Below are 72,089 nucleotides of genomic sequence, written 5' to 3'. Positions count from 1 at the left end.
GTTAAGTTCAAAAGAGTATCATTTTGACAACTTACGAGGCTTTTATCTGTTATACTAGAATACTGTTTTTGTTGTTGTTTTCTTTTGAGAGAATAAAATCACATCAACCAGTCTCCTCTTAACCAACGTCTTTAAGATACTGGGTACAGGTATCTTTTCCCATGTTTCCACTCTTTAGCTGTCCTGGGTCCCAGATACTCACATGACATCCAGGGTGGCTATGAACAGCAGGTCCCATTCAGGTCCTGGATTTATATACCTCAGGTCAGAGGACAGAACTACAAAGATAATGTCTTATACCAGCATCGCCCAGCAGCCAGTTCTTATAGCTTTAGCTTACAAATAAATCAAGTCAGTATAAAAAAAAAAATAGAAGCAACAATTTTATGATTTTTAAAACATCTAGCAGAAACAGCACAAAATTTTATCTAATAGAGTTAGGCATAGTATCTAAATTAAATGTGAAAACATTTTTGTTTTACTAACAATTTAAAAGCTAGTTTTATTTTGCAAGATTATTAAAGTCACGTGAACTTGAAAAGTACTTAGGTTTATTTACTTATAAGTGAACATCATTTATAAGCCAATTTGGTACCATGTAGACAATATATAAACATGAATATAGACATATAAATGTAGAGATAACATAGCACATACCGATGTATAGGTATACACATGAAAACATGGAAATAAATAAAGTTCCTATAGTTTCCATTAATTTTTTTATTTGTTAGATCTTAAAAAGTTTTATTTCTCTCTCAGACTATTAATCTTTAATTACTTGTTCCATTGTCTTAAGCAATCGTTAGCTAGGCCATCCTAAATTTGTATTTCCAAAGGCAATAGCTCCTGGGTGGAACAAGGTAGATGATCTATAACTCAAGCTGCAGAGAAGGAATGTAAATTCTTCCAAGAAAGAGCTTTAAGTGTACTGCCCATTAGGGCTGAATATTTACAAAGCTTATCTGGATGGACAAACTATCGATTTTTCTTAAAAACAGGATTTGCTGTATTTTTTTAAATTGGTCTTAAGGATTTTCTCTGGAAGTGGCTTTAACCTCTAGTTTTGGCTAAAAGGTTTATCAGCCATATTTTTTTTCAGAAGTGCCATGATGGGGGCAGAACTAAGTTTAGGTGTGTCATTTAGATAAGACACAGAGGAGTACAGATGTTCAGACAATATAACTCCAAGATTTTAGAAGGAAATACAAAAAAAATTTAATTGCCTCTTCAGAATAACCAGTTGAATGCCAGGAAGTTCTATCTCTGGAGACTTATCTACTTAGACCTTAATTTAGTTTTTGTTTCTTTAACGGAATTACTTAGCTTAGGGCAAAGTCCATTAAGGAATAGGGCTGAATTCACTCACGATTCTTGGGGCTCCAAGAGGAAGGAAATGGACCCAAAAAGAGGCTGTTGGTGCCACTGCTACTTTTCTCATGTGGCCCCAGAATCCCTAGAGGTCATTGGCAGAAATTATACCAACAGGAAAAGTAGACAGAAAGAGCACATATACTTAGTAGACTTTTAAGAAAACGGTCAACTAAAAAGTCCCCATGGGGAGAAACAAAATCCAACAGAGAGACAGAGAGGAATAGAGAGGCCTTAAATATATATATAATATCAGTTTTAATTAAACCCAGTTTTTATCACAGTTTTTTAAAAATCTCTATCTATATTTGGGGGATTCAGAGTTGACGACCAGTACTTGTCTACAACATGTTTATCACAGAGATTTAAAAACTCTTTTAAAATCTACTATTATCAGGTTTTAGCCATGACAAAACAGCAAATATTTTTGGCTTTCAAAATTTTAAGGTAGCTATCAAGCAACTCAGACAAAACCAAAGAGGTGTAAAAAAGTTCTCTTAGGATCCAGGGCCTCTCCCCAAAACAAATGGTCCACAATGGTCCTATTCATTTAGCTTAGGAGATCGATTAAAGAACAAAAGTTTATAACATTATTATAAATCAAATTTTAGATTAAAGAGGTATGTACGAAATGACTCAAATATCTAAAACAAACATGAATTTTGTACCCTTCCATGGTCTAGACTCTTTTTAATGACAAAGAGGAAGGTTTAGAAGCTTTATTGTCCCTAAAGGGGTGTAATTCATGTTTTCATTTGGCTGTAATTTGTAGGTTTTCGGCTTCTTAGCTGACCATCTGTACATAGTGTTTCTGCGTATCCCTATAGACAGAACATCAAAAACCATTGGTAACGTGAACCAGAAATCAAAAGCTGTCTGTTGAAGTAGAAGGATCACAAATGTGTACCCCAAAAGGTTAAGAGTTATAAGAGTTATAATATTACAATAATTTAAATTAATTTTTATAAATATATCTTTCGTAAGTTAAATGAATTTTGTGGCCAGTCTAAAGAACTTTAACCATTTTAAATCTAATCTCTGTTTAAAAGGATGTTTTGTTAAGTTTTTTTCATAGGTACCTATAAGGCAGTTTATGATGGGAGCTCTATAAAAAGTATATAGATGTATATATGTGTGTGTGTGTATATATATATGTATTATTTTTAACAAAATCAATTTATTTTAAAGGATCCATGTTTAGCCATTGTAATTTAGAGGTCACCTCGAGTTATATGGGCCCATTTTTTAAGTATTTGCAAAATAAGACACCATAAGAAACAGTTGTTATTTTAAGAGCATACTGTGTAATTTTCCCCGGGCTGAAAAACTGAAATATACCAGTGCTATATCTGTCAATACCATGATCCAATACACTCACCAAGCAGCAGAAATTCGAATGACAGAATCCCCATTTTCCCTGACCTCCTATCCAAAAAATGGAAACAGCAGCCAATCTGTACCCTACACTCTCCCACCATGCAGGGGGAGCAGAAAGTCGCAGTACCTTTACCTGAAACTCCCATGGATTGAGACAAAAACCCTCATTCTCAAAGAGAGAAGACAGGGTTGGCGGGGGCGGGGGGCGGGAAGCTCAATATATCCTCTGATCTCAACCCAAAAGAGGGGGTCCAGAATCCAGAAGAAACTAACCCCTTCCATGCTGACGAAACCCCTGGAGTCAGAGGGCACAATGGACCCCTCTTTTTGCCAGCCCCAAAAGCTTGAACACAAGGGTAAATACTGGGTGGTCAGGGGAGTTGCTCTGGAGTCCCTGTTCATGGTTGCCAAAATGTTGACCTAAAAAGAAACTGAGGCCAAATACATATAGCAAGGATTTATTGAGCCAATATGATGATTGCAATCAGGGAGATACATAGGTCAGCCGGCCCTTAAAATGTGTCCTGAAAAGGGCCAGAACTCTTAGTAGCCCTAATTTCATAAAAGCCATAAAATAATCTAGAATACTTCTTATTAGTCTTACCCTAGATCCCTGCATGTAGGATGTAACCTAGTAACAATCCCAAATCTATGCTACCAACAGAAAGCCTGATGAAGTAATTAGGTGGGGCTGTCTCTCTCTCTTCTTGACCCTTCCCCTTTCTTGTGATTATAAAATGTTAAGCTCTGCTGGCACTCTTTGGAATACATTTTCAGGGCTACCTTATTTATGTGTCTCCTCAGTTGCGATCACATTGTCTCAGTAAATCCTTGCTGTATGTATTTGGCCTCACTTTATTAGCTCAATAACTCTGATTTAAATCTATAGCTACTGTTACTTTTTACCTGGTCGAACTTTCCGACCTTTGCATGTAATAATTTTTCCTTCTCTTAACTACAATCACTAGCAAGCACATTACATATTAACTGAAGGCCAGGGACTCAGGGACTATGGAAATTTTCATCTACTTTTGAGGAGCCTGCTCACCTTCAAGTGCAAAACAATGGCCTCCCATAATTTTAGGTTTTTTTGGTTTTTGGTTTTTTAATTTATTTATTAAGAATATTCATGAGAAATAAAGAATATTCATGAGATATAAAACTAATAGTCACCACTCCTGCCCATCATGTGAGGGCCAGATTCATACTGGGGGCATACCCATTACCAGAAATTATTATTGTACCCCCTTGTCCCCACCCAATTATCCCACAACCTCCCTCCTCCTTCCCCTCTCCCCACAACTCCACTTTGTAGCCCTAGGAATGTTCCCTCCCTCTGTAAGACCACAGAACTACTGTGGTCTTTCTTTCCTTCCTTCCCTTCTCTCTTAGCTCCCACGTATGAGTGAGCACATGTGGTATTTACCACTCTGTGCTTTGCTTGTTTCACTCAACATAAGTTTCTCCACGTTCATCTATGTTGTTGCAAATGGGAGAATTTCATTCTTTTTTATGGCAGAGTAGTATTCCATAATGTATATATATGACAGTTTCCTTATCCAATCATCCATTGATGGACATTTAGGTTGGTTCCATATCTTAGCTATTGTAAACAGAGCTGTGATGAACAAAAGACCCCAAATAGCCAAAGCAATCCTGAGCAAAATAATAAAGCCAGAGGCATAACTTTGCCTGACTTCAAATTATACCACAAAGCTGTTGTAAACAAAACAGCATGGTACTGGTATAAAAATAGACGTTCAGATTAGTGGAGTAGAATAGAGAACCCAGAAATCACTTCTCAGGCTTATAGCCATCTGATATTGGACAAAAGCAACAAAAATCTACATTGGGGAAAAGACTGCCTCTTCAACAAGTGGTGCTGGGAAAACTGGATATCCATATGCAGAAGAATGAAACTAGACATGCATCTCTCACCATACACTAAAATCAACTCAAAATGGATTAAAAACCAAGGTATAAGACCTGAAACTGTAAAATTACTAAGGGAAAATATAGGTGAAACACTTCAGCAGTTAGATCAGGGCACAGGCTTTATGAACATGAGCCCAAAAGCACAAGCAGCAAAAGAAAAAATAAACAAATGGGACTATATCAAACTAAAAAGCTTCTGCACAGCAAAGGAAACAATCAACAGAGTGACATGACAACCTACAGAGTGGGAGAAAATTTTTGCTAACTATGCATCCGACAAGGGATTAATATCCTGAATATACATAGAACTTAAGCAATTATACAGTTAAAAAAAAAAAAAAATGACCAAATTAAAAAATTGGCAAAGGAGCTGAATAGACATTTTTCAAAGGAAGGCATACAAATGGCCAATAGATACATGAAAAAAATGCTCAACATCACTAGTTATCAGGGAAATGCAAATTAAAACCACATTGAGATACGACCTCACTCCAGTTAGACTGGCTAGAATCAAAAAGATGGTGAATAACAAATGCTGATGAGGCTGTGGAGAGAAAGGAACAATACTGCACTGTTGGTGGGACTGTAAATTAGCACAACCACTATGGAAAACAATATGGACGTTTCTCAAACAACTACAGATCGATCTTCCATATGATCCAGTAATTCCTCTTCTGTGTATATACCCAGAGGAAGGGAAATCATCATGTCGAAGAGAGACCTGCACTCCCATGTTCATCGCAGCTCCCATAATTTTTGTTTCATAATCGGGATACAGTTTCAATTTCCTCCTCTGGAAGTCCTTTCTATAAGTCTTTTAATTTGAGATAAGTCCTTTCAATTTGAGATTTGTTTTTTTTAATTCTGAGAAATTTGTCTTCATGATTTTCTCAAATATTACCTTCTCTCCATGATTTTTTCTCTTCTACTGGGGCCTCTCTGTTTCTCTTAGTTTTTGATTTATTTTGTTTTGTTTTTAGATATATTCTCACTTATTATCCTTTCCTGTTGCCTTCTGGAGAATCCTCAGTGTGACCTTCCAACTCACTAATGGGCCTTCAGCTTATTAATTCCACAAATTATTGTATTTTTTATTTAAATTGTTATATTTTGCACACTAACATTTTCTGTTTTGTTCTTATTTGTGATTTCCTGTTTCTATTTTCTAATATCTTCCTTCATGCTCTGGAGTATCCTTATTTTGTATATTTTATATTCTTGTTCTATTGGTGATTCTACTTGAATTGGTACATAGTGTTGTCATTTTTTTTTTAAATGAAAGCTTTTCTCCTCCTTGCCTATTGTTTGCCTGTGAACTCGTGTAGCCTTGGAGACACCAACTACTCTTTCTGGCAACGTGTGCTGATGGAGGCCCAAAGGCTGTGCGTTCATCTCCATCAGTTTGATTAACGTAAGGCAGAGGTCTGCAAGCTATAGCTTACAGGCCAGATCTGACCCACCGCCTGTTTTTGTAAATAAAGTTTCCTGGAACCTGGAAACACCCATTCACTTACATATTGCTTATGGCTGCTTTAGCAGAGTCGAGGAGCTGCAGCTGGGACCATATGGCTCACAAAATAAACAAGTGCCTAGTAGTAAACCCTTCAGACACTTTACAGAAAAAGTTAGTTGACGCTGGATTTAAGAAGTGGAAAGTGTTGCCAAGTACCATGAACCCCTGTCATTGCTTCTATCACTCCTGCTCTGTCAGACAGCCACTCTGTCTGGATTTCGCCCTTGAGGTGGCTCCCCGAATGTACAAGCCTGGAAGGGCTGCAGGGGAGCCATGAAGGCATGTGTGTGGCTGGTCAGCTCACCTGCCTCCATCAGCACCTCAATCAGTTTAGGTGTTTGCACTCTCCTGATATTTCATGGCTGGAGTGTTGCTATTTATTTATGTCATGATAGGGCAGGCAATGATTGTCTGAGGGTACTGCAGGCAAAAAGCAAAAGAGAATATACAAACGTTCTTCCAGCCTAGCCTCTCAGTGCCTCCACTTTCTGCCCTAGGAGCCGAGCTGCAGCTGCCCTTCTATCACAGTAAAAAAGTCTCTCCCTCCCTGCAGCTGTTCATTCTTTGCTGTTGTTATTTCCTGGTCATTTTTGTTACATTCTGGAAAGCGTGCTTTCCTCTTGCTCCCTTAGTTTTCTCCCAGGTTGTTTTTCTGTGAGGAAGCTGGCAATCCATGTTGCTTCACCATCTTCAAAGAAGCCAGAAGTCTGACGTTTATATTGATTAAGCCCGTCCCCATGGCAACATCTTCCCCAACCTCTTCGCCGCTTATTCCCAGTCCCTCCCAAAAGACAAAAACCAATAACCCAGAGAAAGGATTGGAGCCAACAGATGAGGGAGAAAAACTTTTGGTGATTTTCTTCAGGAGTCTCATCTGGTGATCCTTCCTTCTTGTGAGCTCCAGACAGGTTATGACATATATCACCCACCAATTAGCACTAAACAGGCTTTAGGAGCTCACAACATTCTGATGCCAGGAATGCTACTTACAAAACACATCTTCCCTAACATCCGTCATGTACATATCACAACAAATTTCATAAATCTTACATCACAAAAGCAGAGAAAGAAAAAAAGCCCAGCTGTATCTATCTAACTACAATCCCAAATGGACACCATAAAAATACTCCAGGCAAACAGGAATTGGAAACATTCTTCTGGTGAAGAAGGTGGGTGCCGAATGGCCACACCTAACTGCCATGATCCCACCTCAACAGATAAGGAATACCTGAAACAGATTAAAAAGGCAAGTTGGTAGAAAAAGAATTATCCATCATCAAAGAACAATTTGGGAGTATCTTAAGAAGAACTTGTGAGGCATTTGGGGGTCTATATCCTGTGCTAATCACACACAGATAAAGAAAGGCAAGACATTCAAAAGTTTGAAAAAACAAAGAAGTAAAGAAGGCAGTGAACAGAGGTTTACTTATTCAATTTACATGTGGGTGTCCCCTTTAAGCCTCCCAACATATTGCATATTGAGGGATAATAAACATTATTATTGAACCAAGAGGGGTTCCTCATCCACCATCCAAATGAGTAAGAAGTCTCTCATGCTAAAGTTTGCACTGTTAAAGATTAGCATTTATTTGGATGGCCATTCAAAGGATCCCAAGGTAGCCAAGGGAAGTTTAAGACCCCAGATTTCCCAACCACTTAAAATCACAAGCATTTATAGAGCAAAATCATGAGTGGGGGTCCCAGGAGTGGTGTGTGAATCTGATTGATCAGTGGTGAGGTCAACATAATTGTTTCTGGCATCCTGGCTAAGGTCCTCCTTGGCTCCCTCAAATCTGGAGGTATGCAAACTTCAAAGTAGGTTTGCAGTTGTTTGTTATCTGCAAAGACAATCTTCATAAGGCATTTATTTAAGGAACAAACATCCTGACCTTTAAGTCAAGTGTTAGCCTAAGGAAGTGTATGTTCAATCAGTTCTACTCTTATTATTAATTGAATTTGTTACTCTTAGGAATCCAGCCCGTCCTACTTGGTCAAGCAGATTTTCTTTTGCTATGTGTCCTTTACCCTCTACCCCCAGCCAAGGCCTGCTCTAACTGGGGTCAGGGGAATAGCTAGGGGAGATTGGAGTCTGTCCCCCAGTTTCAATGATCCAAGAATCATCTTCAGTTTTCTCAAATCCTTCGAATGAAGAGAATATATATTAATATGGGCCCCCTAAATATATAAGACTTGATTGCATACTGAAAGAAAGAATTAAAAATCAAATCAGGCAAAATTTTCTTACCTGGAAAATAAGTCAGCAAATGAATTACCTATTCTGCATCATACGATACTCATTCTCCCTACAAGTTTCAGTTTATGTGACTGTAGAAATCAGAAATCCCCCTCTTGTTGAGAAAATAGGATGCTGAATGGCTACCTCCATGAAGAGTGTCCCTTGCCTAAATGTATTCCCCACAATACCTGAAACAATTTACTGTACATAATTTGTGTATCATAAATATTACTAAAGTAAAAAAATGAATAAATAAAACATGTCTCTGTAACTCAATAAATAATTCTGCTTCTGTATGTAATTCTACAGAATCAAGAAACAATTATTTGATAAAAACATTTGAAAACTCTACGTCTTAAAGATTGGCTTGACCGAGAAAACAAAGAACTCTGTATATTTGCATCTGCTTATTTGTGCCCACCTAAAAAGGTACAAAAATAAAAATAAAAACTAATGAAAATAGAAACAAAAGCATAAACCCCAAACTCAGCTCAAAATTATATCTCAAATAATCTTAAAAGAAGAAAGAAAAACTTTTCCAATTAACTTTGTGGTATTATTTTTAGCTCAAAAACAGAGCAAAGTTTACCTTGAATGAAATCAATGACTTTCTGGTCTGGAACAAATGACAATTTATGATGGACCTCCAATTCTCACTTGGGCTTTGAGAAATAAAACTTAAAATATTGTTTATATTTAGGTATGATAGTACCAAATTAGTGAATCTCTGATATCCACCTCAAGAAGCACTAAAATATGTATGTACAGTTATATGTACATATATACATGTGTTCATAATATCCATATATACGTATATACATGCTATACACACACATATATACTTATTTATATATATACTTATGTCCATATGCATTATTATTGTATATAAATATATATATACACATTTCAAATATATAAGTATGTGTATGTGTGTTTGAGGTGTATAAGAATGTATGTGTGTGAAGAAAAGGAAAAAAAGAAAAAAAAATAAGACATTCAGTTTAAAATGAAATCAAGCTAGTTGCCTCTGGCATAGTCTCTTCCAACGTCCCACTAAAGAAATTATGAATTTATTGAAAATAAATCCTCTAAACTAGGACTCCTGGTCAATCTAATGAAACTCATGCAAGTTTCCACCACCTATTCAGAAGCAGTTGGATTTAAATGCCCATTCAAACAAACATCCTCTGTAAGCCACTCAGAAGCCTTCATAGTTTCTTACTATAAGGATCTTTCTCTTATAATTTTTAAATTCCCGGACAAGCCAGGCACACAGTCTCCTCAAGACTTCATTATGTATGCTGGCATCATGAAAACAAGTACTGGAATGTCCCATGCTCAGTAAAAAGAAATAAAAATTCCCCCAAAGCCTAGGTAGAAGTTTTCACATTATAGTATCTTCCCAATTCGTCACTCTCATCTCTTCTGTCATCACATCTTATCTCATAATACATAATGCTGGATTTGAGGGAGGGCCAATAAATATATTACCTTTTCTTTTTTAATTTGGATCTCATTAAGACATAAGACATAAGAGAGAGATGGAAATTGAAATGTCACCCTATTACTGACAGAGTTGATAGAGGTCTTCAGTGTACCAATACTTCATCTGAGAATTAGAGGTTTTCACAAACAGTGATGAAAACAGACATGGGCACCTCAGCAGAGGTAGAGCTTGCTCAGCTAGCTTATCACGTGGTGAAAAAAACAGAACAATCAATATACAGTGCTCCTTCTCAGGAGGCTGCAAGATCTGAAGAAGAGAATTCCAGAAGAGCTGGGTCAAATATGTTCAGTTATTTTTCTTAAATATTCCAATCAGATAAAGCAATTCTCCCCCTTTGGGAGAGAGTGAGTAGAGGTGTTAAAGTGTCTCCCCAAGATAACATTCTTTCTTTTTTTTCCCATAACTTATTAAAGTAGATGTTTTCCAAGTTACTTTTTAATCTTTCTCTTTTTCTAAGGAGCATTTCTAAGTATTTAAAGCTATAAAGTTCCTTTTATACACTAAATTAGCTATATTGCATACATTTTGATCTGTAATATTGTCATTATCATTTAATTCCAAGCAATTCCTAATATACATTATAATTTCTTTTTTATCTAAGATTTTATTAAAAATGTGATTTAAAAATTTCCAAAATATGAAGATGTTTTTAGTCAATTTGTTATTTCTTTCTAATTTAATTTCATTTTGATCTGAGAAGGTGTGCTGAGTTATCATCCTGATTTCTTAAACATTTTTTATGAGGCCCTTTATGTTCTATGTAAACATTTTGCAAGTGTTTGAAAAGAATGTATAGTCTCTAATTTGGTGGTGAAAGGTTTTATTAGATCAATGTGGTTGTTATTTCAGAGTTCTATATCCTTATAATTTTTGTTTTCTTGATCTATAAATTATTAAGAGAGGCGTGTTAAAATCTTCCACTGTAATAATAAATTTATCAATATTTCTTTGTACGCCTGAGTTTTATTTATATAGCTTGGAGCTATTTCACTTGGTGCATGAAGGCTGAATTCTGTTAAAACTATCTTCTGGTGAATTAAGTGTTATATCATTGTATAATGAATACATTTTGCCTTAAATTTTATTTTATCTGAATGAATAAGGCTATACCTGCATTCTTTTGTTTTTCATTTGCCTGGTACATCACTTTGGATGCTTGTGCTTTGGATGTGGCATACTGTACAATACAAGTGTGTTTGTTTTTTCAAACCTAGTCTGGATATTCTATATCTCTTAACTGAAGAGTTTAATCTGGTAAAGTTATGATATGGATTCAAGTAGGCTGTTTAAAACTTAATTGCCTTGGGGAAAAGTCTTATGATCCAATGTTGACATTCTGCTACTAAGTAAAGAATTTCTGTAAGTTCCGGAAATTGTTGACGTAATTAATGCATGACCTACTGACTTTAAATTAAGTGAGCTGTTTTCAAGAATAATTGAGTCATGACGTTTATACTGCCTGTTCTGCATGTAGACATTTTTAGCCTGTATGTTGTAACCTGTAGCCAATAATTGTAACTTTGGAATTTACCTACCAATGAAAACAGGACAACTCTGGTATGAAGACTCTCCCTCCCTTTTCCAAACTTTTTAGGGGTCAAAGGAAGACGTCTTCACCCCTGAAGGTTCATTAATAAAAATCACTGATAAATTTAGATCAAGATGAAGAAAATGCATAACACATTTTATTTTTTATTGTGCTGGGATGGGGCAAAGCACAGCGGAATCACAAGAGAGTAATGTCCTAATTTCTTATTGGGGTACAGAGCTTATATACCCATCTTCAGGGGGAAAGAAGGTGGAGCAGTAGGACTAAATGATTCTTAGGGGGACTCAATGGCCTGGAGAACACACAATGGCCTTGGACAAAGTCTATTTGGCCTACAGAGCAGAAAATGACTGATAAATGATTTTCTTCAAAATACTGAATGGGACTGAAATAGAAGACAATGGTCTGTGATAAAAGTCCTTCCAGGTGTGTTAACAGACTTCAGTCTTTTCTCCTGTGATATGAGTTAAGTTCATGAAAACTCAGGGGAAGGAACAGAAGGAATTGCCTTCTTATTTGGTGGGTCCGGACTTTAGTCAGATAAGGGAATAGCTTCATCCTGTGCTTTGGAGAGTGACAGGATTCACAGACAGGAACGAGAGGGCGAGGAAGGTCAGAGAGACCTGATGCTGCTTTTTCCAGCATGCAATGCACCATATTTTGGGGTAACAGCTCTCTGTACCTCAACACTTTCCTATAAAATGTTTCTAGCCTGTAATAGACTTTGGAGCACTTTCCACCCCTGTTGGTCTGTGTTTCCTGGATTGATACTCAAGCTTGGTGTAAGGAAAATGAAAACAGTTTAAAGTAAAACAGCTTAGTCAGGCTCATTTGCCTCATATTTGTTACAAATGGGCATGATTCAGCACGGTTGCTAGAAACAAGTTATACAAGAATCGTGTAATTGCATCTGTGCCTATTTACTGATTCTGTATGTCTATTGTAATTATGTTATGCACTCGGCTTGTGGCCACCATTGTGTACTTGTAATATAAAAGAGACAAATGCTCTGAACTGCTGGTCGGCAGAGCATGGAGGGTCAGCAGAGTGGAGGCAGAGCTTGTGCCTGAGAATAAATCATGTTGTAGTTTGCATCTGCAATAAAGTATGTCTAACTACCGTGCCTAAAGCTGCCAGAATCTTCTTTCAACTACTTGACTCGTGACCTGCACAGGATGGGGCAGAGGTGTCTGTGACCCAGCCCGACACTTGGCTTTCCGTAAACCTTTATAAAATTATTTCTGCCTCAACAACTTTGAGTTTGGTCCCCAAATTTGCTTACATTTCCTTTAATCCTTGACATATTTGGATTTATTTCTATTTATATCTTTTGTTTTCCATTTGTCCCAATGTTGCAGGTTTGTTTCTTTCACTTTTTATTTTCCTTTTTGCTTTGTTCTGAATTAAAGCTTTGTTTTGTTTTTACTTTCATTTTTCCTATCTACTGGTTTGAAAGCTATTACTCTAGATTTCTAGACTTTCAGTGAAGACTCTTGAAATTTTAACATGCAAATTTAAAATGTCTAAATTAACCAATATCCTTCCCCTCCTGGTTAACAATATAAAGACATTGGAATACTTTATTTCCACTATCTCTTGGCTCATGTACTATTGCCATCAGATAGCTTTGTCTTTTTTAAATCTTCAATTTAGATTTTTTAAAGAATTTCCTTTAGTGAGAGCCTCTTGGTAGTAACTCTCTTGGTTTTTGCTCATCTGAAAATGTCTCCATTTTTTTTAAGAGTTTGTTGTGTGTGAAAGACTAAAATAGCAGCAATTTTCTTTGATATTCTAGCTTCCGTTGTTCTGTGGAAGAATCAGTGGTCTATTTTTTTCCCCCTTCACAGATAATGTCTTCCTTGGCTCTGTTTATGTTACATTGTCTTTGTGTTCTGCAGTTTTACTCTCTTATGTCCAGGTGTTGATTTTCCTTTTATTTCTCCCACGTGGGATTCATTGGCATTCCTGAATCTTAGAATCAGTATCTTTCACGTTTCAGTGAATCGTTTTTTGAATGTTGCCTTTTCCCCCATTTTCTTGATTCTCTCATTTTATAACTACAAGTAAACAGTTGTTAGAATACTCTAGTCCAGGGGTTAGGCTAGCAAACTGTGTAGCCCACTGGGAATCTCTTGGTTTTGTAAACATTTTTATTGGACAGAGCCACACCCCGTTTATGAATTATCTCTGGCTGCTTTCAGGCTACAACAGCAGAGTTGAGTAATTGTGACTGAAAGCATATGGCCCACAAAGCCTAAAATATTTACAATCTGGTCTTTTAAGAGAAAGTTAGCTGATCCCTGCTTCTAGCTTTTATGTCTTTTCCATTCCTTCGTCTCTGCATTCTGAATAATTTCTTCCTATATATCTTCCAATTCACCAATATATTCAGCTCTGTTTATTCCCTTGTTCAACTAAACCATTAAATTTAATTTGCTAAATTTAATTATGTTTGTCTAAAGTCCCATTTATGTTTTTTTCAGATTTACTTGATTTTTTCATTGTCTTTAGCTCTTTATTCATGTTTTTGATTCCCTCTCATTTTTAAAAACATATTAAGCATACTTTTTTCTGGATCCAGTAACTCTAATATTTTAATACTGAAGTTTTTGTTTTCCTGCTTCTACTCCTTGCTGTTTTTGCTCTCTCTTGTTAATTGTACCTTGTACCCTCATGAGCTTTGTACTTTTATTTTACTTTGAGGCTATATTCTTATATCTCTGTGGGGATTTTTCCTCAGGCCTGCTTTGAGGGTGCTTCCTCTAGAGAAGATTTGCATTCACTCCTGCCAGTTGCCTGGGGAGCACTACCAACCCAGGTGTACTTTAAATTAACATTCACTACTTATAGTTTTTCAATGAAGAAAAATATGGAAGAATAAGTAATTCACAAAGAAACTGTTTTCCCTCCATCCATAGCTAAGGTCAAAATAGAAAAGTAGAATAAATTTCTAGTCCACCCTTTTCCTGAGAGTACAGCTCTTCCACGGTTTCAGTTTTATGAGAGGGGGGTCTTAATCCTGCCTCCATATCCTACACAGGTTCAAGGCCTTGTCTCCTGTACCTGAGGGCACTTCCATTAAACCAAACCTCTAGACCACCTGCTGTCAGGAGATGCCACAAGTTCAGCTGGCAGATTCAAACCTACTGGACTCCAGTTTATATCTACATAAAATGTTACACTGCAGTTAATATGAATAAATTAGATTCTTAGGTGTCAACTTGGATAAATCTGAAAAACATATTGCTGAGTAAAAAACAAACAAAGGAAGATACAAAATAAAAGTTGTACTAAATAGCATTTATTAAAATTTTAAATTCTCAAAACAACACTCTATATTACTCATGGAAAGGTATGTATCTAAAAAAATGTAAAAACATACATGGGCTTGATATCCTTTAAATTTGGAGACACAGTTCCTCTAGAAAAGCAAGCAGGAAAATAAAAAAAAGAGTGGATCTTAGATCTATTTGCATGTGCTACACATTGAATGTCCCCCCAAAACTTAATGAAGTTTGACCCCCATTATAACAGTGTTAAGAGGGTGGGAAATCCTATGACAGTAATTTAAATGTGGGGCCTTTAAGAGATGATTAGATTGTGAGGACTGTGCCCTTATGAATGGATTGATCAACTCATGGTGTAATGGACATGAGTAACTCATGAAGTAATGGCTTTATAAGGAGAATAAATGAGAAGTTCAGCATGTGACAGCCTGCATTGCTGTCACCACCCAACGAGGCCCTCACCAGATGTGTTCCCTGTATTGTGGACTTCCCAGGCTATGAACTGTACGAAATAAATTTAATTTATTTGTACATTACCTAGTTTCACATATTCTGTTGTAAGCAACAGAAATGGACTGATCTAGCATGTTCTTTTTTTTAAAAAGAAACATCTCTGAAACAAATACAGTAATATATTAACATGCCTTAAATTTGGTGCTAAGTATACATATGTCTGCATTATTTTCTGTGCACTTCTGAATGTCTAAACCATTTTATAATTATTTTTTTAAACAGAAAGGACAAACAGAATAAGTGTAAAAATTACCAACATTTGTTGAAGAGAACTTTTATGAACAGATATTTGAAATACTGTATGCATTTAAAAATAAATGTAGCATAAATATAAAAATATATGTTACTGCCACAGGAAAATTAATTAGGGTCACAGAATATAGTCCAGAAACTTGTTCAAATGTTGACTGGATTGTAAATTCCATAGGAACAGGAGTGTTTATTTGTTTTGTTCTCCTTGAATTACCAGCACCTAAACAGAAACTAGCACATAGTAGGTAATGGATATATATTTGTTGAATGAATGAATATTCTTTAGCCATGTTAGACTGATAAATATAGTACTTCAATTCTATTAAAAAAGGTTAAATGGATTGTTCAATAAATAAGATTGGATCTATTAGATATTTATCTGACAGGAAAAAAGATACCCTTTGCCTAAGCCCATATACAAAAAAAATTCAGCATGAATAAAGACGTGAAGATAAAATGAAACTATAAAAACATTTTTAACATTGGTAAAACTAATACTAGCTATGATATAAGTGAAAAGAACACAAATCAAAATCGATGGAGAGAATGAAAACTGCTGTAGTTTTTCTGTAATATATTCTGACACTGTCTACTTAAAATATATACATGTTTGGGCGAACACTTCCAATCTTGTTATTATACTCATAAAAATAAAATATATCAATAATTAAGCATAAATACATAACCATTTTAGTAACAATAGAAAATTGTTGGACAAGCAAACAGCAGAGAAATATATATTGCATGAGCTCAAATATTGGTATGTAAATGAATAAGCAAGGGGAAATTTGGGGATGGACATGCAAAACTGTTATAGGAATGAGAGCGGTTTTAAGGGAATAAAAGACTAGGGAAAAGTAGAAAAAGGTGTACCCTATATGAAAATATAGAACGTAAAATTATTTACAATATTTTAAATTATAAAGAATACATTTGTTTATGGACAAAGATTAGAAAGTAACATGGACCAGAGAAAACTTTGGTATTATTAGGAGATGCAACTGGGGCAATTTTTTTTTTTTTTTTTTTATATTTCTACTGTTATTTCAATACCTTTAATAAAGTAACATTAACTTAGCATGAATAAAATACTGAAAGGAGAAGTTTTATGAACTTCAGGTGGGGGAAAACATTTCTAATCAATTCAAGGAAACCTAGAAGACTTAAAAAAATTTCTGATAGTTTAGTATCATAAAAATGTAAAGCTTCTGCATAGTAGAAGACACTATAACCAAAGTCAAAATACAAATGATAGAGTAGAGAAAATATTTCTAATACCATAACAGGAAAAGACTAATATCTCTAATATTTTTAAATCACCTGCAAATTAATTAAAAATAAAAGACAACTTAGTAGAAAACATGCACTAAGTACATGACCAGCAAGTCACAGAAGAGAAATTTCAAATGGCCAACAAGCATAGAAAAAGATAGGCACCTTCACTATTAATCAAGCAGAAGTCAATTGTTTCAATACTTCTCTACATATCTAATTTGAAAATTTTTTCTTTTTTAAATTTTTTTTATTTTAACTTCTCAGTACACATTGTAGTTGATTTTCGTGTCCTTTACCTGTTCTTCTTCCCCCCTCCCTTTCTCCCCTCCCCCTCACTACATCATATCTGTTCACTTGTCTTAAAAAGTTCAAGGAGTTGTTCTGATTGTTGTCTTCTTCCCTGCCGCCCACCCTTTATTTGTTTGTATATTTATTTATTTATTTATTTATTTATTTATTTATTTATTTATTTATTTATTTATTTATTTATTTATTTTTAGCTCCCACTAGTAAGTGAGAACATGGTATTTCTCTTTCTGTGCCTGGCTTATTTCACTTAATAAAATTTTCTCTAAGTCCATCCATGTTGTTGCAAATGGTAATGTTTCTTTCTTTTTTATAACAGAGTAGTATTCCATTGCGTAGTTTCCATATCCACTCCTCTGATGATGGACATTTGGGCTGGTTCCAACTCTTGGCTATTGTAAACAGTGCTGCAATAAACATGGGAGTGCAGCTATCCCTTCAGCATGATGATTTCCATTCCTCTGGGTATATTCCCAGCAGTAGAATATCTGGGTCATATGGTAGATCTATCTGTAATTGTCTGAGGAACCTCCATACTATTTTCCATAAAGGCTGCACCATTTTGCAGTCCCACCAACAGTACATGAGAGCTCATTTTCTCCACAACCTTACTAGCATTTATTATTCTCCGTCTTTTGGATATTAGCCATCCTAACTGGAGTGAGATGGTATCTCAAAGTGGTTTTGATTTGCATTTCCCAAATGCTGACTGATGTTGAGCATTTTTTCATGTGTCTGTTGGCCATTTGTATATCTTCCTTTGAGAAATGCCTATTCAGTTCCTTTGCCCAGTTTTTAATTGGGTTATTTGGGTTTTTTGCTGTAAAGTTGTTTGAGTTCCTAGACCTGTACCTCTCACCATATACCAAAATTAACTCAAAATGTATTAAAGAATTAAATATACATCCTCAAACAATAAAATTCTTTAAAGAAAACATAGGGGAAACAATCCAGGAAGCAGGAGTGGGTACAGACTTCATGAATATGATCCCAAAAGCAAGGCAACCAAAGGAAAAATAAATGGAATTATATCAAACTAAAAAGCTTCAACACAGCAAAAGAAACAATCAACAGAGTGAAAAGACAACCAACAGAGTGGGAGAAAAAATTTGCAAAATATACATCTGAAAAAAGGAATAATAATTTGAAAAATTTTCAAATAATGGATAGTACTGAAGCTGGTATAGGAAAATTGACACATTTACAAGCCGTTTATAAAAATGTAGCAGATGGTGGAGCCCAAAAATCTGTATGTAAATTTCCTTCAAATGATTGTCTGACACCTAAAATGTGCCAGTGCGGGCACATTCAAAAAGTCCAGTGAAAAGCAACAACTGGAAGGCTGAGAAATTGAGGAGAGAGTTCAGCTACTGTTTTCTGACAGAGGAAGGAAAGTTTGGAGCTTGCATTTCATCAGGTTAGAGGGGCTGTTAAACAATTCAGACTTTCCATTGAAACTGCAGAAGGGCCATAATACAGGAGTAAATGCTAGGTCTCAAGATTAAGGAGTCACTCTAAGAATCAGGGCAAAACCAAAACAGACTAGCCCTTAAAAAGTATAAAAACAAATCACCACTGGCTGTCAATAAATTATCTTCCTGATGGAACAAAAATAAATGCTTTTTCAGAGAAATATTATAATATCCAGAGTCTCTATAACTTATCATTCTCCAGTTCACAGCATACATGACAACACAAGCAAAACTCACTAAATATGTGAAAAATGTGACCAATAATCAACAGAAAAAGCAGTCAATAAAAACTGACTCATACACAACCCAAACGCTGAAGTTAGCAACAGCTCTAAAACAGACAGTGTAATATGGTAAATATGATATTTTAATGTAAAAAAAAAAAACATGGCCATAATGAACAGATAGGAAAAATTTGCAGAGAAATAGGAATGCTAAGAAGAACAAAACAGATACTCTAGAACTGAAAAGCAAAACATCTGGAATGAAAAAGCCATTGGACAAACAACAGCAGAATGAAATAACAGAAGAAAAGATCAATGACCTTGAAGACAAATCAATAGAAATTATCCTATTTCATGAGATCAGTTTTTTAAAAAAAATTTTTATTTCAATAACTGCATTGCTAAGTATGGCATTCTTATGCCATAGGATCTGGGAAATCAAAAATATTTTCAAAGAGATTTTCAGTTTATCTGCAGTGAATAAAGAAGTGAAAAGAAGCTTTCTACAGAAATGAGACAACTGCCAACATGCCCAGCTTTTCTTTCCCAGTTTCTCCCTTTTCTTTACTTTTTGGTCATTAAATAATTGCATAACATATTTTATAGTTGTAAAAGAAGTTAATGTGAAACCTGTCTGGTTCAGAATGAGGATGTGTTTTCAGTGGGGGTAGGGAGGCACACAGGAGTTAAGGTCATTGCTACCTAAAAGCCAATTCACGTCTTTTATGGCACCTCACCACTTAGGCTCTTCCCTCTGTTCCAGTTCCGTCCATTTCTTTTCCCATTGCAATATATTTCCTCTGAACTTTACTGCAGCCTAAAATACTTCTGTGCATGCATGCACCACACACACACACACACACACACACACACACACACACACACACAGTTGTATGTGAATATAAGGGATACTTGGTAAAACTATGTGGTCATTAAAATATTTATTCTGCCCACAAACTAATATTTTACCTTCTACAACTTTCTTAAGGCCATCATCTTCCTCACAGAGCCTTCTTTTCTCCTAATCAGTTGTCTATGTTGGGGCTCAGAGGTTGTTACCCTGAAATATGGTGCTTTGACATGCTGGAATAAAGCAGCAGCCTCAGGTCTCTCTGACCTTCCCCCACTCCCTCCTGCCTCACAATCCTCTGTCACTCTTCACAGCACAGGATGAAGCTGTTCCCTTACCTGACTCAAGTCCAACTCACCAAACAAGGAGACAGTTCCCTCTGGTCCTTTCCCTGAGTTTTCATGTCACAGGAGGAAAGACTCAACTCTGTCAACACACCTGGAAGGATTTTTGTCAGACAATTGTCTTCTATTTCAGCCCCATTCAGTATTATGAAGAGAATCATTTTCCAGTTATTGTCTACTCTGTGGGCCAAATACACTTTATCCCAGGCCATTGTATGTTGTCCAGGCCCACTGAGTCCCCTGTGTTATTTTCCTACACCCCCATCTCCCCTTCCCCTATGGAGAGAGAGTATAAGCATCTACACCCCACTGGGTTACTGGGCAATCATCTGAGACCCCCCCCCCCCGTGCTATGCATGTACAAATAAAAGGTGTTATGCCTTTTCTTCATATTAATCTAAATTTGTCAGTGATTTTTAGTGAACCTCCGGGTGTGAGGAGAAAGCTTTTCCTTGGCCCCTACATCTATACTGTACTTGGGAGGAAATATTTATGGTGTAAATAAACAATTTTCTCCCACAGCTATTTGCTTTGTCAGCCTTATTTCCTGAAGAATTCTACCCAATCACCTTGTACAGTCTCTTAAGGAAAGAGCCAAAGCTACTTTAAGATCTAGATTTGAAAAAAGGGGGGCATCAGGAACCTCATTACCTACAGAGTCTGCAGCTGCAGGATAATCTGGGACCAGCTTGGCCAAGGCAGGCCTGCCTGCAGCTGTTGCAGGGCTATGCCCAGGTGTTTCTAGGGTTGAAGCTTCTTCCTGCCAGGTTCTTGGGGCGTATGTAATTCCTGTCCTGCCAGAGCACAAATCCACCTGAAACATCTCTCCCACCAGTTTTCACTCATCTTCCTTTTCCCCAAACCAGCCACTTTTCCCTCCCTGCAATTTCCAGATTCCTTTCTTTAAATCCTTTCACCAAGTTTCAAAATAAGGCTTATGGTTTTTTTTTTTTTTTTCCTTCCTTCAACTTTTCTTCTAAGTATAAAATTAATGCAAGGTTATCATAAAAATAACTGCAAAATCGAAAAGGTGTATAAAAGCACTTAACACCTCTTGCCTGGAGACAACTGATTTTAATTTTTTACTGAGTAATTCATTTTGGGTCCAAATCCATTGGAGAGTATGATACCAATAAGTCTGTGAGTGAATTAGTTGATGACCAACAGCAGTGACTTAACATCTCATGTGTAGAACCAAGGAGGAAGGCACTGCCACAGAGGTATGAGGGATGGATTTTAGAGAGAGCTATGGAAGGCTCTGGGAAACCGGATTCTATTCAGGGTCAGCCACTAAATCACTGTATAACATTGACTAGAATTTCCTGTCTCCCAGCAGTGAGTTTCCTTATCTGTGTAATGAAAGGGCTAGACTCAAATAACTTTCGGTTTACTTCCACATACTGTTATTTATTTTCTTGTTGCCCCATCCCAATTTGCACTTGAATTTATTCTACATTTATGTGTCACTGTGATTATTTGTTCGTATCTGAGCTCTTCTAATAATTAAATTAGTAAATTAGTTTTCTTACTCTTTGCATCTGCCCAAATACATTGTATAGCATGTAAAAGGTGCACAATAAAGGAAGGAAAGATGGAAGGAAGGGTGACTTTTAAGATTATTGACGCTGTCAAAGAAAGGCAGAACATTTTTTATTGTGTTATCAGAGAATAAAACAGGCGTGCTTGCAAATTTTACTACAGTCCAGACTTTTGAAGAATGGGCCCACAAATAAAAAATACAACAGGCATTTAAAGGAAAAAAAAAAAAAACATTTACCAAAGTTACCAAGTTTACGGTTAATCTGTCCATAGTGAAAAATGAGCAATTTTCTCAAAGAATTGCTGTATCCACAGAAGTCATTTCATATCTTCACACATCAGTGATACGAAGGCAAAGAACAAAGTTGTTTCTGTCAGGCAGTCAGTGATCTGTCGTAACTGCTCATGGTTTCATTTATTTTAGGTACTAGAACTAGACAGGACACCCTGCTTGTTTGTTTGGGGAGTATTCACCTCAGGGTGCAAGGAGGTGGTGATGGTGTCCTTGTTATAGCTGCTGCTGCTGCTGCTGCTGGCTCTTGCCTAAGGGGACTGAGGGACACACTGACCCATCATTCAACGGAGAAGGTGGCAGTTTCTTTCCCACAGCCCCCAGAAAGCATAAAATCAGCAAGGGTTAAATGAGACAGAACAAGTGTACCAGGCAGGTTTTCCCCATAAAGATATAATAAGGCAGACTTTTAGTAAAGGCAGATTTCCCAGGTCATTCTAACGTCCTTTCCCTTGATGTGAGAACAGTTGCGAATGTTCTCATTTGCAGAGGCTGAAAGAGAATCGTTGTATCATGTAAATCATTTTATTCTCTAATTCATTTGTCTTTAAATTATATATTAAATGTCAAGATAATAATGTTGAGTATTCTGTGGGATAATGTAAAGGGCTGTCCCAGTGGGAAGGTCAGGAGGAGAAGCGGGTGCGGGGAGAGTGCAGAGGTGCTTGTCATTGGAAGAATTTTTCCTTACGCTCATGTAAATTTCCACCCCCACATATCTCCAGCATGGTCTGGCCTTTTTTATTTTATTTTATTTTATTTGGAAACAACTCTGAATGTTTAGCCTGAACTAACTCTGTGTGTCCTCTAGAATTAGTCTCTGTCATACCTGAGACCTGGAAGGGACTGTGGGGTGAGGGGTTTATTTTTCTGAAAACTATTTGGAAGGATTGTGATGGGACTTAAGGTCCTGTAGAGCAAATGTTTACTGAGCCAAAGATTGCTTGCTTTTAGAGACATAACCGTAGCCCAAGGTGTGTCCAGGATTGCAATCACAGGGAATTCCTGGCTTAAAAGACCTTTATCCATATTTAGTAAGTCATGAAGACTAACATACACAAAATTTAGCTGGAAAATATTCGTAAAGAAAGTGAATATGAGTTGAGTCTTCAAGTTAGTAGACTCTGCAAGTAAAATATGGCTTGATAAAGAGAAAGAAGGACATTTCAAGCAGGATGTATGTCATGTAAACAATGAGGTAAAAAAAAAAAAACCTTTATAAGTATAGGAAAATTGATTTAATAATGTTTAAACATTGGTTTTGAGGCTAATAGAAGGAAGTTTACCTGCTTAGATCCTGATTCTCTAGAAAGTAAGGGCTGAAGTCCAATTTACTTATTTATTGCAATACAGCATCAAAAATAGAGTAGCCAGGAGTAGTTTCTTAAAAACTTCCCTCAAATTTTTAAAACTTTAAAGTTTAAGTTCCTACCACTTTTGGGTTCCTCTTCCTGCTCATGTTCACCCTCACAGTCATCAATTCCACTTGCCTATTTTTCTTAGCTAACTGCTAATACCTTCATTAATATGTTTGCTGAAAATAACTTCAAGTATTACCCTACCAATTTGGATGTTTGCATTTCAAAGGGGAACTACAAAAGACTCAGAATAATCCAAGACAAAAACAAAAATAACTATTCTCGAATGATGGATTTTCAGGTACATAACACTGGTGAAAGAGGGATGATTTGGGACAGGTGGTCACCTTGCTACTGCTGAACTCCCGCCAGATAAAACATTTCCTAGTCTGACGTCGTGTGAGGCATTGTTCTGTAGCATTGTTCTGGGTGTTGTTCTGTAGTAGAAGACAGCGATGCCCTTGGTCATTACAGGCTCATGGAGTCTGACTCCTACCATTTACACTGACTTTGGCCAAAACTGCTCTACCTGTGCCCAACTTACAGCACAAGCACAAGTTTTGTTACATTTTCTTCTTATGATAGAGAATGTGCCTTCTTAAGGGACAGGAGGAGCCAAATTGGTCCGAGGAAGTGAGGTGCAGTTGCCAAATAAAGAATATTTGATCAAGAATGTTCAAAGAAATGACACAAAAAGAATATCAATAACACTAGCAATAAAACTAGCACTAACGGCTGCACACCTAAATAGGATATATAATTCTTTTTTAACTTCTACAAAATTCTTCTCCAATATTACTATCTTCTCCCCTTTTCATGCTACCTTCCTCGCTTTTAAACTATCTCAATTCCCTCCAATTCTGAATAAATCATCTTTTAGGGGCTACTCTACTTTCAAACTTCCATTCCAATATTTTGGAAGAATTCAGTAACCAGGCATAACAAAGTAATACTACTAGACTAACCCTCCCACCATAAACATTTAAGAAAAACTAGAAAAAATACAGAAAACAACTCTTTTTAGACATTGGACAACAAGCAGTCAAGGACGCTGATTCATGAAAGGAGGAAAAATTAGATGAGACCTGAGACAGCCATGGCTCTCTACCTGTAGGTGTATATTAGACACCAGAGTAGAGAAGAAAAACCAAAGCTGGACACAGAAGTCTGAGTTGAAGAGACAGCTGTTAGCAGCTGAGATTTGTGGGGCGGAGTACCAAAAAGAGGGGAATCTGTGTTAAAAAAAAAAAAAAAAAAAGAAAGAAAAAAAAAGAGCTCCAGAAGTCTTCATAGGGAGGTCTTCTAGTTTATGCTTGAAGATAATAAGCTGCATAGTCATGCATAGGTTGAAACTCCACCAGCCCAGGCCAAGAGCAACTATATAAGGAAAAACAACTACTGGAGAGGTGAAAGCTGAACAACTACAGAGCTTGAGGAGGGTTAGACAATTGAGATCCAATCAACCAGAGTGGAAGGACCTCACTGAACTGCCTGAGAAGCCCCATACCCTAGCAGTAGGGGGGAATTAGCCCTAAAGAAAACCTACTTGAATGGGCCCTAACAAAGCTTAAATACAAATTTTGAAATAATCGAGTAAATCTACAAATAAATTGACAACTCATCAGTACAAACTACAACACTCATTAAAGGAAGAAAACAAAACCCAGACATTCAATAATATTTATAATGTCCAGCATCCAATAAAAAATTGCTGGACAAAAATAAAAAGAATATGTGATCCAAAATGAAGAGAAAAATCAGTCAACAGCAATATACCCCAAAATAACAAAGATGACAGAATTATTAGACATGATTTCAAAACAGTTATGATAAATTTATGATTTTAAAAAATGTGAACATATTGAGGAAGGAAATGAAAGACATAAAAAAGAAGCAATTGAAACATAGAGCTGAAGTGAATTCACTGGGTGAGCCCATAAACACTTCACAATAAAAAAATGTGAAGGCTGAGCATAAACACTATTCAAACTGCAGGAGCAAGTGGGGAAAAAGCTAAAAACAAATGAAGTGAGTCTCAGTAGCTCTTGGGATAATATCATGCAATATATTGTATGCATTATTGGAATACAGCAAAAGTGGGTGGATGCAGAAAAAATAGTTAATGAAAAAATATTCAAAAAAAATGACAAAAATTATTCCAAATTGGGTGAAAATATAAATTTGCGTTTTCACAAGGCTCAATAAGCCCCATTGAACACTCAACTATGACACACATTACAACTAAATTACTGAAAAGCAATGATAAGAATTTTAAAGAAGAGGTAATACACACATATTATATATATGCATCAATAATAATACTGATGACATCTCATTAGAAACCATGCAAGCCAGAAGACAATATTTTTAAACAATATCTTTAAACTGCTGAAGGTGGGGGATAAACTGTCAACCTAGAATTCTATATCCAGTAAAAACATTATTTAAAAATGTAGGGCATATAAATAGATTTTCAAACAAACAAAAACCTGAGAAAAATTTTTGCCGTCAGACCTTCATTACAAGTAATGTTACAGGAATTTCTTAAGGCTAAAAAAAAAAAAAAATCAGAGCCCTGATCTACACGCACAAAAAGACCACTGGAAATGATAAATATGAAAATACATATAAAACTTTCTTAATCCCTTTACTGAGGTATGATTGAGACATAAAGAGCAGTTTATATTTAATGTATGCAACTTGATCAGTATAGGTATAAATATACACCCATGAAACCATTAGAACAATCTCTGCCATAAACCTATCCATCACCTCTCAAAGTTTTTTTTCCCACCTTCTTTATTTATTATTACTAGTTTGTGTGTATGTGATAAAAACACTTAACATAAAATCTGCCCTCTTGGCAAATGTTTAAGTAAACCATTTAGTACTGTTGACTATAAGCCCTGCACTGCTAGCAGATCTCCAGGACTTACTCATCCTGTGTAAGTAAAACTTTGTACCCTTCGATTAATATCACCCTCTTTCTATCCTCCCAGCTGCTGGCAACCACCATTCTATAAATTTTTATTTTATGTGTATCATATAAGTGGTGTCATTAGTATTTGTCCTTCAGTGTCTGGCTTATTTCACTTAGCATAATGTCTTCTGGGTTCATCCATGTTTTTGCAAATGGCAGGATTTCCTTCTTTTTCAAGGCTGGATAATATTGCACTGTATATATATATCACATTTTCTTTATCTATTCATCAATTCATGGACATTTAAGTTGCTTCCATGTCTTGGCTATTGTACATAAGCTGAAATAAACCAAGGAATGTAGATATCTCTTTGAGATTCTGATTTCATATCCTTTGGATACATACCCAGAAGTGAGACTGCTGGATCACAGGGTAGTCTATTTTTAATTTTTTGAGAAATCTTCGTGCTGTTTTCTATAGTGGCTGCACCAATTTGCATTCCCAAAGTGTACAAGTGTTCCCTTTTCTCCATATCCTTATCAACATTTGTATTTTGTTTTTGGGGGCTTTTTTTCATAATAGCCATCCTAACAGGTATGCTATCTCACTGTGGCTTTGTTTTTCATTCGTTTGTTTCTCGTGAGGTTGGATATTTTATTCACCACTTGGGCAATTCAAAATTGCCATCTCTCCTCACCACCACCCCCATTGACTCCAAGGTGCCATAAGAACAGGTGATAAACCTGAACTTTTTTTACCTCTTAAATGCCATATTATAGACCACAGTTGCTAAATACAAAATACCATGCCCTCCTGAAGAAAAAGGGTGTTCATAATTTGCTGTCCCGTGGATCCCTTCTTCACCAGGTAGCTGATGCAGTCATCGTGCAGGTGTTCACTCTTCCTGTCTTCAGCTCCTCTCTCAGGAACGCTCTTTCTGCCAGTACCGCGTCGGGCCTCATGTTGACAGGCACCCCTCCAGGTGTTCAGTGCCAGTACCAGCCGTCCAGTATTGATATCAGTCAGTCACCCCGGTTCCTGCCAACTAGCCTGGTGCACACAGTGGTAGGATCCCCTCTGGTTATGGCTCATGTTATCCTTTCTTTAAAAGCTGCTCTTTCAGAGATATCCACCTTAAACAGTAGAGTCCCCAAAAGAACAATTCTCCTCGTCATTAAGGTTGTAACTGGCTCCCTTCCTGTCTTCGTAGGTGTTGGTCACCATCCTCATCCAGCCGCTCTCACCCCATGGTTCATCCTGTGACTTCTGGACGATCCAGTGTCATCACTGACACCCCACCCTGCCTCAGATATGACATGCTTTACGTAGGCTGTACATTGTATTTGGCATAGATGCCTCCCGTGTAGTTCACTGTAGAGGGTTAGAAATCTTGATTCTCAGTTGATTTTTAGAATAGGGTTTTTAGGTAATACATGTATACGGCAAAAGCCCCCGGCCAGAGGGCAAAAGCCCACAGCTAGCCAGGCAACAGCCCGTCTAATCAGCTCTAATCACTGCTTAGGTATGGGATTGTATACTTTAATGATTTTAGAGCTAACAGGTGGTTGACATACCGCTCCTGTTAAGAGATTTAAAAAAAACTGCTGTAGGGAAATAGGTGAAAAAATGTTTGCTAAGGGCAAGATGTCTGTTGGTGGAAACTTTAGAGACAATTATACTTAGATTTAATCGTAAGAATGTAACTTTTGCTTAAATCATTTAAGGAGAGGTTGTATTTTAGATAATGATCGCAGTTTGACCAACTTAGCTTTTCACAAATTGTACTTTGGAATGTCACGTTGTTAATTTTACTGATGTTACTGGTTTCCATTGTTTAAGCTATGCTTAGCCATAGATAACTTTTGTCACACTGCCCATGTCTTTGTGTCCTTTTGAAATGATTGAATCAACTGATGTTTCTTGTCAAACTTCCTTGTCTTTACCAAAAAAAGCAGAAGCTAACTTTGAATTGGGGCTGTACCGGTTTTCTCCTTCTAACAGAGGAGTTGCTTAGGTGAATTCCCTTTGGGCTTCATATTGCATTTATGCTGCTTTGAGTAATATTTTTTTTGTCTCCATTACACAATGAGAAGTGTAACAGTTCACCATTCTTTCTGTCGCCATTATACCACAGCTGATGGGACCATCTGAGTAGATCTCTGCCATCATCTTCTCCCTCCCAGAGACAGAGCCATAGTCTTCCACTTTCCAAAGGGTGTAGTTCTGCATGGAATGGCACTCCTTGAATTTGGTGCATGTTCCATATTAGTTAAACTTGTCATACTACTGGTCCTTGGCCGGGTAGTTGTTGCAGGTCTCATCAGGGAATCCGTGCAGGTGGGCATACTTCCACACCGAGAGGTCATCTCCCCCTCACAGGCGTTGCAACAGCACCTGACGTGCTGGACTAACACAGGGTGGAGGGCCACTTGCCTTCCTCTTGATGTTGATCTGATCTGCCATGGCACTAGTGCTGCAGTGAGCCCAGCAGGAGCCACAGTACTGGGGGATTTTCTGGTCCCTGGTGATGCTGGCATAGCTGACACCACCCACGTTGCGCCAGTCTCAGATCTTGGGTAGATCTGATTGAGCCAAGAACTCATGATGCTGGGGGTATGTCTTGTTCCCAGACAGCAACACCTGGTCCCCCCACAGGGGCTGGTAGCAACTGGCCAGGGTGGAAGTAGAGGCCGGCCAGTCCCAGGACCACCAGCAGAATGAGCAGTAGCAGCACCCTGGCCAGGACGACACCGTGATTCCCACGACAGCTCCCAGGTCCCGAAGGAATCTGCTCTGGCCTTGGCCTGGCCTCCAACCAAGCACTCCAAGCCCCGCCCGGCCCTTAAGGGGGCTGAGGCCCAGCCACTCACTATGGTTTTGATTTACATTTCCCTAATGATTAGTGATGTTTGACATCATATACCTGTTGTCTATTTTATGTCTTCTTTTGAGAAATGTCTATTCAAGTCCTTTGCCCATTTTTCAGTCAGGTTATCATGATTATTATTAGTATTAGTAGTATTATTAGTATTATTATTGTTATTGTTATTTTGCCATTGAATTGTAGGACTTCTTTTTATATTTTGTATACCAACCCTTTATCAGATATATGGTTTGCAAATATTTTCTCCCATTTCATAGGTTGCCTTTTTACTTGTTCTTTCCTTTGTTGTACAGAATGTTTTTAGTTTGATGTAATCCCACTTGTCTATTTTAGTTTAGTTTGTGTTGCCTGTGCTTTTGGTGTCATATCCAAGAAATCATTGCCAAGGCCAATGCCAAAAAACTTTTCTCCTATGTTTTCTCATACAAGTTTTATGGTATCAGGTATTACATTTAAAAACTTTGTCTTGTTTTAAAAATTTTCTGAAAACATGGCTATATGACTATCTGTTTAAACAAAAATTAATCACACTGTAATGCGGAGTTCATAAAAAATATAGGAGTAAAATGTAAAACAATTATAATGCAAATGATAAGGGGGAAATGAAAGCATTTTGTTGTGAGATTCTAACATTATACATAAAGTGATATAATATTATATGTAGGTAAACTGCAATAGGTTAAACATTAGGGCAACCAATAAAAAAAAGAAATATAAAGAAGATAAAATGGAATACTAAAAATATTTATTATGAATACATAAGATAGCTATTATTATTAATCAGTATTAATACATAACACATATTGTCAATAATTGTTAATGCATAAGAAAAAGAGAAACAGAGAAACAAGAAACAGATGGCAAAAATAAAAAACAACAAGATGGCAGATTTTAAACCAACCATTTCAATAATTACATTAAAGGTAAATGTCAAATAAACACACCAGTTTAAAGCAGATATTGTCAGATTGGCTAAAAAAGCAAGACTCAACTATATGTTGTCTACTAGAAGCACACTTGAAATATAAAGACATAGAAGACAGGTTAAAATTAATATGATAAGAAATATACTCTGCAAATACTAACTGTAATAATGGATTAGCTATGTTAATATCTGACTGGGTAGAATCCTGAAGTAGTAATATTGCAGAGGCAAAGAGGCATATTTCATTATGATAAAGGGACAATTAACTTATACCAAAAGTAAGTAGAAAGGAGAAAAACAGTTAAATAACAGCAGAAATAAGTGAAATACTAAAGTAACAAACAGAGAAAAATTAAGGACACAAAAGGATGGTTCTTTGAAAAGATCGATAAAAGTGATAAAACACTAGCTAGTCTGATCAAAATAGAGAGAAGGGACAAATTAACAATAAGAATAATGAAACGGGCCATCACTACAGATATTAATGGATAATAAGAAGGTTATTAACAATCTTGTGCCAATGAATTTGACAACGTAGATGAAATGAACAAATTCTTTAAAAAGCATAAATAGTGAAAACAGATACACGAAGTAATGTGAAGTCTTAATAGCACTGTGTCTACTAAAGAAATTGAATTCTCAGTTTAAATCTTTTCTACAAGGCCACATCAGGCCCAAGTAATTTCATGGATTAATTCATTCCAAATATTTAAGGAAAGAATAATACAAATCTTACATGAAATCCTTTGGAAAATAAAGAAGAAGGATCTAGGAAGTAGTGCTTCCCAACTCCTTTGATGAAGCCAGTATTGTGTTGGTACCAAAGCCAAAAACATACAAGTAAAATAAAACCTACTGATTAGTATTCCTCATGAACATAGACACTAATTTCTTCAACAGGGAGGGTATTAGTACATTGAATCTAGCAACACGGAAAAGAAGTAATATTTTATGACCAGTTGGGTTATACCAGAATTTTAATGTTGGTTAAACATCTGAAAGTCAATTACGGCTGGCTGGTTAACTCATTTCATAGGGTGTGGTGCTGATAACACCAAGGTCAAGGGTCCAGATTCCCAAATCTGCCAGCCACAAAAAAAGAAAAGAAAAAAAAAATTATAATACACTACATTAACAAAATAAAGGAGAAAAACCAAATGTTCATCTCAATAGGCATGGAGAAATCATTTGCCAAAATTCAATAATTATTCACAATAAAAAAGATCACAGCAAAATAGAAACAGAAAGAAGATTCCTCAGCCTGATGAAGAGCATCTACAAAAATCTAACAGCTAACATGTTTAATGTGCCAAAACTAAGCCTTTTCCTTCAACATCAGGAACAAGGCAGGAGAATTTCTGCACTGACTACTTCTATTCAGCATTGTACTACACGTCCTACCCTTCGGAGAAAAGAGAGAAATAAGGTACTTATTTTCAGACATAATTGAACACATAAAAAAATCCTGCAATTGAATTTAGCGAGGAAGCAGGATAAAAGACACAAAAATACTGTGTTTCTATACTAGTAATATATACTCGCAACATGCACTAGCTACAAAAATTGCAAAATTAAAAAATTTTATTTTATTTTTATTATTATTATTTTTTTGTCTTTTTCGTGACCGGCACTCAGCCCCTGAGTGCACCGGCCATTCCTACATAGGATCCGAACCCGCGGCGGACACACAAAAATACTGTGTTTCTATACTAGTAATATATACTGGCAACATGCACTAGCTACAAAAATTGCAAAATTAAAAATTTTTATTTTATTTTTATTATTATTATTTTTTTGTCTTTTTCTTGACCGGCACTCAGCCAGTGAGTGCACCGGCCATTCCTACATAGGATCCGAACCCGCGGCGGCAGCGTTGCCGCGCTCCCAGCGCCGCACTCTCCCGAGTGGGCCACGGGCTCAGCCCCAAATTAAAAAATTTTAAATGCCATTTACAACACTATCAAAAACATAAAATACTGGGGGACAAAATTTAACAAAATACTACACTGAAACTACAAAACTATAAATCATTGTTGAAAGAAGTTTTAAAAATTAATATAGCAATGTTCCCATAATTAACTCAATAAAACCCCGATCAAAATTCTATCAGGTTTCTTTGCCGAAAAGGCAAGCTATTTCTAAAATTTATGCGGGAATGCATAGGAGAAAAAAAAACCAGTATGATCTTGAAAAATAACAAGTTAGAGAATTTACACTCTCTGATTTCAAGACTTGTTGTAAAAATATAGTAACCTCTTGGCATTGGTACAAGGATAGATGATCAATGGAAGAAGGATCTAGAAATAGACTCACAAATACACATGTACATATACATTTATTTATACACACATATGAGGGTACTTAAAAAGTCCATTTAAAAAATAGAATTAAAAAAGAATTTAAATCCGTGAACTTTTTGAAGTACCCTGGTACACATATATATAATCAACTGATGTTTTTACAGAGGCATGAAATCAGTTCAAGCAGAAAGGGGAGGGTCTTTTTAATAAATATTACTAGAATAACTAGTCATTCAGTGAGGAAGAAAAATAAACCTCAGCCACTAACTCACACCATACTCAAAAATTAACTCAAAATGAATCACAAACCTAAATATCTGAAAAAAAAACTTGGAAACTTTTGCAATCTTAGGGTAGGCAAAGATTTCTTACACAGGATACAAAAAACATAAACCATAAAAAGAAAAATGATAAATTAGATTAGAAAATTTAAAATTTCCATATATCAAAATGAAAAAAAAATCAATTCCGGCTTACGCCAGAATACAAGAAAATATTCTCAATTTTTTTTTATCTGACAAAGGACTCAAGTCAATAATAAAGAACATTTATAACTCAATAATAAAAGGAAAAATAATACAAATTTTTTTAAATGGGCAAAAGATTTAAACCAACTCTTTACAAAAGATGAAGGGTCAATAAGCATATGAAAATGGGTTTAGTGTCATGTCATCAAGAAAATAATTGTAAATTAATAATGAGTTAACCCTATCCCTACTATAATGCCTAATTTATTTTTAAACTGACAATAACAAATGTTGGTCAGAATGCACACTAACTAGAACTCCCATACAGTTGTTGATAGGACTGTAAAATGGTGCAACCTCATCAGAAAACATCAGAAAAAAGTGACATATATGTTGACCTGATGACTCAGGAATTTTGCTCTTAGTCATTAACATAAAATAAATGAAAAAATATGCCCACAAAAATATTCCTAACTGGTGTTCACCACAACTTTATTTGTAATAGTAAAAACTGAAACAATCCAAATGCTCATTGACTACTAAGTGAATAAACAAGATGTGCTCTATTTAAACAACGGAAACTCAGCAGTTAAAAGGAATGAACTTGTTATACTAAACATCATGGATGAATCTCAAAAACATTTTGCTAAGTGAAATCACCCAGACGCAAAAGAGTATACATACCAAATGACTCAATTTATACAAAATCATACAACAAGCAAGACTAATCTACAGACATAGAGATCAGATCGGTGATGGTGTAAGGGTGTTGAGGCAGAACTGAAAATGGGCACAAAGAAACTTTTTGGAGTGCTAAGAAAATTCTGTATCTTAATTAAAGTGGATTACACATGTGTATATATCTGTCAAAGTCATTGAACTATATACTTAAGATGAGTGCATTTTATTCTATATAAACTATCCTCATTAAAGTTTATTTTTTTAAGGTTACAATACTAACTCCATTTTCCTGTTTTGCAGAGCCTCCTCCACAGTTAGCTTTACATGCTATATCCATCAACTTTCTATAGGACCCTCAATACTTTTGGCCTCTGTCTTTTCATTTATCACCATAAGATCATTCACAAGAAAATCAAATATAATTAAATTCTTGCTTTCCTGCATACACGGCCACTTTTCAACTTGTTGATCAAATGTTCTACCATTGATTTAATTCAGTTTATTAGAGGACTCCATTTAACTAATTAGATACCACCGAATTTTCTTCTTGGAGAAACTGAAAAATCTAAGATCTGAAACCCCTAAAATCATGAGATTCTCAGACTTTGGTTAATTATCTCAGGAGTGCAGGGATGACTGGTACCAATTAAAATTTAGAAAACTCCAAATTCCTCAGCTTGACTGATGAATAAGCTTTTAGAGAGGCTTTCCTTGTCTCCTGGGACATCCAGAGCACACCTGTGGAGACTGATGTCCCAGAGGAAGTTATGGAAGTGGCCCACTAACAAATCATTATTTTCAGAGAAGATATCTTGGCCTAGTGTGAACTGATGTATTAATCACTCTCAATGCAATTCTCTTAAATGCTGAAAAAACCTTGCTATTTTATGAAAGCTTTATGAATAAAATTCAGTGATGCATAAAAGGCACTTGCCTTAAATTCTAGAAAGAGAGATTCATTTTCGAAGTGCAGCAATAAGAAGAAAAATTTTCTGTTTCAATTATAATGCCTTTATAAGCAGACTTTCCTTTCCTGTCAGTCCACTTGTGTACAAGGACAAACCGCAGGACCAGAAGTATTTTCCTGGGAATCATTAGTGCTGTGAGTATTGCTTTGCCAAAGAAGAAAAGAGTACTATTATAGGTAAAGTTTTGCTTTTCTCTGGAATGAATAGATACAGTTAGCCAGAGTACCCTGATGCCTTTAACTAAATTCTAATAAATGGATTTCAGTCTCATGCAGAAAAGTCCTAACAGTGACCTCGAATTGGACCTTCCTCAAAGCAAGTGGTCTTTATTCAGTCCTTGGGATGAATTTCCAACTGGTTGTCTTTATCTGAGTTCTAACTTAGTGCAGTCTCCCAAATAACAATTCTCAGTTTATTTCTATTTGTGGAACATATAATAGATGTACTTGATGTCTCTGCCTGAAGGTTGTTCACTACTGGGCATCTTCAAATTTACTCCATGATCAAAACCTTAAAAATTGAAATTAAAAAAAACCAAACAAACAAATAAACAAGGTGTGGTAGATTTTGCCTTTAGTTCAAATCCAGTAAAGAGAATAAATATGCTAATACTTTCCTTTTTTCTCTCTCTCCTAAGACTTTGAAAAGTTTTTTAAAAAACACAGGATTTTTTATTGCGACAACATAGCTCAGAAAAAATGACTCAAGTCAGTCTCAAGCTACTGAGCATTAAATGAGTTAAGAAAGTTATCTGTACTCAGGCAGTCTGGAGAAGCTGGGAGAGGAACCAGAACAGAGTAAGAAACAGCATATTCCTGATTAGGGAAAGATAAAACAGAACTCAGGTAAGGAAAAGCTGGAAGCAGTGGCAGACATTTTTCAGCAAACAGTCCCTATTATGACACGATTCTAACATTTGAAATATGAGAGTGCAGTACATATAAACACATGCATGTATCAGTCTACACAAACATACAGGTTACTGGGGACAAAGTGTCAACAAGCTATCTATTTGTATAATCATTCAGAAAATATCTTCTGAGGGCTTAATTTATGTCAAGCCCGAGGCTTAGACCCTGCACATACTTTTGCTGCCTGCATGAGGTTTAGGTCTATGGAGAAAGCCAGGCAAACAGTAAATACAATTCTGAAAGTGTTCAGATATAGATATGCACGGGGCATTATGGAAGCATGGGGGAGCAGCACCTTAATGTGACTGGAGACAGGAGGTCAGGGAAGGCTTCCCACGTAGGTGGCTCCTAAGCTGAGATCTGGAAGTCAGACAGGACTCAACCAAAATGGAGAAAGTGGGGAAGAGTATTTTAGGTAAAGGGAACAGTACGTGCAATGCCTAGGAAGCACGCGAGAGAATGGCACACTCAGGAAACCAGAGTGGGGGTCAGCAAGCTATTTCCGTAAAGGGCCAGATAGTAAATATCTTAGGCTCTGGGAGCCACATGGTCTCTGCTGCAACTACTCAACTCCACCATTATAGCACCAAAGCAGAGCCACAGGCAACACGAGGGGTCTTGAAACAGTTGATGGAAAAATTTGTATTATCTTTTATTTTTCCAAGAAATTTTTGAAGCACCCTCATATGCAAACAGGTGAGTGTGGCTGTGTTCCAGTAAAACTCTATTTACAAAAATAGGGCTGCAGTCTGCCATCCTTTGAAGCCAAATAACTCGACAAGTACAGAGCATCACTCAGGGAAGAAAAAAGAAAAAATGGCAGAAGATCGGGGGAAAGGTAGGTAAGGCCGGGTCATCAATGGCCTTGAATGTCATGCTAAGAAGTTTTCGGTGTAACCTTCAAGGTTTTGAGGGACACAGAGTGGTGTTTTAGAATGGCTAGCCTTGCTACAATTTGAACTATGGCTAGGAAAGTGTGGCAAGTCAGGAGTCAGGACACAGGAGTCTGTTCTGTAATCCTGATGAGAGATGATGGCATGAACCAGAGTGGATGAGATGGAAAGAGGGGAACGATCGGGGAGTGAGCAAGGAGGTAAAATTAACAGGACAGGTGACTGACAGACACGGGAAAATGAGAAGTAATACCATTTGACCCTGTACATTGTGATTTATCTAAAAGACAAAAAAAGAGTCTAGAGTAGAGGATTAAGTTTTGATAAGCATATGGACTTCAGTGTTTACTCCAGTAGTTTCCCCCTATGACCTTAGTTTCCTATGGCTGCTTTCCTGTGTTTCTCTGAATATTGCTTTTACCTGCTAATGCAAGACATCCAGCCTCCCTGAAAATGTCACAAAATTTCACGTGCACTCACAACCCAGTCCACAGCTGTCGGGACAGCTACCGCCCAGACCCTGCCACTTGTATTTGCTCTGTATCCCTTCTGCTGAGGGCTGGTCCTTTCACCAGGCACTGCCACTTCTGCTGGTACCATTTCTGCTGCCACCACTGCTGCCACTTCTGTGTCCTCATGGTGCCAAAGCCAAGCCATGCTCCTTACAAAAGTGGAGAGAATATGTCTGTCCCCTGTACGTGCCCCAAGTGGTCACCCGGCTACCACAGCAGTGTTGTTGTGACCAGGATCTCAAAAGAGCTTATGCAGGTTCCACCTGCAGCCCCTTCCTCCATAAAGCTTAGATACACATGTGCATGTGTTGGTCAGGAAGGCTGACATCATAACACACACGCGCGCGCGCGCGCCCATGTTAAGAAAACTCTCTGACTCAACATCCTCCCCTCCAAAAACCTCATAAATCCATCATGTAAACTGCCCCACCTGTTAGTTTATCAGAATTGCCAGGTCAAGCCTGACCCCCAGCTCCAGCTCAAATGGGATTCCCTGTTTTCCTTTGCAAACATTGGATCGTTGTCTGGAATGCATTCCCCACCCCCACCCCACCACTCCACTCTCTTTTCCGATTGAACTCTAAAACTCAGCCTAGGCCTCTCCTCTGGAAAACCTCCTTTAACCCCTGCCCAGGCTGGGTAAGGGGTTCCTTTGGAGTGTTCCCAAAACAATCTGAGCACACCCTATACTCGTACTCACTGAGTCATGTGATTACTGCATACGGTCTCTCTCCCTGTCCAAGTGATAAGCTCCTTAATCACCTAGTAGGGCGTGAATATAGTAAGCTCTCAACAAAAGCTTGTGGAATTCATAGGTCTAATTCTCCAAATTGTGGGATGTTTAGCCCTTGGAAATTTTATATTGGGCTGGAGAGACTGTTACTCTCCTCTGCATGGCAGATGAAAATAATTTCTTATCTACCCTGTATAGAGAGAGCAGGCTTGTGGACAGTTATATTAGCCATTAGTGCAAATTCAAGTATTTCTCTGTCTCTTATCATTTAATGGAAAATCACTGGAGCTTGTGACATTATAGACAAAGAATAATACTTTCTTGGTCTAGAAAAGAGGTGGAAGGAAATGGAAGTATTTTTCTCAGAGAATTAATTTTCCTCACATGGGAGAAGAATTAGAAAACCTATCAATACCCTGTAATCTATCTGCCTCCTTCATGCTGTTTCCGATGGACTTTGAAAATCATGCAGTTTATTTCACAGTAAGTTATCTTGCCTATTTCAAAGGAAAATCATTTGGAAGAATAGCCTCAATAAGAAAGGAAGTAGTTTTACCATTTCCTAGTAAATTTTATAGAACAAAAAGTACTCAGCCTATGCATGTACAAATAGGAATGCTTTACTTACTATAAAAAGATAGTCTCAAAGGAAGGTTTTGATAGGAATGTACTTTCCAGGATTTCCAAATCCTTCCTTTGGACTAAGTAATTTTTTTTTTTAACTTTTTTTTTTTTCATTGGCTAGCCTTTTCACTTTTTTTTAGGTTAGTGTCTAGAGATCTTTATCTGATATACATTTATTAGATTCTTCTAAATGCCATTCTGGTCCTGGAATTTTGAATTTACGTTTAGTACATTTCTCTACTTCCTAAACAGTTTTTTTCATTTAGTTTGAATAGTTTTTTGTTTGGGGGATTTTTTGTTTTGTTTTATGGTTTTTTTGGTGGCTAGCCAGTACAAGGATTAGAACCCTTGCCCTTGCTGTTATGACACTTTGCTGTAACCAACTGAGCTAACCAGCCAGCCCCTGAATAGTTTTTTTAGTCTTCTTAAAAACTGAGTCTAAATTAGAATGTGGAAGTGTGTTCTTTTCTGTTCATTGTCTAAGTTGTATCTCACCACTAATATAATGGCAATGATATTTAGTTACTTTTATACACACACACACACGCACACACACACACACAATATTGGCTTTCTTAAACATATCTGTAATATAGTCAAGAATTCTCTTTCAGAATATAATATGGGAATGAGGATTAATTTCTTATGCATTCACTGCTATGTTTACGTACACTTCATTATACACACTATTCATTTAAAGTGAGCTTATGGATTATTGACAGATAAACCATCACATTTAAAATGATTATGCTAATAGCTATATAAGAGCAAAAAAATACTTTTCCATTTGTCCAGTGTAGTTAATACTTCCATAGTCCATTAAAAGCTGGTTTTGCTGGCTAAAAAACCAGCCAAATCATCGGTAAGAAAGGGATGCCCAGTGTGTATTTGTCTGTGGGGGAGAAGACACCTGAGATAGAGCCAGGTCCTGAAGGATCATAAATAGACAGAACCCTCCTTTTATTGTCCCAACTACCTTTGACTGTGCTCTAAGATTTGAAGGTGCTACTTCCTTGCCTGTCTTTCCAGGATATCAAGGGACATGAGAAATGGCACGGCAATCACAGAGTTCATCCTCCTAGGCTTTCCTGATATCCAAGGACTACAAACCCCTCTCTTCATAGTGATCCTTCTTATCTACATATTAACCCTTGCAGGCAATGGGCTGATTATTGCTATTGTCTGTGCTGAGCCCAGGCTACAAATTCCAATGTACTTCTTCCTTTGCAACTTGTCCTTCCTGGAGATCTGGTACACCACCACAGTCATCCCCAAATTGCTAGAAACCTTTGTGGTCACCAGGACAGTCATCTGCACTCTCTGCTGCCTGCTCCAGGCCTTCTTCCACTTCTTCCTGGGCACCACCGAGTTCTTGGTCCTCATGGTCATGTCTTTTGACCGCTACCTGGCCATCTGCAAGCCCCTTCACTACCCCACCATCATGACCAGCAACCTCTGCCTGCAGCTGGCCCTCAGCCCCTGGGTGGTGGGCTTCACCATCGTCTTTTGTCAGATGCTGCTGCTCATCCAGTTGCCATTCTGTGGTGACAATGTCATCAATCATTTCTACTGTGATGTTGGTCCCATCTTGAAAGCAGCCTGTGCAGACACCAGCATTTTGGAACTCCTGGGTGTCCTGGCAACCATTCTTGTGATCCCAGGGTCACTCCTCTTTACTATGATATCTTATAGCTACATCCTGTCCACCATCATCCGGATTCCTTCCACTACTGGCCGCCAAAAGGCATTCTCTACCTGTGCCTCTCACCTGGTGGTTGTCTCCCTGCTCTACGGAGCTGTTTTGTTCATGTACCTGAGGCCCACAGCACACTCCTCCTTCAAGATTAATAAGGTGGTGTCTGTGCTAAATACGATCCTCACACCCCTTCTGAACCCCTTCATTTATACCATTAGAAACAAGGAGGTGAAAGGAGCCCTAAGAAAGGCAATGACTTGTCCAAAGAGGCGTCATGCAAAGTAAAACGGGCAACACATAAAAACGAGCTTGAGGCAGATACAAAAATTAAGTGAGAGAGAGGATTGTGGAGAAGATTGGTAAAACAGGCTTCCCCCAGATCCCAGAAGTTCTAGTTCAATGTGGTAGCGAGATAAAGATGGGAAAGCAAACCATGGCAGTTAGGGTCCCCTATAAGAATTTGTCACATATAAAAGAACTGAGTTCTACTGGAAGAGAAGCAACCTAATCCTCTACCAAGGAAATCCCAGGATACCCTCAGATGCAGAGGAGGAACTCAGGACTTTCTCAACTGTAAACTGTAAGTAGAAACCCCTAAAGTCAGGGACAAATGTCAGCAACTTTTCAAAAGTGTAAAGATTCCTATTTCCCTCTTTGTTTATGACAACTGTCTTTGACCCGTCTCCTCGTCAAAGGAAGACACTCCAGACCCCATTTTCTCAGCTCTTGCTATCTGCACCCTAAGAGAAGTACCCAGGAGTCTCCTAACCAATTCTAATAGTCCTTCGGAAATATTTGAAATGCACCAGCTTTTTTGTTTGATAATATCTCAATAAGGGTACTTTTGCCTTGACATAATACAAATTTTTAGATAAACTTAGAGGTATTCATTCCCAGATAATACCAAAATTTGAGGAAATCTTGCAAAAAGTTCTAATTTACAGTTCACGGACTATGACAATCTCTAGGCTTCAGTATAGGTGGACTGTGTGCCTAGGAAGCCAGCAGAAGTCTCAGACCCAACGTCACTTACGAAGGCTTTTTTGCTGGAAGACTCTGCCCCAGCTGACATTAAGTTCAGGGCTCACGTGTAGGACTGGCATGCCAAGTCCCTCCAGACGGGCAACGAACCTATTGATTTGTCTTTGTTCTCAGGCAAGATATCTGGCAGGAAAACTTTCTATAGAATCATGATGTCAGTGAGTCACAATTTGTAATAACGAGTATTATGTGTCCTTTTCCCAACAGTAAAGAAAGACTACGATTAAAAGCTCATTAAAACCATGATTTTCTTTAAAGGATCATTGCACATTCCTTTCAGTGTTGAATTGAAAACTGCAAATGTAAAACAAAATGTCACGAGGTGAAAATGTTGGTATCTCAACTGCTATACCCGATTTTCTCGTAGAGAGGGAACTGTCTTGGGGCTGGCAGGGGAAATAGGTCATCTGAAGGTCAAGAGAGACAAAACTTAAGGGTGTGTATATCACCAAGAGGCCCATCATCAAAAGAATGGTTTAAAGTGCCCTGAGTGAGAAAATAAGGGTAATATTTAACACTCTTCAGAGAAGAAAACGGCAGAGAGAGAAAAACAAAAAAGAAGGCAGAAAGATAGAAAGCAGCACTGAAGCCCGTGGGAAGGAGTTGGGGAATTTCTCCAAGTTGAAGTGCTTGAGGAGCATTTGAAGAATGGGGAAGCCTCACATTCACTTCAAATCATGCTTCCATAATGTCACTCTGTTTTCCCCTCAAACCTTCAGGAGAGTCTTCTACATTACCAAATGCATGTATCAACCGAATGTGTACGTCACCTGCACTCATGTTCGTGTGTGTTGTGTGTGTACCTCAAGGAGGGGTCAAGTTTCACGTCTGGAATGATATAGTTTGGATAAGAGACAGCTCACAGGGAAGCTCACAGACACGGCCAAAGAATATGCAGAAATTGTAGGAAAAACTTCAGACTTGCATGGGCTTAGGCAAGAATTCCAGGTAACCTAAAGTAGAGGAGGTGCGATCTGGGTTTCATTATTATTTTAAAAGATTTGTAAAAATCTGCCTTCAAGTTTCATAAACCTTAGTTTTCCTGGGCCTAGCCTATTTCCTTAACGGTTTCATGTCTGATGGCAGACAGGGAGTAACATAATACGTCTTGACAGAGCCTATAAAGAAGGGAAAAACAAGTGTGAGAAAACCACCAGGCTTCAATTCATAAAACTCAAAATAGATACCATTTATTCATTCATTTTTTCATATCTTACTAATGTATTGATATCATGTACCAAGCAATGTTTCTGCTACTGATTCTGCTGGAAAAAAATTTTTGGGGTAGTGTGCAAGAGTATCATTTCTAGGAGTTGGAAATGCCAGAGTCAGAGAAGCCTATCCAATGGAGACGCTTCCAACACCAGAGCATCGAGAGTGATATGAATTACAAGAAGACTTCCAGGGAGACATGCCTCAGATCTGACTTTCCTTCACCAACACGGGAGGCCAAAGACACCAGGAAGGGTGTTGTCTGCCTCCAGTGCCTGAAAGAGCTAGAGCTCTGCTTTGAGGAAAAGGAGTCCTGGCCACAGAGACAACACCATAGAGCTTGAGTCTTCACATTGTACCCTACTGTTTCTTAGGTCTCTGGAGCCCAGATGTCTTTCCAAAATGCTGTATTTCACTTTTCTACAAGAGAGTAAGAAATCACACAAGCACCCATCCACACAATATCATAAACAAACTCCTACTCAGATCCCTGGATATTAATTATTTCTTTACTTTAATAACAAGGTTGAACGCCTGGATAGATCTGAGCCAAATCCTTGACAATGAGCTCTTGAGTTAATTTGTTCTTGAAACTGTACACACGTAAATAAAGCAGTATTTTCATGATGTGCTCCACAAGACTTTAGTTATTATAAACAGGACTCAGAATTCAAATTGGGAGGATGCAGAGTTAGACAAGGTTAAGCAGGTTCCTTTACTACCAAACTTCTCAGAATCTTTAATGCCATGAGTATGTTGAAGAAAAAACTTTCCGAATCCCAAGCTTGGGCACATGAAAGTGTCTGCTATATGACCATGAACCCAACAGAGAGCTCTATTCAACCCACCTTGGACTTCATTAAGAATGGTGCCCATAATTATTGATATAGACCATACTGATGGCCATTCCTAAAGAAGACTTAACAATCTTCTTCTTAACTAATATGACAATGGTCTTCAGGACCCTGCTTTATTTGGGCAAAATTTCCAATTTTTTACCTAAATCCAGCCCTTCCCCTTTTAATTCAAGAAGACTCACTAACATCAGATTTGAGTGATATAGCTCTCCCTTATATGTCAAGTAATATATTCAACTTTGCTTTTTCTGTTGTAATGATTTTCATAAGCACTTTAAACTCCCAAGAGCAGGATAGAGTACATGGTCTTCCCCAAGTTTATCTACCTAAAGACCATCTTTTTCAACGTGCTGCAGACTAAATCTCCTGCTTTCTTCCTTAAGGGATATCTCTAAAGTCACCTCTGCTTTTATCAGGATCTTGGCATTCCATGGTATTCACAAATGCCCAATTAACTTGGAAATATGGTTTTAAAAATCCAACACAAAAAAATGTAAAGTACAATACAGACAAAGTTATAGGTAAGTCATACATTTACCAAAATGTCTAGTGCCTGACCAAGTGGCTCACCACCAGGTCACTTTGAATTACAAATTCTCCTTGCAAGTTTAAATGATTCCAATTATAAAAATACCATGTACACATATCTCTTGCAGAACAATCCACTGCCTATACCTGGTATTCAGCCTGACTTGGACTGAACACCTAGAAGAGTGGAACTCCTACACACACTTCCAGCTGAGTTCACTTCACTAATTGCCCCTGCCATTTCTTTGTTTTTCGGGAAAAAAATCTCTCTTTATCCTAAGTGCACAACCACCTATTTTTCTAACAACTAGTTCTTTGCTCTTTATCAAATGAGGGTTAAAGAAATAACGACCAAATGCCTTCCATCTCTACAACTACCGCTTTAATCCAAGTACCTGACCTACAATATTATCTCTGCACAACCACTCTTCATTCCTTCCATTCTCCTCAGCAGCCAGAAGGATTTTACAAAAATGTATATCTAATCATGCTGCTTAATTAATCAGAATTCTCCTATGGCTTCCTGTTAACTTCAGCAGATAAGGCTTAATTTGGTCGGTAAGACCATTGATCTATGAAATCTGATCCCTTTCCACAATACCAGGCCTCACACATTTCACTACTGCTCTCTGACCCGGGCCACACTTGTTTTCTCTCAGTTTCTCCAACACCCTAAGCTCCTTCCCACCTCAGAGCCTTTGCATACACTATTTCCCATTATTTCAAGTATTCTTTCTTAACCCATCTCCCACCCACCACCCCCAATCTCAGCATGCCTACTCATCCTGCAGACTCAGCTCAAATACTGCTACTCAAGAAAGTTTTCCTTAACAGACACTCTACCAGCACCACCAGGATTAGGACCTCCAGTTACAAGGTCTCATATCACTCTATGGAGAAACCCCTTTGTAAAAACTACAACAATCATAATTAATTTAATTAAGCATTATTAAAATAATCACAATAAATTTTTTGTGTAAGTTATTTAAGCTCTGTTTTCTTTCTCCCAAACGCCTTCATGTCATATTCACACACATCACATGAAGGTCATCTCTACAAGGGCAAATATTACATCTTTCTTGTTTTCCACTCTACTCCATATACCTACCACAGTGTCTTGCAATAGCTGTTGCTCCACAGATCATTGACAAGTAAAGGGACAGATAACTGGGCTGATGGAACTCAGGTCACGTCATATATGGATTATATCTTCCATAGTTCTATAATGTAAATATCTCATACTCCATGTTTTCAAAGTGGAAATTGATTACCACAGTCAATATTAGATTAAAATCTCCAATTTATACCATTCACAAAAATAAATTCCAAATCTCATCATAAAAATGAAAACCAAAAAGTATAGAAGAAAATACAAGAGGAAGCGTTTATGACCTTGGTGCAAAAAAGATGTACTTAAATAAAACATATAATGCAAAGCCACTGGGGAAAAGAGTGTATCGGATTTAAAACTTTAATACTGCAAAGTTAAAATACAAGCTATAAAGTTGAAAAAATATTTGCAACATAAATGTCACCTGGTTAGCATCTAGAATACACAAAGAACATCTAACAATCAACAAGAATAAGACAAAAAATCCAATAGAAAAATAGGCAAACTCATAGGAAAACTATAAATTACCAATAAACAAATGAAAGGAATTCAGTCTATCAATCATGGAAAGGCAAAGTAAAACAATGAAATATCATTTTTTACCCATCAGATTGGCCAAGATTTACAAGTTTGGCAACATGAAGTAAAGGCACAGATATGGAGAAAAATAGTCTCATACATTGCTATTAAGAGTGTAAATTGTGCAGTCACTGGGAGGAAAACTTGGCAGTGCTCATTAAATGTGTGCAGCCTATGACCCTGCAATACTTTTCTTAGTATCTGTCCCAGAGTAACGTTTACATGTATGCACAAAGAGGACAATTACTACAGTATAGTTTGCGATAATAACAATTGTACATTACTTATACGTTATCAATAGGAAAATTGCAGAAAGTAAAAGGAATAAGGGAGATTTGTACTCATATGTACTACTGTGGACAGATCTCCAAGGCCCACCGCTAAGAGAAAACAAATCGAGGAATTCAACATAAATACACAGTCATATATGCATGTACATACAAAGTAATACATATGTATTACTTTCTACGGATACATATATACATAGTATGAAAAATATTTTTAAGAAGGTCTGGAAGATAAACACATCAGACTCATAAAATAGCTAACTTCTGGTGAGAAAGATGAGAAACCAGCATTGGTAAAAGTTCATTAGGTTTATCTGTTGACAAGTACTCTTTGCTTGGCCAAACTTTGGTCAGGCTTCTGAACCTTCTCTCAGGTCCATCTGTATACTTCCTTGTAAAATTCAGTTTTAGCAAAGTACTGCTAAGCCAGTTTACCAAAAAGCCCATATCCTCAATATCTGATCATCCTCAATTCCTCATCATCCACTCTGCCCACCCCCACCCCCCCATCCCCCGCCACCGGTTGCTGTCTGCTCACACTGGCCTGCCTCCAGCAAAAATCCTGTTAGGTCAGTTTAGCCAGAATCTCCCTTACACTGATGCTTCTCCTTAGTAACTTTCCATCTGCTGACCCCACACTGCTCCTTGCCTATGCTATGTTTCCACTTGTCCATGCTGTATTCGGAGCTGAACCTATTCTCTCTCCCCCACTGCAGGACCTTGGTAGCAACTGTCCCTGGACATATCACGATGGTCCTGAATGAAGTCTTCCTTACTGCATTTTAACAAGTATCATTGAATAATTTTTTTTAGCACTGTAATATTTTAAATGTTTAGGAGAACATATTTATGTATCATTTATGAACTTGATATGAATATTTTAAGATATTAAATGAAATATATAGAGAAAACATCTGGCACATAGTAAGCTTTTATGAATTGTACATTCCTCTCTGAAGTGGTTAATTTTATGTGTCAACTTGACTGGGCTAAGGAATGCCCAGATAACTGGCAAAACATTATTCGTAGGTGTATCTGTGAGGGTGTTTCTGGAAGCGATTAGCATTTGTATCAATGGCTGAGTATAGAAGATGGCTCTCAGCAGTGTGTGTGTATGGGGGGGGGGGGCACCATCCAATCCAGTGAGGGCAGGACTAGAACAAAAAGGCAGAGGAAGTGCAAATTCACTCTCTCTCTTCTTGAGCTGAAATATCAGAGCTCCTGGTTCTCTGGCCTTCAGGATCCCAGGACTTACATCAAGCACCCAACCCCAACCCCTTCCCGGTCTTCAGGCCTTCAGCCACGCACTGAATTGCACCACTAACTTTCCTGGGTCTTTGGCTTGCAGAGGATAGATTGTGGGACTTCTCAGCCTCCACAATCACGTGAATCAATTCCCATAACAAATCTTCTTTTATATATTTCTATATAAATCCTACTGTTTCTGTTTCTCTGGAGAACCCTGACTAATACACTGTCCCTCCACCAAAAGTAATTAATGCCATCAGTTCAAAACAGGTAAACAGATCCCACGAAAATGAGATGTGTAGGCTGGGAAGAGAAGACCCGCACATAGCACAAGGAGAATGGTGACTTACAGAGTAAACGGGAGAGAGAGTGCAAAGGAAAATGTCAGGTATAGAAATGTTACTGACTGAGACAAAAATGAACAAATGAGATCAGGGAAGACAGTGTCAGTGTAAAGAAACACAAAGAAGCATCCAAAGAAAAATAGAGTAACGATACCGTAACTATTCACTTAGTGAGCTTCTACTATGTTCCAATCAGTTCACATGAAATATATCATTCAGTGCTCAGAGCAAGGGTATTACTACGCCCCCTTTACAAGGAGTCAGAGAGATTCGCCATATGCCCTGCAGCTGATGGTGAATGCAAGAGCCAGCATTCAAACCCAAAGCTGCTCTCTTCTCTACCGTGCTTCTGCGGACAATGCAAAGGGGAAAAATTAAAACAACAACAACAACAAAAACCACGTAGAGTAAAAGGAACTAAAATCAAAACAAATACGCAAAGGATCAAAAACAAAAAAAGGAAATAAAAGAATAGAAAACCCTGCAGAAGGTGCGCGTGTAAACTGAAGGCCCGGGATGTGAATTTACTCGCTGCAGAGAGGGGCAGAGGTGTCGACGGATGCGGTCGGGCCGAGGCTTTTCTGCACCGTGTCCTGTAAGCAATGAGCCGACACCGTCTCAGGGCACATAGAGAGGGCCCAAACCTCCCGGAGCCTAGAAAGGCTCCAGCGCGGCGAGGAGGTGGGGCGAGGGGCTGCTTCCGGTTCCGGGCGCAAAGGCCCCACGTGTTCCGACCCGCTAGGCCTCACGCAGCTTGGGTCTGGCAGCGCTGTTTCGGTCGGGTGTGGGTGGGGGAGAAGCCCGGGCAGGGGAGGAGCCGCCGGAGCTGTCGGAGCCGTGAGTGTTGGGGGGCTGGGCCGGGCCGGGCCGGATCGGGTACAGCTGGGCAGGGCGGGAAGGAGGGGGAGGGGCCGGAGACCCCGCCCCCCAGAGCCTGGGGAAATCGCGCTGTCCTGGGGAAGGGGTGGTGGCGGTGTATGGAGGGGATCGACGCCTTGTGGTCTCCGTGTCACCTGGTGGCTGGAGCCAGGACCTCCGGGAACGTCAATGGCCCTCCGGGCTTTTTTCTCCTACCAGCCACCGCCCTCCGCCCCCTCCTGGGGCCTGCTGAAACCCAGTTAACCCGTACCTCCTAGGGCTTCCGTGCCAGCTGCCCCCCCGGAACCGAGAGAGGAGTGGTCTCGGCCCCTTTATTTTCCGCAGCCTTTTCTCACCCCGCCTCCCAGACTGCTCAAGAAGCTTCCCCGCAGGTCCCTGCTCCTGCGAGCCTAATTTTCCACCACCAGCCCCCTTCTCCAACACACACGCAGATACATTCACCCGTGATCTTATCACCTGTGATCATACTAGGCCTTGGAGAGACCATTTGGCCTGTGGCTTTTCAGCTGCCACTTTGACAGATCCCAAGTTCCCCTTCAAGCCAGCGGCTGCTGTCTCCATAACTTCCCTCACCACCCGTAACAGCCGATTTGAGCTTCTCTTCCCCACGACATCCTTATTCTCGGCAGGAGAATAGCTGCTGCTTGTCTGCCTTGATTGAAAGTTTGTTAGTTTGTATGGCATGGATATGCTGAGTTCTCTCAGAAGGGTGTCAGCCCAGTTTTTATTTTTCTGAGCAATGGATGTTCTCATCTCTTAGACGCTTTGAGGACACTGCCTTGGTCCCGCTTTGAGGACACTGCCTTGGTCCCTGTACTGGCCTCCGCAAAGGGAGACTCTTAGGCCTAACTTTCTTGAACCACATTAGGCCTGGGGAGCAGTGCCACATCCAGGTTTTTGCTTAGAGGCTAGGCTTAGAACTGTGACTTTTTCTCTGTGCACACTCTGCAGGTGACACTCAGGGTAGCTACACTCAAAAGCCACAAGGAATGCTAGTGGAGTCCCTCATCTCTCCTCCCAACTTCTCTTGCAAGCTGCCACATGGACCTTGATCCAGAAGGCTGCTTCAGAAAGGTGGTGATCAGCCATGGAAGGCTTGTTGGTGGGAAGTGTGTGATAGTGGAGTTGTTAGGGTTTATGGCCATTTTTCTTTAGTAACTTTCTGCTATTACCATCTAGCATAAGAGGGTAAGCAGGGTTGGAGGAAGGATGGGAATTTTTCCTCCTAGGACCAAACACCTGGAATTCATAATCTTTCCCCCTTTCTCCTCCAGCTGTACCCCTTTCGCACTCTATGTACAGAATTGGAGTAGACAGTCATTTCAAGGGCTCAGCAAGGTTTACTACAATGTGAGGGATTCTTGGGAATTGAAACTATACAGATGAGGTAAGTTACAGGTTTACAACTTTTTTTCTTTTTCAAATTAATTTAGTACAGACATAAAACTTGAAACAGATCTAGACTCTTTCTGTTTTTGCTGTCCTCTCACCAGCAAACCCTCCTTTAACTTGGCCAACACTGGAAAAGTTTGTTTCTTTCTGCATGAACCTCAAATTTACTTCCTTTGCCTTAGGTAGTGTTTCTCAAACTTGTCCTAACTTAAGCACCTGAGGGGCTGGTTAAACACACTGCTGGGGCTCACCCTCAGAGTTTCTGATAATAGATCTGGGCTGCGGTTTGAGAATTTATATTTCTAACAAGGTCTTAAGGACTGATGCTGCTGGTCTGGGTTCCTCACTTTGGGAACCACTGCCTTGGCCGAACTTTGGGACATATACGTTGCAGTGATTTGGGGATCCAAAGACCTGTGTTTGAGTACTTCTGTGCTGGAAACTAGTAACTCATCTTTTGTGGGTTATTTAACCACTAATATCTGGGATTTTCTGTTTGTAAAATTAAGAAAGACTACTAAAAAAAAAAAAAAAGATTTTCTTAATTCTCTTGATAAGAGCTTCCCGTGAAGTTAAAAAACCTAGCTTTATATTGGAGCTTAACCAACATGATTGTGGTGGCCAGGTATTTAATTCTGGCCTCTTGAAATCTGTATTTGGCCACTAGCCCTTCCCAGCTCTTGAATAAATTTCTCTTATCATCCTAGGCTGATTAATTATGGCCCAAGTACTCAGTAAAGATGCCATATGTCCTTGTTCCTCTCAAAGCCCCTCATCACTATCAAAAAGCTGGATGGTTTCTCAAAAGATGATCCAGTTCTCTGCCTTTAGGTAAAGAATCATCCCCATTTTCAAGATGAGTTGATGTGACTTGTCCAGGATGACACTTGTTATGAGGCAGAGCAGGGGTAGAATGCAGGTTGTCTGCCTCCGAAGGCGATGCTGTCTCCTGTCTGACCCTGCCCCCAGGCCTGCAGTATAGAACCATGGAAAACATTTTAATGAAAAATAAAGTGAATCGTTAGGATTTTTATTTTACATTTTCATATTTACATTTACTCTCAATGACATTTTGATACCCACCTTTATACCCTGATGCTAACCACGAAGTCTGCAGAATTTCAGGGCAGAAGTTCCTTGTGTCTCAGCTGCCACTGACTTCCCTATACCACCCACTGCTTACTTGGCCTCTTCTTTTATTCCTTCCCATCTTCTTCTCTATACATCATTTTGTTTCTTCAAAACCTATTGTAATAAGCTTTGAGCTACTTCTCCCCTTGCTACTCAAATGTTACTTTTATGAAGGGAAAAAAATAACCTAGATGGCAAAATATTAGAGAAATCGTTTTTAATCATGGTTTGAAGCATACTGATCATGATGTATTATAGGGCTATGTCAAAGAATGCATTGCCTTTCATTTCTTTTGCCTTCTGGGTTAAGTTTTCATAGGACTTCTTAGGTATATTAACTGGTTTTTCTTCAAATTGCCTCCTGCCAGTTACAGGGAGGGTAGGGGACTTTGATATTGGTAAGTAAAAGCATTGCTGATGTGGTCTTCAGTGGGAGAAGCTATCTTAAAGGTCCATCCCATCTGTGTTCCAAGGCTTTTATTTGATTTTAGCTTATAAGTGCCTTCGAAGCAAGAGCCAGGTTTTTTGGTGTCACACTTTACTTTTGATATAACAGTAAACAGACCAAGATTTTCCCTATGCTTTCTAATTTTTTTTGTAATCATGATAAAATAAAGGACTGTTTGCTTGTGTATCATTTAAGTCTTGCCTTATTTCCAAAATGATTTAAAACAGCTTGAAGGAAAAAGAATGAAATATTTTGAGTACCTACCCTGTACTAGACTCTATGCTGAGGGATTTTTGTAGGTTAGTTTATTTTCTCCTTAAAACAACCATGTGAAGTAGGTAGTATTAGCCACATTTTGAGGACAAGACTGAGGCTTAGAAAAATAGTGTTACATGGCTAATAAAGGCAGGAATTCAAATCCAGGGCTTGAAACTTCTAACCATTACATGGAAAGCCTGGATAAACAGTTGTATATAAGAAAATTGCAAGAAGAATAAAAGAGGGAATCTTTCCAGTAGAAAGACCATACTGGGATAATCGTTAATTTTAAAGAACAGTGTTGGAAAAAAGCAGTTAAAAGTTTGTATTCATTGTTTCCATTCCAGAACAGAGAAAAGAACTGTTGAAAGGTCCTGGTTAGCCCCAGCAAGCAGTCATATTCAAATTTCCAGATTATGAGCTTGCTTTAAGATAAAACATAAGAATGGGAACTGTAAGGAGTATAAATATTTGTTAAATATAATAATCTGAATTTAATCATTGTTTTCTGAAGATTAATTATTTGCCAGTAAATAGGCAGATAATCATCTCTCCTTTAGGTAGATAATATATGATTACAAACCTTGTCATTAAGGGTCCAGAAAGATCACCCCAGCTGTAAGATAGAGAACTAGGTATTCTTTCATTTCCTGTGGTTTTTGTTTATGTCAATAGAATTGAGTGAGGGCCTGTGACACCTTCAGATGTGGGGCACAGACAGGTGGGCTGTGGATTGCAAAAAGGTCTTGCCTTCTCCGTGTTTGCTCCCCAGTCCTGCCCCATATGTCCTAGGAACACACACTCAAGAGATGAGGTCATGGGGCCTGCCCAGGTAAACTTCTGAAGCATCTCTGCAGACATTGTCTTAGTGTTTTATGGAACCAAATCTTTTGTTTCCTGACCTGGTTCCACATGCTCTCTATAGTATTCTGTTGTTCAGTTTTTATCCCACTGTGGAACCCTTCCAAGGACAGATGTTGAAGAAAGGTTTTAGACTAGCAAGGACGACAAATTGCAAGGCAGACTTATGGTACAGCATACCTCAAGAATTACAGAATAAAAAAACAACACCCATGTTCTGTCTCCAACATTAATCCTTGACGTTTGCACATCACATTTTAGTTCATAAAGCTCTCACAACTCTCAGATAATTCAGTGAGTTAGGAGAGTGGTTATCTGCAGAGAGCTTTATTCTTTGCAAGGGCTCTTGTGTATGTCATCTCACAAAACCCTTACAGTAGCTCCAGTGACTTGGAGCTGGGACGTATGTCTTTGGTACCCAGTCTGATGCTCTGAACAGCACTCTCATGTCTCCTTTTCCTTCTCATCTCTCACCCCACCAAGTCATCCTCTCCCTCCCTTCATTACCACTGTTGCTGATCTGATTTCCTTCATCTTATCTTCCAGGCCGCCAAAATAAATGCAAAACAAGCAACAGAAATCTCAACTTGTGATTTCTGAAGTGCATTTTAATGTGGCAGGTTTTACGTGGCACTGTTGTGTTCTTTTTCTTTGGAGAGCAAAGCCCTCTGAGAGCAGGAACCATTCTGTTACATACAATGGTATAGAATCCCTGTACCTAGTGCTGCGTGAAAACAATCAGGGCTCCTAGTCTACTTCACTGGACGTTGGTTCTCGGACTTATTTAATATAATAGAAATACTTTTATTAAGCCAAAAGACACTATGTATCAATCCTGTCTTCTCACCCTGCCTTACAAGGTTGGGATTGGGGAGGTGGGGATTGAGAAGCTTTCTCAAGTAAATAATCAGTATTGTCACTGCATTAAATTACTTGAAGTCTGGTTTTGTGCTTATTAAAGTTGATTCACATCCTGAAAGGAAAGTGATTTTTTTCAAAAAAATCTTGTATTTGGATTATTATCCCCAGGGCAACCTGAAGAATTCTTGTGATGAGTTATGGTTTCATCAGTTGGTGATGTATTCTGTTTTACTCACAATCCAAACAATGTGTTTTCCTCATTTATTCATTTATTCAATACATGTTTTGCTGGACAAATGAATAAGGATTAATACAACATGTTAGGTATCCTCCAGGGACAGACTTAAAAAAACTCAGTGTAAGTGTTCTCTGCATTCATCAAATATAAAGTGAGTGTCTTGTGCCAGGCTTCCAGCTGGGCATAGCATGTCCCTGCCCTCAGAGTTGAAAATCCCATGAGTTCAACAGCAAGGTGAACAATTTTTATGACACAAGAAATAGATATATGTGGATGCCATGATATGTACGGGGTGGTACAAGTCCCTATGGAAGCATAATCTGGGAGGATCAGGGAAGGCGTCTTGGGAAGACTTGAGATCTAAAGGATGAGTAGAGCTAACCAAGTGAAGGGGGTGGAAAAGGGGGTTTTGGACAGAGCCAACAGCATTGGGAAAGCCCGGGGAGGGCAGAGAAGAGGGAGATAGAACAGTAATTCGAGGGTGGCAGTCATGGGAGAAAAGAAGTAGGCAGGGACCAGGTCTTGAAGGATCTTGAGCATTAAGTTTTAAGGAGTTTGAATTTTATCCTAATGACAATGTGAAGCCATCAGCAGATCTCATATGTTAGAAACCTCACCACTCAGACCTTTCTGCAGTAATGTGGAGCTAATGTGGATGGGCCTTCTGCCCAATATTAAATGCCTGCACTTACCTGCCCATGCCATCTCTCCCTGTCTCTCTCTCTAAAACTAATGGTAAATGTATAGTTTCCAGAAATGGAGAGAAGTAAAAACTAGAGGAGTAAGTAAAAACTGTCTTTACTGTGGCCCAAGGAGGTTTCAAACCAAAGTAAGGTTTCTAGGGTTTGGGATTCTAATACCTGGGCTCCAACAAGGAGATATGACTTAGGGAGTGATGTGGGGGTGGGGGTGAGGAGGTTATGGAATTGAGCAGCCTGCAAACCCGGACCCTTGAAGAGCTACCCTTTCATAAAAATCTGCCTATGATCCAGGAAAAATGCAAGGAAGAGGCTCTTTGTAGCCTTGCATAGGACAGAAATCACTTGAAGTCATAGGTCCAATAACGCACTATAAACATAATTTAGAAACAACCTGAGAAATTAACATAAAAACTGATCCAAGCTCACTGAAACCATTAGCACTTAGGTAGAAGCAAATGATATTCTATTCAAAGGGCTCACTTTTACAACATGGGGCTCTCATGACTCCCAAAGAAAAAACAACCTCACTGAAGATAGGCATAAAATTTAAAATTACACACCACCAGAGAAATGCCACCATGTGATAGAGACAACATTGGAAAATTAGCGCATGGAGATCTGGGAAATATGGAACTAACCAAAGGAGACTAGGAAAATATGTTGAAAACAATTAATAGTAATGAAAAAAATGAAATAAGAGCATGAACAAAGAGATTTGAGAAAGAATAAAAATGAATAACGTGGTCATTGACCATAAACTTATTTGCTGAGCAACAGATGAGACACAGCTGTTGAAAGTGGACTGAGAACCTTGAAGGTGGGCCGGAGGCAATTGTCGTGCAGCGTAAAAAGACTGAGAAATGCAGGCTACCTCGGGCTGTATGTGGACACTGGGCTGGAGCGGGACAAAACGAGGAAGACAGTTGCGAAACTTGAACTAAGTCATTCGTTCAACGTGTAAGTGCCCAGGGGAATGGCAGTGGAATTGAAGAGGTGGATGAATTTGAAAGACAGTTTTTAGAAGGTAGAATTAACAGGACTTGGTGTATAAAAAAGAGATTAGAAGCATAATGGAGGAAAAGATAGTTCTGTCTGTTAAAGTAGGAAGAAAACTTCAGAGTGGAAATTAATTCATTCTAAAGACATTTATTGTGCACTTTATTATAAGTATTGGAGACTGATGAAAAACACAGACCCTGACTTCAAGTAGTTTCACAGGAAAGAAACAATGGCTGTGTAATGTGACAGATACTGTGATAGAGATGGACCCAGTTGCTATGGAAGCACTTAGGTGATTTCTAACCAGGTCTAAGGGTAGGAGGAATGGGATCGAAGAGAGCTTCCCAGAAGGCATGAAGCCTGGGCTGTGTCTTGAAAGATAACCAAAGTTTAAAGAGTTAAAAAGAGCAGCGTGGCCGAAAGCCTAAAGAGCATGGTACTGTTGTGTGCTTTGCATGCACATGCGTTTGTGCATGTGTGACAAAGGATTGGAGAGGAGGACACAGGGAGTAACTAGATGAAGGTCAACCTAACATAATACTTAAAAGTTTGTAGTTCACTTACAAGACAGGGAGGAGTGATTGAAGAATATTTAATAGGGAAGGGACATGACAAGATTTGCCGAGAGAACTCACTGTGGAAATACTGTGAATGGTAACTCAAGGGTAACAAATCTGGAGCAGGTAGCTCACATTTGGAGACTGTTGTAGTGATCCAGATGAGAACTGATAAGGACCTAAACTATGAATCATGGGAATGAAGAAGAGAGGGCCTGTTCAGAAGAAATAGGAACACACCAAGCAGCACTGATTGGGAGGAGTGAGGGGAGGAAAGTATTCCATGCAGAAGGAACAGCCCTCAGGCATGGAGGCCTGAGAAGGCACCATGCTGTAGGAGGTCAGCAATGACTTCATTTTAGCTAGGCCATACCAGGAAAAGGGTAGGATATGAGGCATGAAAAAATAGATTGGGGGCCGATCATGTAGAGCATTGTGTACTGTGCCCGGGGTTTTGGAACTTACTAACATTAAGAAGTTGTTTTTAAATATTGAGTAATGTAGTTGGAACTATAGTTTCGAAAGATAATAGTTAATGTTGGATCCCTTTTCTAAGTACTTCAAAGATAGTAATACATTTAATCTTCATGGTAACCTAATTAGATGGATGCCATTATTATCCGTTCTGTAGACAAGGAATCAGGCATGAGGAGAATAAGAACTTGTCTGTGGTCCCACCATGGTCTTGTACCCAGTAAACGATAGAGCCAGGATCCAAACCCAGGTAGTCTGACTCCAGGACTCTCACTCTTAACTTTACATGCATGACCTCCCTGGGTGTTTCTCAACCGTGGATACACATTAGAACTGCATGGAGCATTTCTACAGATAAAGTTGCCTACACGGACTGAATCAGAATGTCCAAAAGAAGGATATATGTTACTGTGTTTTGCAAAAGCTTCACAGGTAATTCTGCTGAACCTTGCTCATAGTTGAGTACTGTAGGGATCCCCCTTAGGAAGTTAATGTGGTCGTCCAAACAAGAGATGATGAGGGCCCCAAATAAAGCGGTCCCTAGAAAGGAAGAGGAGGAAATGGTTTTAGAGGCTTAAGGAGTAGAATTAGCTTAATGAGCTATAAGCAATGGGGAAGAATCAAAGTTAACTCCAGGTTTACAGAGGTGAATGTCTACTTAACAAGTGATGATCTCAGCCAAGACAGGATTCCAGGAAGAGAGGTGGGTGGATTTGGAAGTAAGGATAATGAATTGAATTTTGTGCACTTGAGTTTGAGGGTCTGTGGGTCATCCAATTAAAGAAGTCTTGAGAGAAACGTTTTTTTGGGGGTGCCTGTGTGCCAACCACTGTATAAGTGGCTTTCCTTGCCGTTTCCTCATACAGTCCTCCCCTCAAATCTCTAAGTCTCCACTTCACAAAAATTAATATTAAGCATGAGTCAGTTCAGAATGTACCTCCATAAAGCCTTCCCTATCTATGTCAGTCCTGTTGATGTGTCTCTTCTCAGACTGTAGGTGCTAAGACACCTGTAAGTACGTGTGTGTGTAACACACTGTGGTCAGTACCACATCTGTTAGCAGGTGACTGAGAGTTTCTTCTCCTAACATTCAAGTACTGCAGGGATCCCAGTACAGAAGTCATGGCAGTCCAAGCTAGAGATGAAGAGGGCCCAAACTAAAGCAGTCTGTAGGAAGGAAACCAGACTTAGAGGCGGAATTGGAAATATTCGTGAAGAGGAAAATGCATTCTCACCTAGGTAAGGGGGTGGAGGAGCAAACATTCAGTCGTGGATGAGTCCCTCCCAACCAGATCTGTTTACAACATGTGGTTGTAGAAATGGGGAGATGGGATTTGATCATTTGAAGAAGTGTGTAGAGGATTATGATTGGCCTCAGAACTGTTCTCCTTATGTGTAATTTTATGCTTATGCTATTGTTTGTCTTTACTTCTCTACCCTAGGTCCCTTGGGAGAGACAACTGGAGGTGTCCAGGCTGAGACAGGGGTAATGCCAGCGTGAGCCCTAGATGGTGTGAGGCCATCCCAGAGCCAGGAAATGGCTACAGCCATGGAGCCAGAGGACCAGGATCTTTGGGAAGAAGAAGGAATTCTGATGGTAAAACTGGAAGATGACTTCACCTGTAGGCCAGAGTCTGTCTCACAGAGGGACGACCCCGTGCTGGAGACCTCTCACCAGAACTTCCGGCGCTTCCGCTACCAGGAAGCAGCAAGCCCTCGAGAAGCTCTCATCAGACTTCGAGAACTGTGTCATCAGTGGCTGCGGCCAGAGAGGCGGACAAAGGAGCAGATCCTAGAGCTGCTTGTGCTGGAACAATTCCTTACTGTCCTGCCTGGAGAACTGCAGAGCTGGGTGCGCGGCCAACGACCAGAGAGCGGCGAGGAGGCGGTGACGCTGGTGGAGGGTTTGCAGAAACAACCCAGGAGACCAAGGCGGTGGGTGAGGAGGGGGAGTCCTGATCTGTGTGATGTGGAGGGGGACTATTTGGTGGAGGGTTGAATTTAGGGGAAGCCTCAGAGGACCCCCATGAATTATCCTTGAAATGTAATCAGCTCTGCCTTTGGGGTCCTCCTAGATCCATGAGCCCCCATGGGTCAGGGGTGTGTATGGATGAGTGTGACTTTCTGGTTTTTGAAACACCTGTCTAGGGACCATCTGAGGGACCTCTGCCATCCGGGGGTCCTGCCTTTGGTTTCCCTTCTTTAAATGTTGAACTTTGTGTTCCTGAAAAGGAGAGTTTTGTGACTTTCTCAAAAATTCTCATAGACCCTAAGTCACAGATCCCCCTTCCAGGATGGTAAGCAAGGAAAGCGGACTGCAAGGAGAGCTGCAGGCAGGATAGGAGGTGGTGGGCAGGATGGGTACCTCAGAGCCCTGGGTGATGGGGCAGGGGTTGAGGGAAGTAGAAAGTGATTAGTACCTGCGTGTCCCCTGCCTTGTCCTGGTGAGCATGGGTACCTCAGAGCCCTGGGTGACAGAGCAAGGGTTATGGGAAGTGAGAAAGTGGTCAGAACCTGCGTGTGCCCTGCCTTGTCAGCTCCTTTGCGTGCCCCGGGGAAACTGGAGTTCCCTCCTCACGTGGGTTCCTCTGGGAGTTTTTCTCTAGGCAGCTTCTCTGAAAATAAGCCCTGATGACAACCAGGAACTTCCTCCTGACTCCGTGGTGACTGGCAGTTGGAATCATTCCCAGGTGACTGTCCACGTTCACGGCCAGGAAGTCCTGTCAGAGGAGACAGTGCACTTAGGAGCAGAGTTTGAGTCACCTCATGAGCCACAGGGTGCTGCACAGGCCTCGACCCCCGAGCAGTCCCAGGAGGAAAGCACACAGAGCCCAGATCTGGGGGCACCAGAAGACCAGAGCCCATGTCCTGAAGAGGAGCTGCCACCCCTGCAGGAGAGCGGTGGGAAGCCCTAGCCCGAAGCGGGGAATGTGGCGGGTGTGGGAGGAAGGAGCGGGTGCACCGTAATGGGAGGAAATCCCAGAATCCAGGATGTTGAGAGGAGACAGTATCAGCAGGAGTCCCCCACAGATGGGGCCAAGCTTAAATTAGCAATATTCGTGTTCTGTTGGCATCATGGTGGTGTTCTAGGTGGTGGGGTTGGAATGACTCGAACTGCTGCTAGGCCAGTTTCTTGATTCCCGTAATTGGGAGGTCGGGGCCACCATCCTACCCAAGACAGTGGGGGACACTTGGCTTTTCCTGGTTGTCAGGGTGCCTTTCCTGTGCTGATCTCTGCCTTCTTTCTTCTTAGAGACTCCAGCGCCTCAGGACCCTGACCTTCCCGCAGAGAGGAGCTCTGGAGGCTCTGAGATGGTTGCCCTTCTCGCTGCTCTGTCACAGGTGCGCCCCTGTTCCCTCCAGACCACAGAGAATGTGTTTGAAGAACCATGAGGTGTTAGCAATGTGCGGAACAGATTGGACACGATGCACATTGATGCTCTCCTTTTGCCATTTTTACGTTCTCGATTATGCAGGTGCCTGGAAAGAGAGGAGATAATGGATAAATTATAATGTCAGTCTCCCTTGGATCTGCAGGCTCCAAAGCCTCTTTATTTGTCATGGACCAGGAGTTTGAATAACAAAATGCGATTATTTTGTAACACTTCAGTACAACTTTGAAGTTGTTAAATGTGGGATTTTTGGTTTTTTGGTTTTTTAGGAATAAATTTGAGAGTCATTTGTAAGAATGAGTCACTGTACTGCCAGGACATTTATGAAGCATTCACCACACGCAGAGCCCAGTAACTAGCTATGTGGCTGCAAAAAATGAATAGAATTTTTCCATGGTTTTCGATTGTAATCTAGTTGAGGAAAAAGGTTCTGTTATACTGTAGGCTGTGTAAATGATAAGGGGATTAGATAGGGTTGGATAGGGAAAGCTTCCTAGAAAAGGTGAATTTTTACAGAAATATAGGTAGCATTAAAGCATCAAATAGGGAGTTGAATGAGATTGTTCTTGACTTTTAAGCAATACCCCAAAGAAGAAGAAGAACTTAGACCGGTCCTGAGGGAAAGCAGTGGTATTGGAGGGGACAGGGCCAGTGCAGAAGGTCAGATGGACCCCAACTTAGGATGGTTTGATTTACAATTTTTCAACTTTGTGATGTGCAAAAGCCATACGCATGCAGTGTATAGTATGTTCCTCGACTTAACAATGGGATGACATCGCAGTAAACCCAGTGTAAGTTGGAGATATTGTATGTCCAAAGCACATTTTCCACTAATGATATTTTCAACTTACAATGGGTTTATCTGGATATAACCCCAACATAAATTGGGTATCTGTAGAAAGTCGGGAAGTGGTGACAGAGGGGGACACACAGCTTCCCTGAGAAGGAGGCCAAGCAGCCCATTGGAGTTCCTTTTGTCTTCTGAATGGATTCTGCCTATATGTATGATCTTCATACAGGAACATGATATGAAACTACGTGAAGCATTACATTTTGATTGAATCCTTGTGTTGTTTCAGGGACTGGTAACTTTCAAGGATGTGGCTGTATGTTTCTCCCAGGACCAGTGGAGTGATCTAGATCCAACACAGAAAGAATTCTATGGAGAATATGTCTTAGAAGAAGACTGTGGAATTGTGGTCTCTCTGTGTAAGGAATTTCAAGTGTTTCTAGAGTGTTCTGAACACAGAGATCTTTTTCCTATTGGAAATTCAGGGGTTGTTGGACCTTAGATCATATGCACTTCTCTTATGCCTACCCCACCAATGAAATTGAGGGATTAACTTAAAGAAAATGGTATCCTTCCAAGTTAAAGGAAAGAGAAAATGGTTACGTAAATGGAAACCTTGGATAAGAAAATAAAGTTATAATAGTTTTAGTGTAGAAGTGGGTGAGTTTTGAAACAAGTGATAAGAGTTGGAGATAATCTACTTTCTTGAATATGGGAACAGAGAGTAAGGTTTACAGTGGTATAATTGTTGAGTTGCAGATGAAAAGCACAAGAAAGGGATGAGATATGTATTACTTGGTTAGAGGTGTTCAAGCAAAGGAGACCAAAGATTTCATCAACTGGCCTGGCTATGTGTCTGCTCTACAACCTACCAAACAAAAGATCTGCTCTTAACACAGGGAATTGTCGAACCAATTGTGATGTCCTGTTTTCCCTCTCTTGAGCAGCATTTCCAATCCCCAGACTAGATGAGAACTCCCAGGTTAGAGAGGAAGAGCCTTGGGTCCCAGATATCCAAGAGCCTCAAGAGCCTTCAGAGCCAGAAATCCTGAGTTTTACCTACACAGGTGAGGAATGACAGGGGGGCCTTACCCACCCCCAGCCGGCAGCTCTTCCAGTCAGTGCTGCTCTCCCTCCAGGGCCCCTCTCCCTGGTTCTCCTGATATGTCAGCCATTACAACTTGCTCCTTCTGAAAGCCAGATTCTTCTCTGTCAATTTCTTCACCCTTCCCATCATTTGTCTGAGGGCCATGTGATGCAGAATGGTGAAAGAATAATAAAACAGCTAAACTTGGAATTACAGCTGTATCACTTTCTACATAGTTCACTTAAACCCTCGATGTGCAGTCTCCACATTTATAAAATGAGGATAATGATACTCATCCATGCTAAGGCTAATCAATAGTGTGACATGTAAGGAAGTGCCTGGCACATGACAGACACTCAGTTGACTGGTGATTTCCTTCTTTCCCAACCTCTGCAGTTAGGATCTCTATATGGTCTTGCCCTCCCAAAACCCTTCTTAAAAGTCCCCCCATTGTGTTGAAGGATTGTTTCCACTATAATTTCCCCTTTTCTCCTCTTACCCTTCCTACAGGAGATAGGAGTGAAGATGAGGAGGGGGATCTTGAGCAAGAAGATCTGAATTTGGAGGATATACAGAGGTCTATTTTGGGAGATCCGGAAATTCACCAGACTCCAGATTGGGAAATAGTCTTTGAGGATAACCCAGGTAGACTTAATGAAAGAAGATTTGGTACCAGTATTTCTCAAGTGAATAGTTTTATGAGTCTTCGGGAAGCCACGCCTATTCACTCCCTCTTAGGGAAACATCACAACTGTACTGTATGTGGAAAAAGCTTCACTTGTAACTCCCACCTTGTTAGACACCTGAGAACTCACACGGGAGAGAAACCCTATAAATGTATGGAGTGTGGGAAAAGTTACACTCGGAGCTCCCATCTTGCCAGGCATCAAAAGGTTCACAAGATGATCACTCCTTACAAATGTCCCCTAAACCGGAAGAATTTGGATGAGACCTCCCCTCTGACCCAGGCTAAGAGAACTCCACCTGTTGAGAAGCCCTATGGTTGTGAGGATTGTGGAAAACACTTCCGCTGGACTTCAGACCTTGTCAGGCATCAGAGGACACATACAGGAGAAAAACCCTTCTTCTGTACTATTTGTGGCAAAAGCTTCAGCCAGAAATCTGTGCTAACAACACACCAAAGAATCCACCTTGGAGGCAAACCTTACTTGTGTGGAGAGTGTGGCAAGGACTTCAGTGACCACAGGCGGTATGTGGCACACCGGAAGACACACGCAGCTGAGGAGCTTTATCTCTGCAGCGAGTGCGGGCGGTGCTTCAACCACAGTGCAGCATTTGCCAAGCACCTGAGAGGACATGCCTCAGTGAGGCCTTGCCGGTGCAGTGAATGTGGAAAGAGCTTCAGTCGGAGGGACCACCTTGTCAGGCATCAACGAACACACACTGGTGAGAAACCCTTCACGTGCCCTACCTGTGGAAAAAGCTTCAGCAGAGGCTATCACTTAATCAGACATCAGAGGACCCACTCAGAAAAGACCTCCTAGCCAGGTCCCCAGTGAGGAGATCTGCATTCATCTCCCAAGAATGGGATAGGAGAAGCCCTCTTGTCAGCCTAGGAAGACCTTTTCTAGGAAGCTTCCCTGGCCTGCCCAGATCTCACATCACCTCTTCCCATAACTACGTAAAAGCCTGGGTGGAACCTCTCAGCCATCTTTTATGCCTTGAGGAGATGTTTTGCCCACCTGGATTGAGGCTTCTTCATCACTGGTGTGCTTCCGCCTCTACCTCATGGGTGTAAAGCAGGAGCATTAGGAGACTTACAAGGTTTTGGTTAGTATATTTTCCAAAAAATAGGCTGTTACATATCTGAAAGACTGCTTAGCAGCCTTGAGTATAAAGTGGCCAAGGGCAGCCCCTTAGGTCTAGTAAGGGACCAGCCTGAGGGGTTCTGTCCTTACTGGGCTCAAATCTTAAAGCACACAGCCCTGAATTAGACAGGAGGTTTGTGTCCAGCTGGCTTTGCCACACCATCACAGGATACCTGTACAGACCCTCACTGTCTGATTCACTCCTTCACGAGGCACTTCCTTTGATGCTGGGGAGAAATGTTTGATGGCAAAAACCTCAATGCTGCTTCCTGTGGACCTTGTCCAGCTGCTCCTTTCCCCATTGTGAAAATGATGCCAGGTGCAAGACACTGCTAGAAAAGAGGGCCTTGCCAGAAGCTTCTTTCTTTGTGGGTTTCGTTTGTATTTCTCCTGTTGGAATACTCATGCCCATAGCCTGCCTTCTATTCAACCAGTCTCTTGGTTTTGTCCCTAGCATTTCTACTACAAGTGAGATGTAGTATTTGGGTGCCGAGGGAGTCAGTAAAGCATAATTAAATCATAATGAAATCACTTATATTTCCACATATGCACAAGCCCACCCCTCACCCCCCTTTGAATGGGCTGTGTGAGGGGATTTGGAACGGTGTTAGCTTACAAAGGCCCTATAAAAATTAGAGAATCATGCTTGACTTGGTCACTTCATTTACATGAAGAGAGCTGGAGAAGATCCAAGATCAAACTATGGACAAATAAGAAAAATGCTGTTGCTGCTGCCCAAGACCATCACGACTATTTTCCTGACACCCAATTGTCATCATCCTGGCCTCAGTGTTCTGACATCAGGGAAAATTGTGAACCCCAGCATCCGAGACCCGAGGAATTTACCAGTAGTAAATGCCTTTCATGTATTTGTGTTTGCTTTTTCTTATGTGATTTCATTCTCATGTAACTAAGAACTAAATAGTGGTATCCCATGATGGCCCAAGGATCTCTGTTGCCTGATAAAGGTTCCATGGAGATGAGGCTGAATAATTACAAACCTCACCTGCTCTTATTGTGGGAGTGGCAAAGACTGGGGAGATGTCCTCCATAAATGGAGCACAGGGTATGAGATCAAAGCATGAGAAGGGAGACAGTCTTCTGTGCCTGATTGCTTCTGCTGTTTTACAATCCATTATGTGCCAGCATACCACAAGAATATGGGTGGATTAACAAGACCCCAACCCTAACAGCCCAACAAGGAAATTCTCATTTTGGTCAATAATGATACTCTTATGGACTGGTTTGGTTTTAGTACCAGTCAGCCATTGTCCTGGAAATATACACATGTGAAATAAAGGTAACTCTTGCAGCCAAGTTCCCTGTTTTCTAGGACTTTCCATTTTACCCATTCCCTTTCCAGGGCTTCAGGGTCCTGATAGTTCTGAAAGTCATTCATACCACAAGTAGATCTGGGAATACAGTCATTTTCCATGAGGATATTGAAGGCTTGGAATGGTTAGCAGAGCTGTCGGATATATGCACACTGAGGTATCATCCAAGCCTGGAGTTTGCAGAAGAGACTACCCTAATATGCAGTCATATCTCAACTGTATATTTAAGGTCGTAATACAGTTTGTCTCAGGTGAAATGTCACATCCTTAAGAGAGAATTTCTCCTAGTTCATTCTTACCATTTATTGAAGTTGATTAAATACGGGAGGGGAAAGAACACATTGACTTTTTATTCTCTGAATTATTGCAATAAGTGAAAATCTGTCAGGGGAAATCTATATAAGGGAAAGGGAGAGACTGGTCCAGTTTGTTGGGACATCAAGTAGTTTTATTGCTGATTCCCCTGCAAAGTCTTATATGCTAACGCTAAATCTCTGCCTGCTGTAAATTGCTGTATTTTCTGAGGTTCCTGGAGAGACATACTTTCTCCCAAATCTGAACATAGACACAACCAGTTTGCAGCAGCAAGGGCAGTAAAGGAACGCGGAATGAGAAAGGTAGCCCAGCTAAGCATGGGGAGGTGAGGCTGGAGCAGAGAGTGCTCACTTGCAAGGGGTCCCCTCTAGAATGTTGTAAACAGAATCCTAGCATCCTTGAATACCATAGTAAACGAAGGTTTCTAAGGGGAGAAAAAGGCAGGGTTTTAAAGATTAGTTGGAGGAAGCTATAAAGTAGTCTGCTACTTAATCAACGGAATTGCCAGGTTGTTGGAAAGGATGAAATGATCTGTTAATAAAGGTATAAAATTAAAAATTGTAAGGGCATTTTACCAGGTCATTTAGGAGTAACCAAGGAATAGTCAACCTCTTCACCACCACAAAGCCCCAAGAGAAATAAATGCCAAGAGATAAAGGCAAAATATATTTTCATTTTCCGTGACTTAGTCCTCATACTCCAGAGTAGAATCTAGTGAACTCAGAGGAACCCTGTGGAGAATTTTGTAAATTGGATTACCATCAAAATACTAGAAACAAAGCTGGCTGGAAAACTTGTTGCCTCCTTTTCTAAAGCCCAACTCAAGTGATGGGTCAGATGGAAGAACGTTTCCATGCACTCAGCCACAGAAAGTGAGCAGGGCAGAGACCATTGCTCAGTGCTCTCTGGTCAGGGCAGCAGCCTCTAGATCACCCTGCTGCATGAGGAAGATGAGATATTTGTTAAATATATAAATAAATTTTAAAAAAAATTTTTTTTTGATCCACCAGGCTCCTGGAAGGACAGCAATCCAAATGAGAGTCAATTGGGCCCCAGGATGGTTTTGTAGAACTAAAGCCAGACTGAGAAACGGTAACTGATGGCATGCTGTATGGATTGCTAATCTGATGCCCTCCACACCTATATTTGAAAAGTAGTTTGTTTTACCTCTAGAACTCCCTCAGCTGATCTATTTCTTCCAGCTACAACTCAGGAAAATATGCCTATGATAATTTCCAGCTCCTTATATTTCTAGTGATGTGGGCTGACTGACCCAGTAATAGGGAAGAGAGAAAGACTGCAAGAGCTAAAAATTGGGTGTCCTACCCGTATGCTCATAACCTTTATTGTGACAAAGTAACCAATATAATGTCCTCAAACTTGAGCACATCTCCTTGGAAGTGGAATAACTTGATTTGTCCTTGGGGAAGTCCTGAGGAACAGGCAACGAAAAGTCCTGAGCTATCATTAGACACCAAGCTTCATTAATTAGCTTTAGTATCAAGAAGAAACAAAGTGGTTGTCAGGGCAGCAAAAGTAAAGATATCCCATAATGTGCAGTTCCCGTTCGTGTGTGTGGGTGGGGTGGGGATGGGGAGGGGATGGGAGTGTCTCAGGTAAAAGGAGGAATGCAATTTGGATCCTTAAAAAGGAGTCAGTCAGCACAGATTAGATTATTTGGTAATCTGTATAGATGGATTCTTCAGAGGAGGCTGGGAGCTAAAGAATAAAATTGTAGGATTATGCGAAGACATCTAAAAGCTATAGTAGTAGGTTGCTAAAGCAAGAGGATCCTAACCCTCTGCAAAATGGTATGGAGGAAAAAAAACAAATCTCTATTTAGATAAAATATAAATATTAATGTTCTATGTAGAAAATGGCAATGCTTCAGAAGACCATTTGTACAGAAATAATTGAAACTGCAGATTCTCAGAATTTCCTGTAATACTATTACTGTGGCTCTTTTGTCTGTGGTCAATTGCTTGGTGTTTGGGTTTACTTACTGAAACTCTGAAGCAGGTCTATGGAGAAGCAATTCCAAGGCAAAAGAGCTGTGGGGCAGTTGGGATAATCCACCCAAACGATGAGTTAACCCTAAGCCAAGAAACAGCACAAAAGCAGAAAATTGGGTCAGCAAAAAAAAAAAAAAAGAGAGAGACAATCTCTACTTCCTTGGTTCTCTCCAGCAAGATTTTCCAAAAGGTCCTCTAGTGAAGTACAACCACATTTTGAATAAATTACCAAAATAGAAATAGCATGCATGTTGGGATACAGTGAACAGAATATTTGTTTAGCATTTATGAATTGTTCAGTACAAAACCTATATGATATTGGTTAATTTTGACATTAAGTACAATATCAAGGGCATGCATTACAAGAAAGGAAATGATTTTCTAAATAGTGATGAAAAATTGGAAATAATTTAAAACAACAACAAAAAAAGTGGGATGATAGACTGTCCAAATAAAGTAAAAAAAAAAAAAAAAAAGTAAAAATAAATAGAACTACAAAATATATAAATATAAAATAGATGACAGAAAGCCCAAATATATAAATAAGTAGACTAAATAGTAGTTATTCTTTAAGATAGAAATTCTAAGAGTGTAAGGGCAAAAAAGTAAATTATAACAATGGGCTATACAAGAGATACACAAAAATATAAGAATTGCGAAAAGTCAAAAGGACAGAAAGGATATTGCCAGGAAAATACTTACCAAAGGGAAGTTAAGGGAGTTATTTTAATATTAAACAGAAAAAAGTTTTGTACAAAAAGCCTTATGAGAAATATGGCCTCTACGTAAATGAGTTTAATCCATCAGGAATATATAACATGTCTAAATTTCTTTGAGACTCAGACTACATAACAAAAATTAGTAGAATTATATAGGGAAATTGACAAATTTTTCACTTCAGTGAACAATTTAAATGCACCTCTCCCAGTTGTTGATAGATCAAGTACATGAAAAAACTGAGAATACACATTTACACAACACAATTTAATAATTTATGGGCAATAAGATTCATGCCTTGGAATTATAGAATATATAGTCTTCTCAAACGTACATGAAACACTTAAAATAATTGCTAATGTAATAGTGTAATAAAGTAAGTCTCAAGAAATATCAAAGGTTTATTTATATAGATGATGTTCTCTAACAACAATACATTTTATTTGAAAATTGACAACAAAAACTTTTAAGTATTATATTTTTGGAGACTATAAAATGCCATTATAAATAATTCACACATGAAAGAAAAGATTAAAATGGAAATTTACTAATACTTAGAACTAAATATTGCATATTAGAACTTGTGGATTGGCTAAAAGGCTGTTTCTCTGTATAAAGAAATTTACATCTGTAAATGCAAACTTCAAGCTTCCTCTGAGGTGCCCTTGTTTGGCTGCTATCTGTTCCTTCTGAGGGCATCTGTGAGACTACCTGAAGTATTTTGCTTTGCATGCAGGATGTTTCTACTGAACTTTAACTCCTGATTTCCTTCTTTCACGTGTTACAACACCTCTCCTCAGAACTTTAGAGAAACCTTGTTTCAGGCTATTGTTCTGGGGCTTGTACCTCTCCCACCCTCTCCCTTATGAACATCGGTATATGAGCTTTGTGTCCCCGTTGGAATTTGGAACATTACTCTCTTGTGATTCCCCCATGCTTTGCCTTCTCCCAACACATTAAATAATAAAATTTGTTATGCCTTTTCTTCAAAAGAGAAAATAAATAAATAAATAAAACTTGTGGCATGCTGTGAAAATGGTACTTAGAGAGTTAGAAAAGAGGAAAAGCTTAAAAATTAATGGGCTAAATTATCAACTTAAAAATTTTAAGTAACAACAGAATAAACTAATAGATTATGGAAAGGAGATAATTGCAGAAAGTAATGACAAAAAATACAATTAACAAGGTTAAAAAAAAAAGCTGGTTCTTTGAAAAGGCCACTAAAGTCTCTGGCAATTTTGATATGAGGTGGAATTATAGAGATACAGTAGGTAATGAGCTACTGTAAGGGTAAATATGTTGATAAATATAAATCAATGTTTATTGTATGAAGCAAAAATAACATCTTATAAAAAATACATGTCAGCAATAACACATAAGATGGGGAGAGTAGATAGAGTTAGAATGTCATAAGGCTCTAGCAGTATTGAAAAAATGGTGAGGTACTATTTTGTTTTCAGATGGTAATAATCAAGGGTACATATGCTCTCTGGGGTAACCACTAAAAAAACAGTAAAAAAAAAAAAAAAAACCCAAATAATTGACAAGTTAATGAGTGAAAATAATGAAGTAGTAAAAAATTGACGCAAATGAAGGCAAATAAAGAAAATGGACTATAAAATCGATGGGTCGAGTAGATAACAAGTAGTAAGATGGTGGCTAAAAACCCAAATATATATATAATTACATTAAACGTAAGTGGATTCAATACTCCAGTTAAAGACCAAGTTAACATACACACACACACTCACACAAAGACATACCTCGGAGAACACACCAATTAAGACCAAGTTTACATACACACATACCTGTACACAAGACATACCGCAGAAAGAACACACACAGGAAGGCTGAACATAAAAAACACTCATTAAAATGAATTGTTCTTGGAGAATGGATGTAGCCAAGAACCACAAAAGTAATAAGAAAGATTATCTTTACTGCAGTACTGGAGGCAGAAAGAATAACATACTAAGGGAAGAATTGCCTGATCCTAAGAAGGAGAGAAAATTTGGGTAAAAGGGATGGGATTTTGTGTGGGGAGAGTATACAAAGAACGAGGAACTCCTGGCTTTTTCTTAGTTTGTGATCCCTTCCAGTGAGTCACCACTCATTTCTTGAGTGCAGCTGGATCATTGTGTGCTGGATGCTTAATGTAGCTTATCACATCATCAAAACTTGTGCTATGGGTATTTTATTTATTTGTTTATTTCACAGATTGAGGAACCGAGGCTCAAAGGAGAGAAGTAATTTATTAAAGTTCACTAATCATTCACAGAATGGGTTCAAAATTGGGACTTTGTGACCCAAAGCCAGTTATTTTCACAATAGTAGACGGCTCAGAATACAGCAGAAAAGAAGGGATGCGTAATGCCAAGAGGAAGAAGAAAAGAAGCATGTTGGTATTTGTATTGGTCAAACACTGCTACATGATTACATAAAATTTTGGTGTTTTACAACAATAAGCATTTATTGGGCTTATGCATTTGCAGGTTAGCTAGAGTTCCAGAAGCTGATCTTGGCTGGGTTTGACTGGGTGGCTTTGCTCCTCCCTGATGGTTTGTGAGTCAGCTGGGGCAGCCCTGCTCCACATGTCTGTCATTCTCCCGGGCCCAGTGAGGCTAGCCAGGTATATTACTCTCATGGTGATTGCAAGGTACAAAAAGGCAAGCCCAATCACCATGCATCAAGCCTCATGACTCAAGTCTGCGAACATTCATCAGTAAAAGCAGGTCACGTGGAAGAGCCCAGAATCAAAGAGTGAGGATTTTCACTATGGCTTTAGTGGGGGGAGGGACTGCTAAGTTATGTGGCAAAACGTTTGAAGATAAGGAGGGATAAAAAATGGGAGTCAAAAATTAACTCTACTATTCCCCCTAAAATATCCCAGTTAGTGTTTTTTCAGCTCCTTAAATTCGTGATGATTTGGAAAATGCCTGTTTTTATAAACGTCTTCTAAGATTAGTCTTGCTATCTAATCAAAGAAACATAAAACATTTTTGTTTATTCTTTTTCTTGCAAGCTGATAATGCAAAATGAGATCAAACGCTCTCTTAGCAATGATCATCTGGGTGATCAAAATGTACTATCTGGGGGCTTCTGGTCAAGATGGCGAAATAGACAGTCCCAGTGTCACTCTCTCCCACAAATCAACCAATTTACAACTATAAAAAAGCAACAACAGCCAAGCTGGGGCCACTAGAGCTCAGGGGAAGAGGAGAGACCTACGGAGTGCATGAAGGCAGGAGAAACCATGGTGAAAGAAAGAAAAAACTGCTCCGATCATTTTGTGCCATGGCCACTTCAAGGCTGGAGCGGGTGAGTGCACAGAGCAGGAGCTGGCGAAAGCTGCAGCTGTGCCCTTCAGATGAAGTTGCTTGGAGGTGGCAGGGGAGAAGAGGGCCTTGGTGGCCCCCAGGCCAGCAAGACCATGAATAGGGTTCCCATGGACCCACATATGAGCGAGGAACCACAACAACTGGAAAAAAGGAGCCACTCAGAGGCTGGTGAGTCATCGCAAGGGACCAGCGTACGGCCCATCCCATGGGAAGTGTTTGCAGCACGGGTGATGGTGGAGACAGGCCTACTGGGGGAACACTGGGGCACAGCAAGGACAGCTGACTTGCATCCCAATCAGTGAAGGACCACTCAGAGGAGACTGGTCAGGAATACAGAATTGCATGGGGTGCAGTTTGACGAAAAAACTCAGGCCCAGATCAGAGTTTCTACACAACCCATGTGCACTGGGTCTCTGGAGAGCTGGAAGTACCTATAAAGTCTACCATTAAAACCTGAGCTGCACAAAAAGCCTTCCCTAGGGAATCAGCAGCTAAGCAGCAATTTAGCTCGACCACACACTTCAGGCAGTTTTAGGTCCCAACATGGCTTCAGTCCTGCTCATTCCAACAGGAATAGAGAAAGAGACTGAGGACACAAATGCTTTTGTAAGAAATTTCGGGAAGAAAAAAAGAGAGTGGCAGTTTTGGGAGATGCTGTGTTGAGAAAAGATATTGGCTTTTCTCAGGCTAAGGGACACTTGAGGCATCAGAGGAGTCAAACTAACATTACTGAGCAACTGCTATTTTCCAGACACTGTGCTAGGAGGTGTATTTATACATATTGTCAGATTAGATAAACTGAGGAGAAGGAGGAAGGGGAGACAGAAACACTAAAAAGGTAGGTGGGGCAAGGGGGGATAATTGTAGAGGCAAATCTTTAAGAGGACAAGGTTGAAAGGTGGAGGGATTAGCTTTAAAAAGTATTTCATTCTGAGACAAAAGAAAAAGATATTCAGATGAATACTAAATGTGACCAGCTCGTAGACTCAGGAAAGGAAAATTAAGGGAATCCTGGATGGACAGTTTCTATTTTCTCCTGTGGTAAATGCTGTGTTCATCACTGAAAATGAGGGATGTGGAATAGAGAAATGGGCTCAGAAAGAGAAGGAAAGGGTTTGATTTAGAAATTGGGAGTGGCTTGGTTAACCACCACAGGGGCAACTTCTGAGAGGAGTTGAGGATCCAACTAAATGAAAATGTAGCTGAGTTATCGTGTTTGACTGAGCAGCAAGCTGATGAATGACTAGACGCAGGCTGGCCGGTTTGCTCAGCTGGTTAGAGCACGGTGTGGTAAGACCAGCCAGCAGCTAAAACAGAATGAGTAGACACTGCCTCTGACTCGGTAGCCTTCCCAAACCTCCTGCAACCATTTAAACCCCCCTACGGCTGCAACCTAAACTCTAATTTATTTTGTTAGGCTGGATTGTGTTAAATTGATACAAGTCTATAATTAACATCTGCGAAGCGAGAGTGAACTAAGAAATACCTTGCATATTTGTGCATATCTACTGATGGTTTTTTTGTTTTAGTTTTGTTTTTAAAGAGTGAGTTAAG

General features: G+C 39.3%; 2 protein-coding genes and 1 pseudogene across 4 annotated transcripts; 2 read left to right on the top strand and 1 right to left on the bottom strand.

Annotated features, from left to right (window-relative positions):
- Window positions 1–27,255: 27,255 nt before the first annotated feature.
- Window positions 27,256–36,788, bottom strand: LOC134375871 (cathepsin Z-like; annotated as a pseudogene).
- Window positions 36,789–39,031: 2,243 nt separating this feature from the next.
- Window positions 39,032–40,000, top strand: LOC134374685 (olfactory receptor 6X1). Its single transcript, XM_063092588.1, has one exon. It carries the CDS (start codon window positions 39,062–39,064, stop codon window positions 39,998–40,000), a length of 939 nt encoding a protein of 312 aa, XP_062948658.1. The 5' UTR covers window positions 39,032–39,061.
- Window positions 40,001–47,661: 7,661 nt separating this feature from the next.
- Window positions 47,662–64,136, top strand: ZNF202 (zinc finger protein 202). 3 transcript variants are annotated; one of them, XM_063093540.1, is made up of 10 exons: window positions 47,662–47,759; window positions 49,076–49,188; window positions 54,469–54,648; window positions 56,817–56,960; window positions 57,164–57,660; window positions 58,412–58,622; window positions 58,975–59,063; window positions 60,193–60,322; window positions 60,851–60,970; window positions 61,501–64,136. In XM_063093540.1, the coding sequence occupies exons 5-10, from the start codon at window positions 57,259–57,261 to the stop codon at window positions 62,493–62,495; spliced, it is 1,947 nt and encodes a 648-aa protein (XP_062949610.1). In that variant the 5' UTR covers window positions 47,662–47,759; window positions 49,076–49,188; window positions 54,469–54,648; window positions 56,817–56,960; window positions 57,164–57,258; the 3' UTR covers window positions 62,496–64,136. The 3 variants fall into 3 exon arrangements, with proteins under 3 accessions (XP_062949610.1, XP_062949612.1, XP_062949611.1); XM_063093542.1 differs by lacking the exon at window positions 56,817–56,960; XM_063093541.1 differs by lacking the exons at window positions 54,469–54,648; window positions 56,817–56,960.
- The last annotated feature ends 7,953 nt before the right edge of the window (window positions 64,137–72,089 follow it).

The sequence above is a fragment of the Cynocephalus volans genome, chromosome 4 (assembly GCF_027409185.1).
Source record: "Cynocephalus volans isolate mCynVol1 chromosome 4, mCynVol1.pri, whole genome shotgun sequence".
Lineage (NCBI taxonomy): Eukaryota > Metazoa > Chordata > Mammalia > Dermoptera > Cynocephalidae > Cynocephalus > Cynocephalus volans.
This window is presented reverse-complemented; position numbering and strand designations above follow the sequence as displayed.

Coding starts and splice junctions, on each gene's coding strand:
- LOC134374685 (XM_063092588.1), top strand. CDS start 39,062: ATGAGAAATGGCACGGCAATCACAGAGTTCATCCTCCTAGGCTTTCCT.
- ZNF202 (XM_063093541.1), top strand. CDS start 57,259: ATGGCTACAGCCATGGAGCCAGAGGACCAGGATCTTTGGGAAGAAGAA. Junction 57,661..58,411: donor CCAGGAGACCAAGGCGGTGG/GTGAGGAGGGGG, acceptor AATCATTCCCAG/GTGACTGTCCACGTTCACGG. Junction 59,064..60,192: donor TTCTCGCTGCTCTGTCACAG/GTGCGCCCCTGT, acceptor GTGTTGTTTCAG/GGACTGGTAACTTTCAAGGA.